The 72,089-nt window shown below is 41.7% G+C and overlaps 1 long non-coding RNA gene across 1 annotated transcript; it reads left to right on the forward strand.

Moving 5' to 3' along the window:
• The first annotated feature begins 6,560 nt into the window (after positions 1–6,560).
• On the forward strand, positions 6,561–34,442 carry LOC123633356. The gene is made up of 3 exons (XR_006733582.1): positions 6,561–6,669; positions 16,793–16,935; positions 34,364–34,442. It is a non-coding gene; the product is annotated as an uncharacterized LOC123633356 (long non-coding RNA).
• The last annotated feature ends 37,647 nt before the right edge of the window (positions 34,443–72,089 follow it).

The following is a 72,089-nucleotide window of genomic DNA, read 5'->3' on the forward strand; positions in this document are numbered from 1 at the left end:
GGGAACAAATTACAGATTCTTCTAAATAAAATAGAAAAATATTGACACAAGGCTATATAATATGACTACACAAGCCGATGTGAAACTTTCCCTTGATATTATCTTTGAGATCCAACTGGGGGAAGGGGAGTGATACATATGGGTAATTGTAGTTTCAGGAGTTTTGTTCAATAATGCAAAAACTGGGAGGTCTTTGGATTGAATCAACATCACCAAATTCTTTGGCCGAAATAATAATAATAATAATAGTAAATTTTAGTATAGCTCAGTGGTTAAGAGTTCCAGTCCTGGATCAGATGGCCTTGATTCAAATCCCAGCTTCACCAGTAGCTAGTAACCTTAGGCAAGTTTCTTAACCTCTTTCTGTCTCAGTTGCCTCATCTGTAAAATGGGGATAACTGTTGAGAAGATTTGATGAATGAAATGCTTAGGACAGTCCCTGGCCGGTAACAGTGCTTTTTAACACCAGCTGTGGTAGTAGTTGTCACTATTAAAGGTACAATTGCAAGGTTCTATTGTAATCCCTCAAATGCGCTTAGTTGTGCTCAACTTGATAAGCCAGGTAAATTGTTTTCTTCAGAGATAAGCTAGTGATAGGTTGATAAGGTTTTCCTCTCTTGAGTAGGTTAGGAAAGGGAAGGTTTGTGAAAGAACAGAGCTGTTGTAAAGCATAGTTTCAGGGTAGCATAGCTCCAGGGGGCTTCTATGCTGGCTTGGTTCCAAAACAGGGAAGAGAAGGAAATGATGAGCATTGACAGCGATTAGACAGAGGTACCAAAAGCTGGGAAGGTAGGACTGGAATGTTTCCAATCCACAAAAGTTATCTGAGCCTTTGCCTTCACAAAACACTTTATTAAGACCTTTCTGTGCTGCCAAGATGTATATGATGCTCAAGGAGTTCATTCATTCACTCATTTATTCCACAAGTCTGTGAGCATTTCTTATGAACCAAGAACTCTTCTAGGGACTGGGGTTAGAAGGGTGAATGTGACAGGGTCCTAACCTCAGGGACTCTCAGAAGACAGGGACAACGGCCAATCACAATCATTAGCGATAGCTCGGGGAGCCCAGGAGAACCTGAGAAAGGGGCCAATCCTGTCACTTGACACGTGGGGAAGCAATCTCAGGTCTTGGCATGGGCAGAGGCTGAATATGGGAGAGTTTCAAAGTGGATGATTCCTAATTTGATGTCAGATCTAAAAGAGCAGAGTCAATTCAGTATGAGGAGTGAGGGGAGCAAGGGGTGTTTGGCAAGGCAGGGAATAGGTTCTCATTAGTTCTCTGCTTCCAGTGTGCCCAGCACAGTGCTAAGTACTTGACAACAGGCTCTGTGACAATCTTCTGAAGCCAGGGTTACTGTTGTCTTTTGACAGCTGAGAAACTCAAACTCAGGGTGTTTAAGGGCTGAGCAGCGGAGCTGGCTGACGCTGGTGGCTGTGGCTCCACGCCTTGGTTTTTCCATTTCTCCACTGGGGCTCAGTTCCGGGAGAGTGAATGCAACCCATCCAGGGTATTGTGGGAGAAAAACTAAGAGCACATTGTTACAATACGTTCAGAGTGATAGTCGTGTTTAAATGAGATTATATTAGGGAACTGGAAACACTATGTGTCCCTAGGTGTGATCTGGCCTGCATGTCAATTTGAGCAAATTAAATTCATTATCGATGGCTTGATATGCCCAAAGACAAAGTGTTAACTCTCTTGAAGGAAGAGAACTGCTGGGTCAATCAGACTACTTATGACTTCTTTCTCCCTGAGATACCCATCTGGCCCAGGGACTCACACAGATGAGTTCCGGATGTTCATAAAAGCTCTGTCTTCCCGCAAAATGCAGATTGCCACCCGTTGCACCCCTTTCAAGCCAGTCTGTCCCGCTCTCATCTCTCTTGGCTCTTTGATTGTTTGCTACTCCATTTGTAGAACCTTCTTTACCATCACACCATCCTGGGTTTATCTTCAGCTCCAAGCGCAAGAAACCGGACCACACAATGACTTCAGCAAATCAGGAGGTTTAATTTTGCTTCGTGGCAGTTCCTAGCATTAGCAGAGATGTGAAAATGTTGACCTTATTGAGAAGTCAATTGCTAACTTAGATAGAAGGGTATTTAATGCTGTTTTGAGCTTCTGGGTCATTATTTACTGTCCTAGATGGGGCCGTTGAGTTTTTATGGCATGCTGCAGATTGTGTCTGGTTACAGTGTGCCCCTGGCTGGCCCGCCTCCGTTCTAACCCCGCTGGGCCAACCTGGAGTTTCCCTGGGAAGCGGCTCCACTTGCCAGTGCTTCAGGACGTGGGTCCTGGGTTCGTTCAGAGCTGCCCTCTGTTTTGAAGAGCTTAAGTAGAGCCCTAATGCCCCTCTGATCCCAGGTTCTTCTGAGGGCACAGGGAAACTGTGACATGAGAACAGGACATTATTGAAAGCCTGCTGTGTGCCAGATGCGTTAGACACATTTTCTCTTTGAAGCCACATAAGAACCCAGGAAATGGATTCTATTAGCTTTTTAATTTGGTAAATGAGGACACAGGTTCACAAAAGATAAGTAACAAGGTGATATGGCCAGTACAGGTCTTTCTGCTTCCAAACCTCACATTCTTCCCAGCCTCACTGCGCTGAGCCCTCAGAGTTCCAAATTGTCCTAAATTCCTTAGATACTACCATCAAGGGTGGGGCAGGGTGGAGAGGAGAGGACAGAATAGACGCCTTATCTCAGGGCACCTGGGATCGGGTCAGAGCGCCAGGGGCTGGGTGCTACTGAAAGGAATTTCCCTGGAGCCTGTTAGTGACCCAGACCAGCAGCACTGGTGGTCACAGGACAGCTGTGGCTCCCCCAGAGGGCGAGTATCCACAGTGGCAGGAACAGGGGAGTCCCTTAGCCAGTTTAGATATTCAATAAGAGCTCAGAGAAATCATACCTAGGTCTGCCCTAAGGTCAGTCAGATAAGGTTAAAAATACCCAGTTGTTTTACTCCTGGCAGGAATCACACAGCTCCTGGTGGTTGCCACAGTTACATTGTGCTCAGCAAAAACTAATATTGGTAGTTATATCACTTTTTTTTCCGAATGACTTAGGTTTTTTTGTTTGAGACAAGGTCTTGATCTGCTGCCCAGGCTAGAGTGCTATGGTGTGATCATAGCTCACTGCAACCTCAAACTCCTGTGCTCAAGTGATCCTACTGCCTCAGCCTCCCAAGTAACTGGGACTACAGGTGTGTGCCACCATGTTCGGCTTATTTTTCTATTTTTTTGTAGAGATCGAGTCTCTCTATGTTGCTCAGACTGGTCTCAAATTCCTGGGCTCAAGCAATCCTCCTGCCTCAGCCTCCCAAAGTACTGGGATGACAGGCGCAAGCCACTGTGCCCTGACTAAACACTTTTATATGTACCAGGAAACCAAAAAATTTGTGTGACTCACTTTATTGCAATATTCACTTTATTTCAGTGGTCTGGAACAAAATTTGTAATATCTCTAAGGTATGTCTGTGTGAAGGTTCCTAAAGAAATTAAAAATAGAACTACTATATAATTTAGCAATCCCTCTTTGGGCTATATACCCAAGGGAGATGAAATCACCACCTCATAAAAATATCTACACTCCGATATTCATTGCACCATTATTCACAATAGCCAAGATATGAAAACAAGTGTTTGTTTATGCATGAATGGATGAAGAAAATGACACACATACACACACACACACACACACACACACACACACACACACACACACTATTGAGCCTTAAAAAAGGAGATTCTACCTATTTGCCACAACATGGACAGACCCAGAGGACATTATGCTAAGTGAAATAAACCAGACACAAAAAGAAAAATATTACATGATCTCACTTGTATGTGGAACCTTAAAAAAAATTAAATATACAGAGACAGAGAATAAAACAGTGGTTACCAGGGCAGGGAGTGGGGAAGGGAAGGGAGGAAATGGAGAGATGTAGGTTAAATGATACAAAGTAGCAGGTACGTAGGATGAACAAGTTTAGAGAACTAAGGTACCACAAGAGGACTATAGTTAATAAAACTGTATAGGGATTTCTGTTAAATAAATAGATTGTAGCTGCTCTTGTCACAAAAAAAAGTAACTATGTGGATAGATATGTTAATTTGTTTTTCTATAGTAACTACTATCTATATGTATCCTATAACATCATGTTGTAAACCTCAAATATACACAGTAAAATTTATTTTTAAAAAAATTTCAAAATATATAAAATCATTTATAATTACTTAAAAATGAAATAGTTAGACATTAATCTAGCAAACCATGCATAGGATCTGTGTGCTAAAAACTATACAACACTGATAAGAGAAATGAAAAAGGATCTAAACAAATGGAGAGACATAGGCATGAATTAGAACACTCAAAATACTAAAGATATTGATTCTCCCCAAATAGATATTCAGGTTTAATGCAATTTCTATCAAAATTCCAGCAATATTTTTGTAGATGTAGACAAAAATTATTCTAAAATGTGTATGAAAAAGAAAGAAACTAGAATAGCTAAAAAAAAAATGAAAAAAGAATACAGTGGGAGGAATCAATCTATCTGATTTTGAGACATTATATAATAAGTAATGTTAAATGTTAATTATGAGATAAATAATATTGTATAAGTAATCAAGACTGTGTGCTATTGGCAGAGGAATAGACACATAGATCAATGGAACAGGATAGAAACTCCAGAAATAGGCTCACACGAATATGCCCAACTGACTTTTGACAATCACGGAAATGTAGTTCAGTGGGGGAAAGATAGCACTGGAGCAATTGAACATCCGTAGGCAAAAAATAGAATGTAGACCTTGGTCTCACATCTTCTACAGAAATTAACTCAAAATGGACCATAGAATTATATATAAAACTATAAGACTTTGGGGAAAAAATATGAAAAAGTCTTTGGGATTTAGAGCTAGGCAAAAATTTCTTAGGTTTGCCACCAAAATTGTGATCCATAAAAGAAAGAATAAGTTTGACTTCATCAAATTAAAAATGTTTTCTCTGAGAAAGATCCTGTTAAGAGGATGAAAAGACAAACTATAGACTGGCAGTAAATATTTATAAACCACATATCCAACACAGGACTAGTATCTAGAAACATATAAAGAACTTTCGAAACTAGCAGTAAAAAAAAAAATCACCAACAATACCATTAAAAAATGGGCCAAAGACATGAGACATTTCACAGAACTGGATATACCAACAACAGCTAAGCACATGGGAAGCCGTTCATCATCTTTAGCCATCAGGGAAATGCAAATTAAAACCACGATGAGATATTACTACACACCTATCAGGATAACAAGGTTGCAGAGAAACTGTATTACTCATACGTTGCTGGTGGGAATGTAAAATGGTACAGCCACTTCGGAAAACAGTTTGCCAGTTTCTTAAAAAAAAAATAAACTTGCAACAACCATATGACTCAGTAATTGCTTTCCTGGGCATTTATCCCAGAGAAGTGAAACTTATATTCACACAAAAACCTGAGCACAAATTTTTATATCAGCGTTCTCCATAATAACCAAAACTTAAAAACAAACCTAGATGTCTTTCAATGGGTGAATAGTTAAACACACTTTGGTGCATTCTTACCATGGAATGCTTCTCAGCAACAAAAAGGGAATGAATTGTTGATACACAGAACCTCCAGAGAATTATGCTGAGTGAAAAAAGCCAATCCCATACATATGATGTTGTTGAAATGAAAAAGTTATAGAAATGGAAAACAGTTTAGTGGCTGCCCGGGGTTAAGGAGAGGGTGTGTAGGAAGGCAAGGAAGTATATGTAACTAAAAAAGGTCTCCATGAGGGGTCGTGGGGATGATGGAACTGTTCTGTATCTTGTCTGTATCAATATCAGTATCCCCGTTGTGACGTTGTATTACAGTTTTATAGAATGTTACCATTGGGGGAAGCTGGGTGAAGGGTAAAGGAGATCTCTCTATATTGCTTTTCACAACTGCATGTGAATCAACGGTTTTTTCAAAATAAAAGCTTTAATTAAAGAAAACACACCTAGAAAAATTCATGCAAGCAATATAAGGTGAAAATTCTCAAAATAGACTGGTTCGGTGTACTTTTTGAGATGCAGATGCATTTTATGAACACAATCTTTATTGGAGTTTTGTTTGTAATAATCCAATGTAGAATAGAAAGGAATAAAACAACATTAGCCAAGTGAATTTGTTTTGCTAACGCGAACTTGCTGCTCGCCAGCAGTTGACCCTTGAGTGAGGAATGGGGTACAGCTCTTGGTGGTGCTCAAAGCCCACCCACAAGAGATCCTCCCGGCTGTGTGTTGGCTTCTCCTTGTAAACAGGCAATGCAGGAAGAGCTGATAAGGGTCCTGCTTTTCTGAGGCCTGTGTTCCCAATGCCAAGAAAGGAGGGAAGCGTGGCCCTGACATGTATCAAGATCAGAAAAGACTCTCTCGTCTTTTGACCTCTTGCCTGATTTGCTGTGTCATCAGCAGACAGACAAGGCACAGATGAGCAGGCAGAATAGCTTCATTTCCTTCTGCCCAGAGCACTGTGGAGGAAAGGCAGCCCATCTGGGGGAAGGGCATGAGGAGCGACTGACCAGTGGCGGTGCACAGACCCTACTTCTGGGGTGTTGACCCCCAACATCTAAGGAAATGCTCCCTCCTCACCATTCAGGTAAGGCCACTGGCATGACCATGCCAGAGAAAAGAAGGTAGAGCAAGGGTCTAAAAAAAATGATGAGAGATTCTATTTTCAGGACCTAACATTTGACCTCTGACCTCTGGCGTCAGTGCAAGGGGACTGAAATGAGGAATAGATAAGGAACACCACAGTAGCTCTTAAAGTTTTTAGCAAAATGCTCCCCCAGACATCAGAGAAGATGAAGTGCATTCCCCAAGGACCCCAGGGTACAGCCTGAAGCAATTCGCCACATACTAAAAATTTCTTTGAGGTGGCATGTTTGCGTAAGACTCCGCATCTATTTTATCACTGTAGAAAAGTGATGTGTTGAACTATTCACCATTGGGCAACCTGACCTTTCAGAGAGGTGACCATACTTAACTCATGGCTTGGGGCATAGACGTCATGTCATGCTTGGCTGAGGGTCTGGGCTGGAGAACTAAACTGCCTGGATCCAAGTTGTGCCTCTGCCCCTTGCTAGCTGGATGACTTCGGGCAAGTTCTGAATCTTTCTATAACTCGCTTTCTTTACACAATGGAGATAACAGCAATGTGGACCTCAGAACACTGTTGGGAGGATTAAGAGTTAATGTGCATCAAATACTTAGCACACGTGTTCAATAAACATTAGTGGTTATTATTATGACTTACTCTCTGGCATTCCACATCAGTCCTGAGATCCCACTTGAAAATCAGTGAATGACACAACAAAAATAAGCTAGCTGGGGAAAAACCTGAAAAATTATTCCCATTTCAGGATACTGCTTTTGTTGCATTAGCAAGAATTTTTTGGCAGAGACTTGTGTTATGACCACTTTCAAGTGAGAATCCTGAGTCCATTGCATATGAAACTTGTCTCCCTTTTCCACCAAGCTGGCTAAGGATTCTTGCTCTACGAAATGCTGATACAAATGAGAATACAAGGGATTGGGCCCTGCAGTTTTGTGTATTCACACTCTCCATACTCCCTCTTTTTAACAAGTGGACAAATACTACATTTCAACCTTGGTGACACTATCCACATCCTCTAGGGCAGCTTCTGTGCTTCCGTTAGGGAAGTCTAAAATGCTACGGGCAACGTTAACAGGGTTCACATGCGGGCCTTTGGTGGCAGGCTCTTAGTTGGAATGTGGTGTAACAAGAACCTTCTGAAGCTCACCCAAGTTAAACACAGGATTTGTCACACACACGGCAAGGACATAAAACTGGTGTATCATGGTGCCCCTGGTTGTGCTGAAGTGCAAGACCCAAGCCCAACCGCTGGAGCTAGGGCCCAAGGGCTCACTGGGGTGGCTGCTCTAGCGAGTTTCCTTTTAATCAAATAGCCTTAGAAGCCAGAATTCTTTGTTGTGTGCAAGAAACAGCCACCAGCTATTTTCTGTTTCCATCGAGGGCAGGACAGGAGGAAATAAAATGGATCAAACAGCACAGAGAGGATTTAGCTTAAATGTAAGAGAAAACATCCTGATAGGTGGGATTATTAAGCAGTCAAGGAGAGCCGTGTGGGGAAGTGTGGAATCTCCGTCCTGAATACCTTTCTAAAAAACCCCAACCTGGGCTGAGGAGGAGAAGGCTCTCTCTGCACCAGTGATTAGCAGCCAGGAGTACAAAAAGGGGTACTCATTTATCAACTCCCGATAAACTTTCTGAAATACTGGTGGAGAACAAAAGGCCCTCCGTGTTGAAAAATGCACCACATTCTCCCCATAACCTTGGTCAGTGGCCTTCTCTTTTAAAATGTGAATACTGCCAGCGGATCATAGACACCAACCATCCCTACCAGTGGGAATGACCAGAATGAGATAGCCTTCTGGAGCCCAGCCACGGTGCTTCCACAGGGAATGAAGGTTTAATGAAGTCAGGAGAAAAATCCTGCGTCCACCCTGGACTACAAGCCAAGGTGGCCCTGGGCACCCGAAAGAAAGGCTGCTACGAAGCCAGAGGGATGCAAGGGGAGCAGGAGGCTCCCAGATGCCTTGTCCTCTGCTTTACAGCTGTAGCAAAGTCTCCGTCAACCTGCTGAGGAATGCTGAAAATACTCTCTGCTCCACCTCTGCCACTGAGTTAGGAATTTCTAACGTGGAATTAGAAGATTGTTGAGATTCCTTTTAGATATATCGGGCCCTGATCCCATGATGCCTCTATTTCCCAAAAAGCCACACACTCTACCCTCAATGGGAGCTCAGAGTCCCAAAGGGGAGGAGCCCCGACATGCATAAGGACACAATGGGATCCTCAGGGAGGCGTGGTGTCAAGCCACCATAGAAGAAGAGCTTTTACTAAGAAAGAAAAGATATTATATATAATCTAATAACATAGCTGACATTTATGGAGCCAGTAAAATATTCCAAGTGCTTTTATATGTTATCTCATCTAATCCACACAATAACCCTCTATCATCCGCATGCTAGAGCTGAGGGGCTGTCACACCAAGACGTTGGGAATTGTGCAAAGCCTCCCAGCTGGGAGGCGGAGGAGCTGGACAAGCACCACTGGACTCCCTGGGAGGTGCCGTGTGAGTCTCTCCCCCTCAGCTCTCTCTTTGCTCTTCTTTTCCAGCAAACTTGTGGGTAAGACTGGGTACATCAGGACTGGGAGGTACCAAAGGAGTCCTAAGAAAGACAGCAAAGAGTGAGAGGCGTAGAACAGCCCAGTTGTGGGAACCAGGGGAGAAGGTGTATTCCTTTGGCTTTCAGTCACTTCCTCCTCTGCTAGCAGAAGCTCAAACCCAAAGGGACGACACTCCTGCTGCCACTCCTCTCTCCCATGACCACAGCCAGTCACCCCTTCTTGCCAAGCCAGAGGAAAGCCTCCGAATCTTTGTTAACACAGTGCTAGGCGGCCAGCACTGGGACTAGCAATCTAGCAGGCAAAATGAAACACTTTTGCTGCTCCTGCCCTTACACACACCCTGTTTTCTTCTCTTCCTTCTTCTTCTTCCTCTTCCTCCTCTTCTTCCTCTTTATCTTCTTCATCTTCTTTTTCTTACTTCTTCTTTCTTCCTCTTCTTCTTCTTGAAAGGGTCTTGCTCTGTAGCCCAGGCTACAGAGTGCAGTGGCATCATCACGGCTAACTGCAACCTGTCAGACTCCTGGCCTCAGTGCTCCTCTCGCCTCAGCCTCCCAGAGTGCTAGGATTATAGGCATGAGCCACCGTGCCCAGCCCTGTTTTCTTTGAGGACATCTCAGATCCATTTCTAACTCAGGCATAACATTCATCCCAGCATAACTGCCCACTTGGTAAATCATGATGATGATGACAACAACAAAGGTGTGGCCAGCTGGTCACACCAGCCCTGCCGCGCTGCCATCCCGTCAACCCCCAGCGCTCCTCTAATGGTGTTCAGAGCACCCCATTTTGCTGCCTGGGTCAATTAAGCACAGAAGTGGGAGCAAACACCTGTGGAGAGAGAAGAGCGTGCTGGAGAGGGAGATGGAGGCCCGGCCTCCAGCTGGCGTTGGCAGTGGAGGGTCTGTGAGGGCTGCTCCAGCCTACTCCAGTCCCACAGCCCCACCCAAGGCCCTGTCACCAGCAGGAGGAGGGATGTCTGGACCCTATTCTAGGAATGCTGTCAACTTCCTGAGCTGGTGTTCCCTTCTACAGGACATCGGGCGCGTGGAGCTAAGCGTGGCTCCCGGGCCTCTTCTTACCTCACCAGCTCAAAGACAGAAAAGAAGTGTAGGTCCAGCCTGCAGAAATGTTTGCATCTCAAAAGGACTTGAAGTGGGAAAGCAGTAATTCTAGACAGTGAAGAGGAAATGTTTCCACAGAAGGAAGAGTCCGAGGGAGAGAATGCAGAAGACAGAGGAGGGGGCTGACCCTTGGTCACAGCAAACACAACAGGATTCTCTTTTTCTTTGTCTTCCCTGAAGAGAACTGAAGTGTCCTGGAAGCTGCTGGTATTTCTCAGGGGGACAAAGCAGCACGTTTGTGCTCATTCCTCTGACTGTTGATGACTACTGCCCCTCCAGGAAAGGTGTTAATAAAGCAATAGTGGGAGGCTTTGAGCTTTTAGTTTTTGATTTTTTAAAGTGGCTACCTAGCTATGTGTGCTACCTGTGGGGATTTATTCCAAGCTCACCTTCTCACATGAAAGCCGGAAGGGTAACAATAGAGTTTTTCAGGAAAACACAAGACATCTTTTTTTTGGTTAAAATATGATTTAAATAAAAATGCAGAAAAAGAAGATGATGTGGGAATAGAACTATTGCCATGCCTCTGGCAAGAGCGTTACAATGAGAAAAAGAGACATGGCAGGAGCCCACAAAAAGGCCAAGAAAGATAAGAAAGGAAGAAAAGAAGAGGGTCATGAAGAATGAATGTTAGGATCCACCCATATGTTTATTCCTTCTTCTCTTTCTCCCATTTGGCAAGGTTGAAGCCGAAAGAGTTTGGTGACAAAATGGTCAGACACTATCATTTTAGCTATTAAGCTGGACTTGGTGTTTCATTTCCATCATCTGTATGAAAGCACCCACTTGCTAACAGCCCACACTTTCTTCCATGAAGAATCGGAAAGGAAAGATTCCCAGAGGGAATCTGGACGTGCACTAGGCCAGGCCTCCCTTGACTGTGTTGAAAGTCACCAATGGGATGGAGAACTACTCAGAATTTATGGGGAGATTTGGGGACAGTTACTCAAGAAGCAAACCCCCTTTGGTACTGACTCTGAGGCTTTGAGTAGGTTTCTGTTTTGAAGCCCTGGATTTTGAGATAAGTAAAATTTTCCTTGCAAAAGTAGCCTAACTATCCATCAGACAACCTTCTTGGGTATTGGGTCATTAGGAGCAGAAAGCCACTAAAGAGGGTCTTGTCATGATCTAGGGACTTTAAGAATACGGAAAGATCTGATATTCAGTAATGCTTAATGCTCAGTGGTGGCTCCTAAGTGGAAAAAGGACAGACTGGGGAGTCTGGGGACAGGCAATAAAAGCTGAGTTCCTGAAGTTTACACAGGGGGCTTTTACATCCTACAAAGATTGAACAAAGATGTTGAATTTTCCACTGTTAATTTCTTAACCTATCTAAAACAGACAATTAATTAGAAAGAAAACCTGAATAAACAAATTTCTTTTAGATTAGTCCATGAAAGAGCATTTAATAGCTACACACCAACAAACTGATAATCACACAGAGGAAGGATAAGAAAAAGACCCCCAAAGGGGGTGGGAGGGTATGGAGGAGAGTCTAGATAAATAGCCGTATTTCCGACAAACAAGTATGCAAACAAAATAGACCCGGCAAAAGGCACTGCAGAAAAAAGAGAAGGACACTAAACAATGGCTTTATTGATTTAGGACATGTGGATTTCATTAGGGAAGCCAAATGCATAAAAATGGGTTGTGATATCTGAACCGAGGCAGAGAGCAAAATTAGGTCACAGGGTTCCTTGGACAAAAGGAATGATGAATCTTTATTAGGTAATTGAACTCAGAGGTAGGAGGAAAAACTAAGTCTTTTCTTCCCCAACCCCCCTTCAGAGAGATTTTAAGCCTTCAAAGGTAAATCTACATGCAGAACTGAAATGGTCCCAGGGACCCACTCTATGTGACACAGCAGCTGCTCTGCCAAAGGATCCCTGAGCCAGAAACCAGAGATTCCCCGGGAAAAACACTCACACTGATATGGAAACAAATAGCATAGAGATCAAAGCAATGCATGCACGATATCCCAACGGCCTCGCCACCAAGCTGCAGCTGAATTTGAGAGTAATAAAGTAGCAATAATAATATTTTTTCACTTAGGACATTTTTCCTCTTAAGAGCTCATAACCCATGGTAGCTTATATAAAAGCTGATATGCTATTCATGTGGGAACTTCATTTTAAAAATAATTGTCATGGAGGCAAAAATCCCTGAATTGCTCTAGTGAGAAAACTTTTGCTTCAACAAATACATAGAACATGTGATGAAAATGCGTTTGCATAAACCTCTTAATTCAATTTTGACCCTTTGGCTTGACATGCCGAGTCAAGGCAAAAATATTTTAATTAAGAGAAATGGGTCTTTTAACTGTGTATAGCTTTCTTTCTGTCCCCTTCCTTCTTTGCATTTCTTTTTCTAGAATTTTCTTACTCTTATCTTGTGACCTAGCCACCTCTTCCTGCTTCCCACCAAGAACGTGATCCCATAAACTATCTTCCCTGATACCCTCGCATGTCTGGTCGCCCCAGGATCCCGTTCTCCTAAGACTAGCGCAGGAAGAAGTCACAGGCTTAGCGATGTACCCTTATCAGATAACAGTTACACTTCAATGGTTTTCTTAGGTACATTTCAGTACACAATGTTATTAGTGGAGCCAAATAACTATGGAAGAATTTACTGAGCAAAAAATGTAATCACAGAGGAGTAAATAATTTTTTAGAGCAACCGATCTATGCAAAGTATCCTGCTAAACTCTTTAAAATGACACAGACAAATACAACACTGAACCAACCTGTCTGTAAGGATTTAAGACTTAACAAAGGAAGGAAGTTAAGCAACTGTAATAGGTGGCTGGTATGTAGCACAAGGCAGGCATGCAGACACCTGGGGTGTGGGAGGGCTCTCCTCCGGGGGAAGGGACGGGGGGGGGGGGGGGGAGGGAGGGGGGAAGACACACAAAGCAGTGCCTTTGTCTGTGTTTTGATGAAGGGTCCAACAGGTGCGTTAGGGAGGATTAGAGCAGATAAAAAAGCTTATGCAAACATGCGAAGGGTCCTACCAGGAGGCTGTTGCCTTAGACAGTCCTCAGGGGTGTAGCAGTGACTGAAGACCTTGCCTGCAGTGTAGACAAGGAGAGAGGGCTCCCAGCGTCAGGCTTCCAATTCACAGCCGCCCTGCCAGCCTGTGTAACCCAGCCCGGGAACCCAACTGCCTCCTCATGGAGGTGACGTCTAGAGATGTGTGGGAGCAGAAAGGGCTGGAAAAATGTGGCAGGCCCCAAATGCCAAGCCAAGGAGTTTGGACTTAATTGCAAGGGTATCAAGCAGCCTCAGAAAGCACGTAATAACCTTTTCAGACTCACACATGTGCAAGTGTATGTGACTGCGTGTGTGTGTGTGTGTGTGTGTGTGTGTGTGTGTGTGGTCTCTGTGTGCTAGGTGTGAGTGTGGATGTATATGTGGATGTGGATCCGTATGGGTGTGTATAAGCGTATGTGTCTGTGTGTGCGTGCACATGTGTGGATTTGTGGGTGTGTTTGTGTGTATGCAGGTGTGTGAGTGTTATGTGTGAGCATTGTATGCCTGGGTGTGTGTACTTGTGCGAGCATGTGAATGGGGACATCTTAGTTCATTCAGGATGCTGTAGCAAAATACCTGAGACTGGATAATTTTTGACAACAGAAATGTACTGCTCACAGTTCTGAAGGCTGGGAAGTCATCGAGACACCAGCAGATTTAGTGTCTGGTGTGGGCTCGTTCCTCGCAGATGGCACCTATGTGTCCTCACATGGCAGAAGGGAAGGGGCAACAAGTTCCCTCAAGCCTTTTTCATAAGGGCACTAATCCCATTCCCATGAAAGCCCTCATGAGCTAATTGCCTCCCGAAGGCCCACCTCCTGACACCAGTGCACTGGGGATTAGGTATCAATATGTGAACTTGGGGGGCACACACTCAGACCATACGGGGGAGGTGCTGACAGTGCCGGGTGAGTCGGGGTGGTGGGAGAGCTGAGCTTCATATGGCCAGGACTGAATGGGCTCTGATATCAGAGAAGAGTTCACCTGATTCTGAACATACCCCAGCCTTGGGAGTGAGGGCTGCTACCCTGAGGGCCTCTGTGCCCAGCCAGGACCCAAGCCTGTGACATTGACCCCATCTGACATCTCCTCCTGCCCGTCATTGAGGGATGCCTTCACCCCTGCTCGCTTCCTCCCCTGGGAAATGCAGTCTTCCTTCTCTTTTCCTTGTGCCCTATTCAAAAAAGAAAAAAATATACACACACACACACACACATATGTCTCTGTGTGTATAAGTGTGTGTACACGTATGTGTGCATTTATAATTTTGAAAACAGGGAACAATGAAGAGATATGTGATAGGGTTTTATTTGAATCCTATTCTTCAACTTATTTGCAATGGGACCTTGGAGAAGTTATGTAACTACGTTCTTCATTCTACAAATGTTGACTGAAAGCCTGACTTACGCCCAGCACTGTGTTGCTTCTTGCTGGGGCTACTTTTAGAAACAAAGCAGAGGAGGAGCTCACAGTCTAGTAGGGAGCTAGACGCTACGACAAAGGGTGCCAGTCTGGCCACTACACTGAGGAAGGGGCTGGGAACCAAAGGGGGCCGTGTGCTCTGCGGGAGGGTGTCTGGGGGCCCTGACTCCATGAGGGGGAATTGGAGGAAGCGTCCTCCTCTGTTACTTGGGTGTGTCGGCCCTGACATGATGGCACCACTGTGAGGATGACACCTGATGGCCTGAGCCCCAGTGTCTGATAAACAGTGGTGATGACTGTGGTGGCAGCCAGAGTCCCAGAGCACCTCGGAGCATCTCAGACAATCACTCAGCGGCACAAGCATCCACGAGCTGGAGCCCTGAACTGGGAGCCAAGCCAGGGGGACCGGCTGTACCCCCAGTGCAGGGAGAACAGGGCACCGCTGCTGGGCTCCTGCCTTCCTGGCTGGGCCCGACTCTGGTCCCTCTTCTCCACCAACACACAACACCATATGGAAACTGAAAGGTACGATGTGTGTGACAGAATCAGAGCCACACAGACTTTTCCAAATTATAAGTATCCCTCAGGTCATTCCCTGGTTTGAAGTCTCCCTTACTTCTAAAGTGTTCAAATCAGTTGAATTACCTGGCAACTCCTAGTGACAAGTGGACACTCTGTGTTCACTGAATCGTTAACCTACTGAAGAGAATTTTAGTGGCTTTCTAAAAAATGTGGTAAAATATACATAACATAAAATTTACCATTTTAGCCATTTTAAGTGCACAATTCAGCGGCATTAAATGCATTCACATGCTGTGCAACCATCACCACCGTCCATCTCCAGAACTCTTTGCATCTCACAAAATGAAACTCGGTCCTCATCAAACAGCTCCCCATTCCCCTCCCCCAGCCCCAGGTGGCCGCCATTCTGCTTTTTGTCTATATGAATCTGACGACTCTAGGGCCCTCAAATGGGTGGGATCGCATAGTATTGTCCTTTGGTGTCTGGCACGTTTGACTTAGCATAATGTCCTTGTGGTTTTTAGAAGTTATTGCAGCTTCTGCATGTGTATAAACCTGGGAGGCAGGTTAAAGACATATCTGGCTAAACAGTTATCACAGCATCGCAGAGCGAGAGTCTCGGTGGAGTTGGGCTGCCCGGGGTGGAAGGCTGGGCCCAGCATGGTGAGCTGTGTGACAGGGGGCAAGTCACTTAAACTCTCTGTGCCTGGCCTTCCTCACATGCAAAATGGACATAACGACAGTACATATTCATGGGGCTTTTTTGAGGATCAAATAAATTAATATATTTAAAACTGCAAAACCTGGCACAAAGTTGACACTGGGCAACTATTAATAAAATTTAAAATAAAGGACACACATGATCATAGGTCTAAATATAAAATCATAAAGTTTATATCCTCACAAAATACTTAAATATTTTTAAAGTGATTATTATAAAGAAAGCAAAAAATATCTACTCTCAAAAAGAATACTGTGCATTCATTTGGAAATTCCACATGAATTTTCTATTGGAAACATAGACTTTTTTTTGAAAAAATATGACAGCCTTCAATCTTAAGAAAAGATAAGCTGTAAAAGGATTCTGAAAAGGTTTACAAAAGATATGGCGCAAACCTCCATTTGACAGACTCCACAACAAGAAGGGTGGGTAAAACAGGTCCCTTCCTAGAAGAGAAAAGTAAAACTTAATATACTCTGTGATGAAGCAAAATACTGCAATATTGGTAATGTTCAGAGGTTGAAATTTGGAGATACTATGAATTCTCAAAAAGAAAAACAATTCTCTATTATTGCATATTTATGGAAGAAATTTCCCCATTATTGAACAAAGAGATGGCTGTTAATCTTAGAAAACTCATTTTATGGATTCTAAAAAGTCAAAAAGATCATTTTTGAGTGTAGATTTTGCAAACAAAATTCCTTGTCCACATATTAACTTTCTCCCTCCAGTCTTCTCTTTCTCAGTCAGAGGCCATCACTGCCACGTCATGGCTTGACTTTGCAGCTACGTCTTCCAAAGACTTGTTGTTACCCCCCACCTCAGCCCCCCAACCCTCCCAAGGACTTCTGCGGTGAATCTAGGCTGCCTCCAGGTAAGATCCGCATTGTCCCTCCATCGGGTCTCAGATTGGCTCCCCGCCACCACCGTTTTATGATTTTGGCATGCAATAAGCTTTGAGTTAGACCAAAATTGATGGAGCCTAGTTTATGCATTGGGGATCCTTTGAGACCGTCATTTTCGTCAGGGCGTGGGTTTAGGAGTCCGACAACTTGGTTCAAGTCCCTGCTCTTGTCCTAGGTCACACACCAAGTAATTCTTCACTTCCAGCAGGACTGTAAGGACAAAGAATTCAATTGCTTTGACTCTACAGAGGCTGTTTCAAAAATACAGCTTTGTTTTTAGAGAGAATAGTCATAATTCTCTCTTATCTTAAGCTTTTACTTGGCTTTTTTTGTGCTGTGCTGGCCTGATTAGAGTCTGTTGTCTTAAAGGATTTTTCTGAAGTGTTTACTCAGGAAGCACGTGGAATGCACTCTGACAAGTAAAGCCTATGTTTCTATTATTTACTGAGACTCTTTGTTTTCGTGTATCAAATATCTCATGTCTTACCCAAATACTTTATTTGCCAATAAAGACCCAAGACTTTAACCACAAGGAAGGGAAAGGGGAACCAATGGAAACTAGCGAAAGCCCAGTAAGAAAATATTTCATTAACTTTATTTTAAAAAGTAGGTTTTCAAGTGTACTAGAAAATTCCCCTAAAGTTGTTTCATTAGAAAGAAAACACAGTATGTGTCAGAGTATGAAAACAGGAAAGGGTGAGAGAATAGCTGTTGTTTGATCATCTCAATCAAGCGGAAATTTGTCTGAGGTAAACAGTTCTCAGAAATAGCAATAGGTTCACGAACTTGATTTTTTAAATGGTTTTGGTATCCTCCAAGTTCATGCTCCTTAGGACTATGAAAGCCAGCGTAAGTCAGCAGGTGATCTTAGGACTTGGAAGAATTAACATGAGACCCAAAGAGGTGATGACTTTTCTATCGGGGAGTAACTTAGAGATACGATTGTCTATTTGTAGGGATTGAAAAACGAAAAAAACCACAGAATTAAATATCAGACAATAATAGCATGTAAATTCATTGAGAGGTAATTGAAAGTAAAGCATCAGGACATATTTGTATTATTCCAAAGGATAAAATGTTGATTAACATTTTCTCTTGATTAAAGAGAATCAAGATGCTAAGAGTTGTATCTTTAAAAACACTAATAAATGGATAAATTTCTAGCAAAACTGATAAAAAAAAAAAGAGAGATGGTATAAATAAACAAGATTAGGACTGAGATAAAAAGATAACAAAGCCACAGATGTAGCAGAGATTATAAAGATAAAAAAGAATATTATAAACAAGTTTATAAAAATAAATTTGAAACAGATTAAATGGAAAAATTCTTAGAAAAGTACAGATTACAAAAAGTAACTCAAGCGATAATAGAAAATATGAATGGCTTGATAAATATTACCAAAATACAATAAACTCTAAGCCTAGATGGCTCTACAGGTGAGTTCTCCCAAAATTCAGGAACAGATAATTGCAATCTTACCAAGTTTCTTCCAGAAAATAGAAAAAGAGGAAACATTACCTTATTTTATAACAGTAGTATAATTTTTTTCCAAAACCAGGAAAAAAAATGTATGCATGAAAATAGAAGCAAAAACCCTAAACAAAATATTGACAAACTGAATTCTATATAACATAATCCTATATGTCTTACATCATAATTAATGTCTATTCTAGGAATGCAAAGTTAGTTCAAACTCAGAAAAAAATTTATTAACATAATTGATATAATAGATCAAAGAGGAGAATTGATCATCTTAACAGATTCAGAAAAAGCATTCAATGAAATTCAAAATGCAATAGACTAAGAATAGAAGAAAACTTCCATAATGTAATAAAATGTATCCATAAAAAACAATGGCAAATATCTTATTTAATGCTGAAATGTTAAAAATTATTCCTTTTGAAATCAGGAACAATTCAAGGATACTCATTCTCATTACTACTCAATATTGTTCTAAATGTCCTAGTCATCCTAAATAAGCAAGAAAAAGAAGTAAAAGATATAAGCATTGGAAAGGAAGAAACAAAATTGTTACTATATGCAAGTCATATGATTGTATGCATAGAAAACCTGAAAAGAATTACAAATTGTTAACATTAGAACTTCTAGCAAGGTTACTAGACATAATCCCAATTTGAAAGAGTCAATTGTATTCTGTAAACCAATAACAAACATTTAGAGTTCTAAATTTTGTTAAAAATACCATTTATAATATCAAGAAATATACATAATAATACTTGGGCATAAATCCAAAAAAATGTGCACTATCTTTCAGCAAAAATATTCTATAGATATATATTAAAAGGATTTTTAAGATACCTAAATATTAATAAATGGAGGGACATACTAACTTTATAGATCAAAAGGCTCAATTTTGCAAAGATGTCAGTTCTTACAAAACTGATTTATAGTGTTGAAAAAACTTTAGACAAATTAAATTCAATACTTTATCTGAGCAAAGAACCATTCATGAATCAGGCAGTCCTTAGAACTAGAAGAGGTCCAGAGAGCACCACCCAGGAACATGGGCAGAGAGCTTTCCTGGGCTGAATATGGAAGCAAAGTAGGGAAATCATCTGATTTGCTACAGCAGGGCATTTGCCTTATTTGGGCATGGTCCCATCAGTTGGCGGCCTGTGATTGGCTGAATCCCAGCTATTTGTTACAAAAATATATACTCTTAAATTAGATTTAGGTTTGTTTACATACTAAGTAAAGTTGCAGTTTGTTACACAGGAACTCAAGGGACAAAGACTACCTCAGGCTAATTGGCCTCCTGCTTTTTTAGTTTAATAATAGATTTAAAGATGTTCCCATAAAAATCTCCAAATGATTTTTCTTGGAAATTGATAAACTAATTGTGAGTTTTATATCAAAGAGCAAAGAGTTTATGGCTGTTAAAACAGTCTTAAAGAAGACAAAGAAGGTAGAAGAGACTTCCACAATAACATATCAAGGCTTACTACAATGCTATAGTGATTAAGAGAGTGTGGTCTATCTTAATAGGATAGATGAATAGACCAACAGGACAAACTGAAGAGCCCAAACTCAGACCCATGCACATGTGAAACCTTGGTATTTATTAAAAGTGACATTCAGAGATATGGACTATTCACAGATAGTGTGAAACTCCAAGACACCTCTGTAAGAACTTACGTTGGCGCTCTCTCTTGTAACTTACTCAAAAATTAATTCTTGATGGATCAAGGATTTAAATGCGGAAAGCAAAAGTTTTAAACTTTTAGAAGAACATTTCTATTCTTAGAAAATATACACTGAAGTATTTAGGGGTAAATGGCCATGATTTATTCACCCTACCTTTAAATGTTTCAAGAGAGAAGGAGAAAACAATTAAGAGAGAGAGAATGCAAAAGGAAGTGGGGGTAAAATGTAAACAATATGTGAATCTGGGAATAGGATATACTGGGTTCCTTTGTACTATTTTTATCTTTTCAACTATCTATTAGCTTGAAGCTATTTCAAAATAAAAAGTATTTTTACAAAAAACTTTAAGAAGAAAAATAAGAGAACATCTTTTATCATCTCAGGGTATAGAAGCCTTTCTTAATCATAATTCAAAGGGTGACAATCATTAAGAAAATATTGACAAAGTAAATTACATTAAAAGAATTTCTATTCATTAAAAAATATCATGAAGAGAGGGACAAATACATGCCATCATCTGGGAGAGGATATTTGCCCTACATAAAACTGACAAAGGATCAGGATCCTGAATATACAAAGAACTCCTATGAATCAATAATATATATATGTATATATATATATATCTTACTATGTGCCAGGGTCTATTTAAAAAATAATAAATAACCCAATGGGAAAATGGCCACAAAATGAATATTTTACTAAGGAAGAAAACTGAATATTAATAAACATTGAGAGATACTCAGCTTATTTGCAATCAAAGAAATGAAAATTAAAACCTCAATGATACATAATTTCAGGCCCACACGACTGGCAAATATTAAAAATCTTGGCAATATTAAGTGTTCATGAAGACGTGGAGCAACAGGATGTCTCCTATGCTGCGTGCAGTACAGTAGAAGTCAGTACAACCTTCAGCATCACCTGTTAGAGCTGGCCCATCAATTCCACTCCTAGAAACTTAGAGACACAAGCAAAATTCTTGCACATGTAACCAGGAGACGAGCATAAAATTATTTATAACAGTAATTGTTCATAATAAGTAAAAAGACTGAAAACAACCTGAAATTTCCACCAACAGTGAAATGAATAAGTAACAGCGGCGTATCCATAGAATAGAATACCAAATATCTACATACAGCAATATGAACCAGTTTTAATAATGTTGAGAGGGGGAAAAGGAAGTCCCCAAGAAACTCAAGCAATCATGGAAGGGTGAACTTTAAAAAATGGGGAGTGAGGTAGACAAGAAGGGGCAAGTTCATTTTAATCACAGTCAAGGAACAGCATGACCCATTTAGAAACTGCAAATGCATAGCCCCCTTCCCCGCCATGGCATGTTCCCCTCATATGGAACTCTGGTATACACAAAGTGACTTCTGGACACCTTCGTATGAGCCATGAGAAATGCTGTATGAGTGACTTGCTTGTTGGGAATAGTTGCAGAAGGAGAGAAGTAAGGTGAGAAAGCAAATAAAAGAGATAAAACAGATAGAAAAGGAGTAGAGAGATGTTTACAATGAACTCCTCTCTAGGTAGGGAAAATGAAGTCCTGTGCTTATACCTACTCCCTGGTGGCACCCCAAGGAGAGAAGGAGCAAAGATGGCTGTAAGGCATGATGGAACATGACGATTATAAAGACGGAATGAAGACTGTGCTAACCTGGATATTGAAGGGGGATTTTAAAAGGTGACAACAACTAAATTAAGATTGTCCCTGAGCTTTTTCTATCTCAAACACTTAAGTTACTCTGTGTCTCTGAGATCACAGTGGGAATTATAAGTTGAGTTTTTATTAATAAAAGTCAGAGAATTTTTGTGTCCAGGAAGAAAAGCTCTGTCTGCTTACCTAATCATTTACTGTAGTGGGGCTTAAAATTAGTATTCAATTTATTAAAGCTGTAAATTAAGAATCTCAGTTTTTATGAACATTTACAGTTTGCAAATCTCATTTCTTTTTTATTTAGAAATATAGCAATTGTCCAAAAATAAGAAGAGCTATTCTTACATTCCTTGGCGAATGTTTAAATTAACTCTTAAGTTTTCCTCTCTCAAATACCTAACAAAATTTTCTTAGACATTTCTTACTACAATTATGTATTTAATACATCTGAATTGCTCAAGTCTTTCAAATGCCTGTCAGGTAGATTTTAACAAATTTAATAATTATATTCTTTCCTAGCATTCAATCTACTATAGTAACTCAGAGTTTAAAATATAGTAAAGCCAATTTATTCACCTCACATATCTTAAAATCAGATAAAGCATACTCAAGATAGCATAGTAATGACCAAACTTATTACATTCATATGATCGCTACCCATACATATCTTACATAACAGTATCAATATTACATTGATCTTTTTATCCTGGATTTACAAACTTGTTCAATGAAGTCCAGCATTAGCACCTCTGGCTGGCCACAGCAACTGGGTGGGTCCCTTGAGAGATCTTGCCCTTGGACTGGCCACTACTGACTGGACAAGACTATCCTAGCCATAGGACAACAAGCTGAGCCCTGGCTTAAACAGGCTCAGTCTTCTTACCCAACCATTTACTGAAATACTTTCATAACATTTTTCTGCATACCCCCACACCCCTCCAATTCCCTGCCCCACCCAGATCGCAACATTTTTATGTCTTTTCATTTGTACCCTTTAATATTTTATTTTGTCATTTGTTTAATTATTTCTATAATCATTTATTTACATAAGACTCACCCAGAGGGAGGAATTAGCGCTCTGAAACATAAATTCAGAAAGGCATTGCACGCTTGGCTAGAGATAAAAATTATTCTTAAAGTATGAAGTATCTAAAATAAAGAAAAAAAGAATTTACAAACATCTTGAAACTATAGATGAGGAAGTTTCCAGTTGCTTCTGACAAGCAGGGGTTGGTAAATAAAACATACTTCAGAGGCCCTTATTACTAGCTTAAGACGTGTAAATGTCTCTGCTTGTGTGTATGGAATGTAGACTCACCAGGGGAGGACACAGATGCTGCTACAGTAGCAGCAGCAATCTAAATGTAATTAGCTATTGCCCCTCCCTGCTAGTGCAAGACCTTGGGCACCTCTAAATTCCACCCAAATATTTCCCAGGCTCCCCCACAAATGTGTCACGTGTTTTCATAAACAAAATCACTCACGCAGGTGAGACAACATTAGCTTTCATTTATTTTTCAGTAACCTGCCTCCTGCACACTCAAGGCCCCTGGGGTGACATGGGTGTCACTCTGCAAGAGGACTCCAAACTGGAATCCTTCTGGGGATAGAGTATGACAAAATAGTTTGGGGAAATGGTTCTTTCAGCTTTTCTTTTAGCTTTTAGCTTTGGAGGGATCCAGCCAAGATAAGACCTAAACAGAGAAGGGACTGGGAAGGGAGATATATAAAAGAAAGAAAATGTAAGCGAGGATAAACGTTGGAATCGACACAACTCTATGACTCCTTATGATGGAGGATGGAAATAGGGCTTAAAGAGGAGTGGAAGTTAAATTAGAGTTTCTCAGCCGTTGCCAAGACAGTAAATAATGGAGAGGAAGGAGGAAGGATTATGCTGGAGAAAGATAAGAACTTTCCTCTTAAATTTCCTTCAATGTGCTTCGGCATGCCCTCGCCCAAACCTCACCTCAACGTTCTGAGAAGGAAATTTATTTGCGGTTCTTCAGTTGACATCTCTTTCCCCCATGTTTACCTTGCAAACCTTGCAGCCCTCAGATAAAGTCAAAACAATGAAATTCTGTTTATTAGTGCTGCTACAGTTATTAAACTTCATTTTCTCTTTTGGGAAATGTGAATTTCATTAAAGTTAGAAGATTGTCCCCAAAAGTGCTTTCACAAGGACGCTGGAGGATGCACTGTTCGTAATGGAAACAAAATCAAAACAAACATCCACCAGTGAGTGAACCGGCTACTTTAAGGTCTGTATAGATGAGGTCATTTCAAACGGTCCATTTATTCATTCATTCAACCAATATTTTTTGAAGAGCACTGTGTGTCAGACACTATTCTAGTTTCTTCAGAGCCGGCAAAATGTCCCGCCCTTCTTGGGCTCACATTGTAGTGGGGCAGGGGAAGGGTGGCGGAGAAACCGTAAACAAAATGAGTAAGGAAAATATACTGTATGTTAGATATTGAGAAACACTATGGATAAAAATAAAGCAATGAAGGGGAATAGACATAGACAGGCCACGAAGGGGGTGCCATTTAGAATAGGGAGACGACGGAAGGTGACATTTGAGTAAAAACTTGGAGGAGGCAAGAGGGGGCCACATGGATATCAAGTAAAACTGCATTCCAGGGTTATGGAACAGCAGCTGCAAAGGCTCTGAGGCAGGAGCAAGCCCAATGTGTCCAAGGAACAGAAAGGAAGCTAGTCGGGTGGGAGAAGAAAGAATGAGGGGGAGAGAAGTAAACTGGAGCTTCGGAGAGGCCAGGTTATGCAGGGCTTATTGTAAAGAATTTGACTTTCATTCTAAGTGACATGGGAGGTCACTGGAAGGCTCTGAGGAGATGAGAGACGTGATCTGATTTATGTTTTACGGGATGCCTCTGGCTCCTTTGTCAAGAATGGATAGAAGGCAGATAAGAGCAGAAGAAGGGAGACCACGGAGGAGGCTATTAGAATAACCCAGGTGAGAAATGATGAGTCACAGTAATGACAATGGAGGTGACATAGTGTGACAAGGTTCTGGATACGTTTTGAAGGTAGAGTACATGAATTTGCTGACACATCAGATGTGAGGTGTGAGGGGGAAAAAAGAGGAGGAAAAGCAATTCCAAAGTTTTTGGCCTAAGCAACTGCAAAGATGGAACAGCCATGAAGTAAATGGGAATTTTGCCAGAAGAGCAGGTTCTACTAGGTTTAACTACAGTGCTATTTTTGTAGGTTCAAGACATTTGAATATCAGTCATTTCATATGGTTTAACCTAACATAAATGTATATGCGTTGACATAGAAAGATACTATAGAAATACTTTTAAATAGAAAAAAGAGGCTCTGCAGAATTGCAAAAATCATATGATCCTATATGTGAAAAATTGAGAGTATGTGTGTGACCCTGAGACTTGGAATGCGGGTATTTGGCTTGAGGCACTCAAGAGCCTTAAACTTCCAGAGCCTTTGGGATCCTCTGGAATTGCAGAAGTAGCCTATTGCCCTCTGCTAAGACTAACACTGTCCGCTTGCTTGACGACGTTATAGAATAACTTAAAAACAACATGTGAGCATCTCAGGATCTCTCCCCACCTGCCTTCCTGGATATCACACCAATAATTAGGATGAGGTCACATGAGCCAGCATGCAAAGTTCTGAGCTGGAGAAGGCAGGAAAGGGCCTCTATGCCAAAGCAGCTTTGGGACTCAGCCACCTTGTGCTAGCAGGAGCTGGGAAGGCACACCTGGGGCTGGATCCTGAGGTGCTGGACCAAGGAAGACTAAATATAAACTTGAATAAGGGTGGGAGGGTTTACCGATATGGAAGCACTCTTGTGATTCAAAATTCAGCACACTTGCCAGGACCCCAGCAGATGATGCTAACATGCTGCTAGGAAGGCTCTTGGCCTCTTGGAAGATATATTTACAGTAAGTGCAGGAGAAATGCTAGGGCTGCTCCGGCAGACAGCAAAGGAGAGAAGAGGCTCTTAGAAGTGTGCATGCCAGAATGGGTCAGCCATATACAGCTGAGAAGCCTGTTCACCTGAGCAGTGAGGACAGGGCTGGTTAGAAGGGAGTGAGCCTCATTACGGAGCTCCATGGCAGCTGCCCTCTGTAGTCTGGGGCTGGCAGCAGGAAATGCAGTCACACAATTGGATTCCTCATAGTCATGAGGTTAATAGGATACTGAAATAACAGAGGCAAGTTGGTGATGCTTAACTATCAGTAGCAAGGTGAGTGCAATTCTTGTGGGTAAGAATCCAGAAGGGCCTGACTAGAAAGAGCTACGGTGACAAGCGGTGGGACGTGGCTGCAAGAGAGATGGATGGCTGATAAAGATATTGCTCAAACTCCACAACAAAAGTGTATCAAGGATGTATGATCAGGAAGCAGATGATATCCAGGTCTGACCCAGAACCCACTGGCTACGGGAGAGCCCAAGTCCCCAGAGGGAATGTGCTTCCACCAGAAAACAAAGTAAGAGTCACAATAAACTTTAAACTGTAGCTGCCACCCACTGACTTCACGATCCTCATGCCAGGAGGCCAGCAGGCAAGGAAAGGGTCACCATCCTGGACATTGTAACTCACCTGGGCACACTACCCCAGATCATCAGAGGTGGCACTGAAGTGATACAAGGGGGCAGGAAGGGATATTTTTGGCACCCATGTGATACATCGAAGCATCTCTTCACACTTCCCTGTCCGGTTTTGATGGGAAATGGGCAAATGCATCAGCCACAGCCTGAGACGGGCACGAGGTCAGATCACCCCACCAGTTAAGCCACCTAGACCAGGACAGATGCCAGCCAAGGGTAAAGGCATCAAGAGTGGCTGGTAGGAGAGAAAATATGCATGAGTTGAAGCCCCAGGACCAGCTACAGTGGCAGAGGCTGTAGCTTATTCCAATAACCTACCTTCTGTAGATGTATCCAGGAATCAATGCTAACTAGAACTCTACAGGGGCTTTGCCCAGTTGTAGTCCACTGCATGAAGCAAGTGGACCCAAGTGGTGCAAGGTGTAGACGGTAGTGCCTAGTGCACTGCCCAGATCCCCCCTGAGCACTGGGGCATTTGTTTCTAGTTGTTAGGAGTATTGGCTGCCAACAGCTCATAGTTGAGACGCAGGGAAAGCCTCCAACAGAAGGAAGCTGCCTTGTCCAAAGTCATGTCCCCACCTACCCCCACACACCCACACACAGGAGCAACCCCCATCCAATGACTAGTTGCTGATGCAGAGGTATAAAGGCTCACCCCCCTTGCCTCGATTTGAGATCACTCCAATGGGCCATCCAAGCACTGGAGCCCCGTGGGATCAGCTGAGGCCACTGTTGTAACTGTATTGCACCTTAACTTCTGCCCTTCTCAATTCTGCTTAATTTACTCCCTCACTGACGGTGTTCCCAAGAGCACACCCTCATAAACCTCCTACACACACATCTCCATCTGGTTTGAATGTGTCTCCAAAGTTCATGCATTGGAAACTTGATCCCCAAAGCAACAGCATTGACAGGTGGGACATTTAAGAGGTGAATAGGTCACAAAGCCTCTGCCCTCTGTGGATTAATGTCACTATCACAGTTGCGGGCTCATTATTGCGAGAGTGGTTTTGTTATAGAAGGGAGTTCAGCCCTCTCTTGCCTTCTTTATCATGAGTGGGTGTGTTCTCTTGCCCTTCTGCCTTCCATCATGGGCTGATGCAGCAAAAAGGCCCTCACCAGATGCGGCCCCTAGATCTTGGACTTCCCAGCCTCTGGAACTGTTTGAAATAAGCCTCTGTTCTTTGTAAACTACCCAGACCTGGGTACTCTGTCATAGCAGCACAAAACAGACTGAGACACCATCTCTGAGTCCTTTCCCAGAAAGCCATGCCTGTGAAACTATTTCGATTTTGGAAGGAGATGGAGAAAGGGAAGCAACGGCTTCTGCTTATTTCTTTGCCCTGTCTCTTTAGACTCTTCTCCTACAAAACTCACATCCTCTTCTCCTCACCTACATTTTGTTATTCCAAAATAAAAACAAATGCCAAAGACACTCAGGCTCCCAGAGTTTTGTCTTAGCTCTAGTACGTACACTGTCTAGGTAGCCATGAGCAAAAGTGGGTCCGAGCTGCCGCATCCCAGGGCTGCTCTCGTCTATGCTCAGAGACCTTCTCAGGAAAATGTGAATGAAAGAGAACTTTGCTCTTGCCCTTTCAACCCTGGACTATGTAGCAAATATTTTTTTATCCCCCACCAGGTTAAAATCACACCAATCCAGCCAGTGTACAGCTTATTACAACTCTGTTCCCATAGGGGTAGCCAGAACAGCTAATATTGTTTTAAATATATTGAAGCCAGATTTTTTGGTTACTATTTGTTAGTACAAGCCAAGACCAACTAGCTCCTTTTTTTCTTATCCTCCAGAACAATTGGAAGGTGTGTTTGAGTGGGTTTTTTTTTTTTTTTTTAAATCTCAAATGACTCATTTGGTGGGAACAAATTCACATGTCAGCATGTGGTCTGACCAACATGCCCTATCCATAGGAAAAAAAAAAAAAGCATAACATTTTCAAATTAAGGTATATTCAGCAGTTATACATTCTTGTTTTAATTTTTTTCTTATTTTAAAAAATATATTGACCAGCAGCTAGCCAAATAAAGAGCATGTGCCTGAGATTGCCATGGTCAGAAGACTGATCATCCCATTGTTTGAGTCAGGATAATCTGGTTGTAAGAAACAGAAAGTCATTTCAATCAGCTTGAGTAAAAGGGGAACTTATTGCAAGAAAAGAGGAGTATTTCATGAAACTTGAACTTCATGCATAGGAAATCCCAGTCTGCTGGCAACCACATACTTGCTTGCTCCATCTCTTTTTCTCTCCCTTCCCCAACCCACACCCATGGTCTCTCACCTCTGCTTTCCTCCGTGCCTTCACCCCCTCCTCTGGCGTCTCTTTGCAGACCAGCTCTCTCTGTTTCCTCACCAGTCCTCATGGCCCCAAAAGGCTGCTGCAGCCCCGTCTTCCAGCTGAAGACATCTCCATGGAATAAGATAGTCTGTCTGCCTTTTAAGTCAAATTTTTATGATTTCTATCTGACTGCTTTAGGTGGAGTCAGATGTCCCTAACATTTACATAATCCTTTTGACCTAGGAATTCTGCTTCTCAGAATGTAAGCTAAGGAAAGAATCAAAACACTACACAAAACATTGATGTGTTTTGATGTGTTAGAAGTGTTCATTATAGGTATGTATAAATGGAAAAAAGTCACATATGTATCAATAGGAATTTCAGTGACAAATTTATGTTCCATGTATGTGGTTGGCTATCATGTAGCCCTTAAAACTTATCTTTTTGAAGACTATTTATTAGCATGGGAAAATGTTCACAATATGCCAAAGGCAAAAGGTAAAATACAAAATTATGTGGATACCCTTAGTTTTATTTTAAATTATATGCATATAATGCATTTAAAGAAGATAAGAAGGAAATACATTAAAATTTTGTCAGTGATTATTTCTGAATGCTGAGGATATGAGTGATTTTTATTTTTCTTCTTGATTGTTGATTTATTTTCCACATTATCTAAGATGGATGTATATTGTTTTTATAACATAGAATATGTTTAAAACATATATTCTAATGGCCTTCTTGCCTGAACTTTCTGATTAGTTTCTTCAGCCTTCCACCTCGCAACAGTGAGTTTTAGTGTAATTAAATGAACACTAAAGGAGAAGACAGAGAGAGAAGAGATTACTGAACTACCATAAAATACAACCAGAGTTTGCTTTGATTTTTCAGCCCATCTTTTGATCTTGGGGGAAGGGCCACAGAAGCCAGCAGTTTTGGTGGAACTGGCATCTGACAGCAGATGTTTCTTTTCCTCAGTATGAAGTACAAACGCCCCTGACCTCGTGTTTGTGATGGTCAGTAGTCTGTTGTGCGTTTCGGCTTCTACTGATGCATGGGATGGCTAACCGGTCTTGTGAAAATGGTCACTTCCATCTCTTTTTTTTTTTTAATGAATGGTTAAGTTTATTATTACAGCAAAGTGTTGACAAGCATGGCAGAGACTAAAAATATAGTTCCTTTTCAAATTAAATATTCAGCATTTTGACTGGCCGGAGATTTATTTGGCAGTAATTTCTTGGTTAAAATTCCCTGAGGTTTGTTTATATGGCTATTTTGGTTCTTTATTTTAAGTACATCAGCATTTTTCCACAGCTTCAAGCTATTCTCATCTCAGCATGTAGAACGTTAATAAGTAGCACAGAAGCTCATTACTCTAATTCCAGTTAAAATATAATTGGCTCAAGAAGCAAAGGTGCTAACACCATCCTTTCTGCCGCGCTGAAGGACCAACAAGGATGGCCACAAACTCAAACTCATCACGGCAGTCAGGACCACAGGTCCAGGTGACCACAGAGCGCAGCAGCACTTGCCTCCCGATAACCTACAAGCACTGCCCGGACTATGGAATGAGGACCGCTTGGAATTCTGTTTTTTAGGAACAAAACTTTGTAAGATTTTTTACAAGATGCATAAAGAGAACGTAGTTCCATTTAAGGCGGTTGCCCACCTAGATTATACACTTATTCCAGTGGTACCACCAGTTTTCCAAACATCTGTGGAGTTCCTGTTTTGGAATTGCTCTCAGATATAGTTTATAAAATGCATCAGAAAATTAGTCTTGTTAGCTTTTAATCACATATGAATGAGATTAAAAAATTAGATTACTCAACTTATTTACCAGACTGCGCTCCAGATGCCTTTTGCATTTTCTAAATAGCAAATCCCCTCGCAAAACCAAAGTTTGCCACCAATAAATCCTTCAAAACCACATGCCTTGGTCTAAGACAAGAATTCCAATAAGAGAATTCCAAAAGGGATTAGAATAATGGCAGAATCACTGGAATAAATATACAGCCTTCCAAACTAACAGCTCTGAACTGGGCATTTGGATCTGTAAGATCAGGCACAATTTAAAAAAATCAACATTCTTTCTTTTTTTTTTATTTCAGAGTATTATGGGGGTACAAATGCTTTGGTTACACATATTGCCTTTGCACCATCCGTGTCAGAGCTACAAGCGTACACATCCCCCAGACAGTGCACACCACACCCATTAGGTGTGAATTTACCTACCCCCTTTCCCCGACCTGCCCGACACTGATGAGTGTTGCTTCCACATGTGCACATAAGTGTTGATCAGTTAGTAACAATCTGAAGATGAGTACATGTGGTGCTTGTTTTTCCATTCTTGTGATGTTAATACTTCATTTGGAAGAATGGGCTCCAGCTCTATCCAGGATAATACAAGAGGTGCTAGTTCACCATTGTTTTTTATGACTGAGTAGTGCTCCATTGTATACATCCATTCACATATTGATGGACACTTGGGTTGTTTCCATATCTTTGCATTTCTGAATTGTGCTGCTATAAACATTCGAGCACAGATGTCTTCATTACAGAATGTCTTTTTTTCCTTTGGGTAGATGCCCAGTAGTGGGATTGCTGGATCAAATGGTATTTCTACTTTAAGTTCTTTGAGGTATCTCCATATTACTTTCCATAGAGGTTGTACTAATTTGCAGTCCCACCAGCAGTGCATGAGTGTTCCTATCTCTCCGCATCCACACCAACATTTATTGTTTTGGGACTTTTTGATAAAGGCCATTCTCACTGGAGTTAAGTGATATCTCATTGTGGTTTTGATTTGCATTTCTCTGATGATTAGAGATGTTGAGCATTTTTTCATATGCTTTTTGGCCATTAGTCTTCTTTTGAAAAGTTTCTGTTCATGTCCTTTGACCACTTTTTAATGGGGTTGTTTGATTCTTTCTTGCTGATTTTCCTGAGTTCTATATAGATTCTGGTTATCAGCCCTTTATCAGATGTGTAGCATGCAAATATTTTCTCCCATTTTGAAGGTTGTCTGTTCACTCTAATGATAGCTTCCTCGGCTATGCAGAAAGTTTTTAATTTGATCAGGTCCCCTTTATTTATTTTTGTTGTTACTGTGATTGCTTTTGGGGTCTTTTTCATAAATTCTTTGCCTAGGCCAATGTCTATAAGAGTTTTTCCAACATTTTCTTCTAGAATTCTTATGGTTTCATGCCTTAGGTTTAACTCCAACATTCTTTCATTCAACTAACATTGAGTAAGTGACAAGTTCTGTTACAGAGGATGCAGCATCAAACATATAGTAGATTTAGCCTTTGTTCTATGCCAATCCTAATCTTAAGAGAACCAATTTCAAGGAGTGATCTAAAATACTATATTAGAATTATGCTAATTTGAACTATCCCAGTTAGAAAAATATGTATAGAAGGGGGTGCTTCAAAAGCTAGAAAGAGGGGAAATGTTTTAAAGTCCTTTTATTTGTTTTATTTTTTTCCTATGCAAGACTTTGAAACAAAGCAGGGAAGAGTGTTTGCATTCAGCTAAATTTAATTTGAATGCCTAGATAACTTCTGAGAATTTGGGAGACTACCTGGCTGGAATATGCAACTGTAGCTACCTATTTACCTCACAGTAGTTGTTAAAATCTTAAAATGCTGTTTAACTAGAGTGTCTTTGCTATCAGGAGTAGCAGCAGCAACATTCCCTCACAAGTTCTATTCCTTTGAGGAAAAGGCAAGAAAATCAAAGTTAATTTGGTTTCAGTCAACAAATATAATTTGGACACCAGGAATGATGCCACATACAAAAATGCATGCTTTGGTTAGACTTCTTCAGTTGCAAGGAACTCACTCAAGTTACCTCCAGTATTGGGGTCCTACTGTGACTATAATAGGGATACATAATCTTCCAGTCCCTATCTAGGAACAGTTCTAGAAGGTCGTTCCTCCACTTCTACCTGTCTAGATATCTGAAGGTCCCCTAAGCTTAGTAGCATCTTGGGCTGGGGGAAATAATCTGGCTTACGAGACGGCTGTAGAAGATGACCAGAATCTTACCAAAACAGAATTGCATTACAGTGGGAACATCAAAATGCCTGTCATACCACAGAGCAGCATCTCATGTTGGGTGGAGCCCTTGCTCACTCCTAGGAATCCAAGGGCTACCACTTAGGGTGTTCCTCCCACTTTTTAAGATATCCCTAAATTTGGAGGGGAGGAACAGTCAGCTGATCTCTGAACCAGGTGCTCTTTTCCCTGCACCATTTCCCAAGCCCACCCATCTCTCCTTTAGGTCCTCAAGGACATGTTCATATCAAACAACCCTACACAGTCTTTTCATAAATGATGTCCCCATTACATCTAAGAAATGAAAGTCCCTGCCCTTATTGATTATGATCTTAATTTCATCTACTTCTCTTGGGTCCTAACCTTGACCTTCTAAGATGCTGTGGGGCAGGTGTTTATAACTGCACTTCTGCACTGGCCCCCATCCCAAATCTCCGTGATATGTGAGCGGTGCAAATGTTGACACGGAATCTCAACAGATGAGGAAAACTGCTCATCTAGCCCAGGGATTCTCTCTTTGTTAGAAATTATTAACCAATTATTTCCAACTCTCTTAAAAATTATTAGCAAGTTATACCCAATTTCCTAAAGAACCATTCCTAAAATCCTACCAATTCAAATGAATTCCTCCCTACTGGCTTGAAAAATGATGTTTTACCTCTCACTCGAAATATAAGTCCATCTAGATACATAACCCTACGAAAGTGTCATTAGTATATAAACTCTTCTAAGTTATCACTACATAAATGAGTAGTGGGAGTAGTTGAAACATAGGGATTATAATTGGCACTATTTTGTTCATTACATTAATTTGAAATATGAAATGTACATTCTGTAAACTTAAATTACTGGGGTTAATAATTCAAGGTGAGTAAGAATACAAATTATTTCCTCCCATATAGCAAAGTTTTGTGAACAAAAAGAAAGAATTTAAGTTGACCAATGACACTGACTTTTTCTGTCAATTTGCTAACATCCCTAACAGCTATATGAATATATTTTTACATAATGCAAATTTGAAATATCTTTGACATTTCAGTTGCCTTAGTGGCCAGGAATTTAAGTAGTATATGATTAGAATGGAAACTGCCTTTGATTTATTTAAATCTAAAGATGATTATTTTTTTTCCCTTTGCTCTCCAGAAAAGAGCCCCTTGCTGTGTCTTGTCTCCAACATTTTGAATCTTTGCACTGGTGAATGATACAGTTATTCTTTCAAAGTATCTTGTAATTGTGTCATCAGAATATAAGTAGACTTTAGTCATTACTTTATCTCTTTATTCTTTTGACAATGTATAGTGCCCAATATATGCCAGGCATTGCATTTGGCTTTGAAAAAATAAAGATGAAGACACAATCTCTACCCTTAAGGAACTTCAAGTCTATCTGCAAAACTAGATGGATAAATGACTAATTATGACAGAACGTGGTTAATACATTGATGAAAATATGTACCAAGTGCTTTGGAGGCATAGAGGAAGTAGTAAATAATATATTCTTGAAAAATTGAGAATTAACCAAAGTTACATCTGCCACCTCTGGACAAGACTGGAATGACAATTGTAAAGTGGATGAATTGTGCTGACCCTGGCTTTGTCTGATACATTTATTGGATTTCCTCTTTCCTGCAGACACCTCTGCCTTGTTTGCTGTAGAATATTGTCCAACAGTGGACCTTCATGATTTCCAAGCACTCAGAAAAATGCTATTTGACCACTGAGCAAATTCTTCTTGATTGCTTTGGATTAAGAATTGCTACTCTGGTGAATTAAGCCAAAGCAGCATTCAGGAAGCAAGATGTTTTGTTTGAACGGAACATAAATCAATGCTGGAAATGGGGGCTGCCTAGGCACCCTGTTGCAAAGCCCTCTTGAGTCTGTGAATTCCATCACCGAGTCCTTGCTTCCAGACCTCAGGAACATGGCTTCAACTGGTTGGCGTATTCCAAACCCACGCTTCCCATTGCTTTCATTCTGTGGCTTCTAGGTCTGTTTCAGGAATGCAATGCAAAATTATCATTTCATGAAATATTATACAATTTTTTTCTAATAGAAGGCCACTAAAATTGTCAAATTTCATCGATTACCAAGCCATGTGGATGCCTGGCTGATGGTTACAATTTGAATGGTCCATAATATAGTTTGAATTTTTGTGTCTCCTCCAAAATTCCTGTTGAAACTTAATCCCCATTGTGGTGCTATTAAAAGGCATGGCTTTGGGAGAGGATTAAGTCATGTATGGCATTAGGACCCTTATAGGTGGGCTCAGGGTTGAAGGGAGCACCCTCTTGCCCTCTGTGCCTTCCGTTGTGTGAGGACACAGCGTTCCTCCCCTCGAGAGATGCAGCAACAAGGGGCCATCTTGGAAGCAGAGAGCAGCCCTCACGGGACTCCAACCCTGCCGGCTCCTTGATCTTGGACTCCAGCCTCCAGAGCCCTGAGAAATAAATTTCTGTTCTTTGTCAGGTCCCCAGTCTCAGGTACTGTGTAATTACAGCACAAAAATGGACTAAGTCCATAAAAGTAAAAATAAATGAAAGCTATTGATAAACCCTGATAAGATTTATTCCTCTTGGCACAGATAGACAAAGAACTGAGTGACAGCTGAGGAAGGAGGATCACGGTTACCTCCGTGCTGTGTCTCTGCAATGCAGCATCTCCCAGAGGTGACGGTGCCAGCCAGGGCTCCAGGCTCTGCTTGCAGCTGCGTTAACTCACTGTGGGAAATCAGTCAATCAGTTAAAACTTCCTCCTAGCTTAAAGAACCAGCTATAGAAATAAATATATATTGAAAACCATATATTGAATTTTTCAAGTATCACATGAAAGATGATATAAGGGTAGAGAAAACCCCATTTTTATTTCCTTGAAATACAATATTATTTAGAAAACAATTAAAGTGATACATTAGGTCAGAGATTCCCAAACTTTTGATATTAGAAACTCTTTGTTTGGCTTTGTGACATCTTTACATTTCTCACCTTTTCAAATATCTATCTATCTCTCTCTCTATATATATACACACACATATATATATAATTTATGTATAGTACATTTTTAATGATAAAAGTACACATATTCATAATAAAAAATTAAAACAGTACAGAAAATTGAAAAGCATATGGATTTTTACTATAATAAACAATGTTTTAATAAAAATCCTTATCCATTAGGTATATTCCTAGAAGTGGAAGTGATGGGTCAAAGAACATGTGCATTTAAAATTTTGATAGATATTTGTCAAATTGTCTCCAAAATTCTTGTACCATTTTGTGTCCCCGTCAACAGGGTTTGTTTCCATGCACCTTCCCCAATATTGGGTGTTGTCAACTTTTAAATTTTACCAATTTTTGAGGTTAAAAAAGATGGCATTTGATAGTGGTTTCAATTTGCATATATTTAACTATCAGAGAAATGAAACAAAGTTTACTTTTATTAAAGTCAATTAGAAGACCTTATTTCAGAGGGAATTACATAATATTTATTTAAATAATAGATAATACCCTGAGATAACCTAATAAATTAGAGGCCACCTAACTTATGGCAGAAAAATGAAATTAGATGGTAAAATTTTTAAACAATCAAAAGAAAAATTTCATACAGACTGTGGAAAGTAGAAAAGAAGAAAAAGAAACAAAAAGAAGCCATGAAAAAGATGAAATCAGATGGCATTGATATTATACATCCTAAGATAATAATGAATATTATATAATATCATATCTCATGTTATACATATTATTATTAAAATATCAGTGAGTTAAAATGGATCAAAAGACAGAGACCTTCAGCATTTATTATTATTAATTATTAATACTTACAAAAATACAGGAAGTTGACACAAAAGTGATGGAAAAGTATATACCAGTCCAATATGGATCAAAGAAAGATGAGGTAACAGTTTCAATAATTACATGTAATATGTTTAATCTAATACTAATATTAGAGAAAACAGAATTTAAGGCAAAAGAAATCATAAGGTATATTTCTCATGAAAGATGGATTATTTAGAAATATGGTTGTCTTATTGAATAAAGAATAATAAATTTGGAGGCCTACTTCACACCATTAAAGAATAAATGTAAAAATAAAAATATAACATTAATAGAAGAAAATGTTGGGGGATTTCTAGAAAACTTCCCCCAAAACATAAACCATAGAAGTAAAAACTAACGGATTTGATGAAATCAAAGTTAAAGATTTTGAATCAATTAATAAAGCGTAATATTTACAAAGAAAAGTTTTTAATGTGTATTCATTCTTCTAATCTTTCTAACACCCCTAAGAGGCAGGAGTTATCATTACCCTATTTTGTAGAGGAGTCAGGCACAGATTGGTTAGTGACTTGTCCAAGGTCACATCAGGAGTGTAGGAGCCATAGAGAGCCCCCGGGTTTAACCACTACACTACCTTGCCTCTGAAAGACAATAGAGACAAATTAAACACATGGGTTATAGGTTGGGAGAAGGCATTTTAAGTATCTATAATTTACATAATAGAATATACAAAAAATACCCTGTAAATTGGCAAGAGAACAAAAAAGAAGAGTCTACAAAGAAGCGAGCAAAAGATACAAATAAGCAATTGATTAGAAGAGAAAACCCAAAGAGCTAACCAGTATGTGAACAAATGTTCAATTTAGCTGGTAACAAAAACATGCAAAATTTTTTTAAAGGTAGGCTTTACTGGCCTTGCCCCAGAACCTCCCAGTCCTTGTCTGCTGAATGAAGTAGTGAACGAGTGAATAGAAACACCTGGAACAGGAGGAGCACACGCTGGTCGCTCTATCTTCCTGTACCTTCTCCAGTCCCAAGCAAGAGGCACTGCTGAATCTCAGACCCCTTTGGACGTCAGGATCTCCCACCATAACATCTCCAAGTGGATGTGATTTTGTTTCCTTCAACTTCTCAAAGTTATTGCTTATACCTCTCCTATGGCACTAACCGTATGTTGCTTCCCACTGTAGTTCTTTGTACCTGTGTCCTACAGCTTGCCCCTCAAAGGCAGGAACTAAGTCTTAGTCATCTAGAGTTCTCTGTAGTGCTAGCATAACGTTTTGTACATAACAGGAGCCCAATAAATATTTATTGAGTTGAATTTAGTGGAAGCGTGGTATGTTAAGCTCCCAGCGAGTAGTCAGGAAATCATAGGAGCCTTGAAAATGAAGAAAAATGAGGAAGGGGGAAAGAAAAATTTGGTCTAGATCAGCACTTTCTGAAGTGTTCTCTACAGAACACAAGTCCTATAAAATACCACCTGAAGAGAGTCCTGGGTCAAATAATTTTGTGGAGCAACTCACAATCCACTCTCACTCTCCTGATCCTTTTGAGAATCAAAAGTGATGGTGTGCTAGAGCCAGCTCGTTCCAGCTTGCAAAAGTCTATTGTTAAATTTTTAGCAATTTTGTAAGCCGATTGTGAAATACAGTCATTATTAAAAATTAAATTATATGAACTTACGACTAAATAAATTCTATTAAAAAGGTAATAATTACTGAAAACAATACTTTCTAATTAATTTACTACATTTTGCTCTGTGCGTGCCCTTGTTATATGCAGCTGTTTACCTCTCTGGTGGAAGTACTATGTGATCGTTTGCTGCTGCAAATCTTTCCCCAGCTTCACAATCATTGATGTCATGTTGGTAGCTGGAAATTGGCCATCACGGGAATATTTACACCACAGTAATCAGAAGCTGCTACAAAGCAGGGCTTTCTCCCCAGAGAATGTTAGTTGTTAAGCATTTAACAATACACTCCTGGTCACAAATATGTCAGTCTGTTAAAACCCCTGATAGCCCTACAGTAAACACACCCATTTAACTGTCTAAGTCACTGTTCTGAACTTCATTTGCTCATGAAATTCTTTTAATGCATAACATCAGCATCCCCAGACACATACTATGGGAAAAACTGGACTAACTAATTGCTAAGGCCTTTCCTAGTTCTTACACTCTATGTAAATGACAAGCCTTCACATACAAACTTTTTTTTTTTTTTTTTTTTTTGAGACAGAGTCTCACTCTGTTGCCCGGGCTAGGGTGAGTGCCGTGACATCAGCCTAGCTCACAGCAACCTCAAACTCCTGGGCTTAAGCAATCCTACTGCCTCAGCCTCCCGAGTAGCTGGGACTACAGGCATGTGCCACCATGCCCGGCTAATTTTTGCTATATATATTTTAGTTGGCCAAATAATTTCTTTCTATTTTTTTAGTAGAGACAGGGTCTCGCTCTTGCTCAGGCTGGTCTCGAACTCCTGACCTCGAGCGATCCACCCTCCTCGGCCTCCCAGAGTGCTAGGATTACAGGCGTGAGCCACCTCACCCGGCCCCACTTACAAACTTAACATGCCCACTTCTTAGATTTTCAACGTCTTAGGGAAGTGAATATGGATTAATCAACCTTCTCTTTGAAAACAAAATCAAAATAATTTCAAAGGATTTCTACTTCCTAGGAACTATTAGGTGATTTATTTATGATTCCTCAGTTTCAAGGAATTCAGTTAAGGGCAGAATATTGTATAGAAAAATTCTACTTACAATTCCGTGACTGAGCAAGGAAATCAATGCCGCTACATCTCATTTTCTTCATCTGTAGAATGGGATATATTACAGGATTTTTGAGAAAGCAAACCAAGAGTATGCATAAAGAATTACTTGGCTAGCTATGCAGTTTTTACATATAAAAGGAAATATGATTCGGGTGTTTCTCTTTGAAAGTGGTGTGATAAATATGGTTCATAAACAATCTGTAGCTGAGTTTGCCAAATCTCAGAAGGCTTCTCCCAAATGCCCATAGCAAAGTGGATAAAGCCTTGGCTCCAACTCCAAAGTAACCTAACTATGCTCCATGGTGACAGCTCAAATGTGATTGTTAAGTTGCCTCCTGGCTTCATGGCTCAGCTCACAGGAAACTACAGCTATGTTTTCAAAAGATCTAATCGAAGACAATTGTATCCAGACTGATAGTAAATGGCAATGAGACCGGGTGGTCCCAGAACAGATGGAAATTGTAGTAGAGTGTTTGCAAGAAGTGGTCCTTATAACTGCAAGCAGTTATGATTCACAGTCCACATGCAATTTGATTTAAGTCCAAGAGAGGTGATTTTATCTCTCAGGTCAAATGAATGTGGCACAAATCCACTTTGGAATAATATTTTCACAAACACAGACATTTTCATTTTTGCTAAGGGTCTAGAAATGTTAACCTGCCTCTTAAGAGGTCACTTTTCAAAAGTGAGGATGAGGAGAGGGGAGGAGAGGAGGGAGGGAAAACTGCAGCTTGCTCTCTTTCCCTCTTTGATCCTCAAGCACGTAAAAGGATGGCAAAATGCCCGGCACATGCTTCCTGCTTTTACTGGCCCGCACCCAAGGACCTGGGGTCTTCAGCTGAGGGCCGCAGCCCAGCCCTTCTTCTGCTCCTGCTTGCAGTGGTGACCTCCTGGGTGTTGGACACCCAGAGCAGCACTGGCACTGTCTGACCAGGGTGCACAACAGCCCCCTGCCTGCGAGCAGCATTCTGGAGGCCTGGCCTGGGCCAGGTGTCCCTGCAGAGAAAATCAAGTGCTCGGACTGACAAGGGCCACTGGGTGAGGCTGAGGACAACATCAAATTACCAACCCATGCGGACATAGTTCCATATTTGAACAGCCATGAGCACGCCAGAGCATACTTGCCTGCACCTTTCCTCAGAAGCAAGCCTTGCTAGTGACACACTTTCTAGTTTCTTGACTCTACCCATGGAGAATAATTCAGGTATCGGCAGCTACGGGATGGCCAGTGCAGAGTAATAGTGCGATGACCAGCTATGTCTTGCTTAGGAATAAAAAGGGACACTGATATTTACCTGCCACTCATTTATGTACCAGACACGGTGCTCGGCGTTTTCATAATCATTACCTTATTCAACCGTCAGAACAGCCCTATTCGATACGTATTGGCACACTTACATTACAGATGGACAAAGCGGATACATATTATCACCCTTATATTACAGAAGGACCCTTGTATCATAGCTGGTCAAGTTACTAACCCAAAGTCCCACAACTAATAATTGATAAGCCCAAAATTCGTGCATGGGGTCTGTCTGCCTCCCCAAAAGGGCTTCTTTCTACTGTACTAGATAGTGTCGTGGTGGCACACAGCCTCTGAAGCCATGCCGTCTGGATTTGAACCCTGCTCCCTGCCACGCAGCCAGCTGTGTGAGCTTAGATACGTTGTTCATCATCTATATGCCTCCAACTCCTTATCCTTAAAAATGGAAACAGTAGTATTTCCCTCCAAGTTGGTTTGGAGGATGAAATGTCACGAAGTCCTTGGAACAGTCTGACACATAATAATCATTTAACAAGTGTTAGACTGTTCTCGTCCCTGCCTCTCTCAGGATGGCCACCTGAGTCCAGCCCATTCATGGCCTGGATCTTCTAGGTCAAGGATCTCAAATCGACTTCTTAATTTCACCTACTTTCTGCTCCCAGGCCAAACATTGAATAGCTAAGAAAATAGATTCTTCGGGCTATTTAGCCTTAAATATATAATTTCAGAGACAATATGAGGCTCATTTGCAGGCCCCACGTGTCAAGGCATCAGAATACAGAAAACAAAAGACTGGTTAATGCATTCAAGTCCAGGGCATTAAGGACCTGTGGGAGAAGAAGTGAAGAATCCAGAAAGACACACGGATGCACCCGGCTCCACAGAAGCACCTGTGCAGGTCGCTCAGCCCGGCTCGTGTCCTCCTAGTCCCCCTCATCACCCCCATCTCCAAGGGGGACCTCCATGACCTGGCCTACCCTCCCCTGTGGTCTGTCTCTTGCTCTCCTGCTCATCTCCTCCCTTATTCTCTGCAAATACCTGACTGTCGAGCCTCTGCGCTCGCCGGTTGGGCCCTAGAAAACGCTGCTCCTCAATCCTGCTTCCCCAGAACCCAGCAGCTCTGTCACACGTAAGCCCTTTCAATTAGCATATACAAACAGGCCTTTTACAGAGTACCCGCTGGCAGCAAAGACATATACAGAGCCACAATGGGGCGCATTCAGCAGTCAGACATGAACTTCTGGGCATGGGCTCCCATCTCAATGGGCTTTGTAAAACTGATCTGCATGGGCTCCCATCTCAATGGGCTTTGTAAAACTGATATGTGACCTCCTAAAAGGGCAGGGCCAGGACAGAGCTCTGAAGCTGACCAGGCTCAGCTTTTGGGAAAGTTGCCTACATGCCTCCTGGGTATAGTTGAACCCCACTGAGTCATCTCTGTGCTATACCAGCATGGGCAGAAGTGCCCAGGGACACCAAGAGGGCAGTTACAGCCACTGCAGAGGTGACATTTGTATTCCTTCCTTCTTGTCGACAAGCTGTGTGTGAACTGTTTGCAAAGTTAGCTAGAAGAAGGACATTGACTTAGGGTTAAAATGACAGGCAGGTTCTGGGGATTCTGGGGCCGTTATGCGTGAGGTCTGTCCACTAGCAGCCAGTTAAACTTGGATGAGTGAGACCACAAGACGCTCCCCACCGCGGGCCCTTCGTAAACCAACACAAGCCCCGGGTCCACCACCATCTGCCTTCCCAGCTGAAGGTCACATTCTGAAGTTCTGTTGTAGGACTGGGGAGGTTTCTGGGAAGTTCCCTCAGCAAGAAGCTTTATTTCTAGTGAAGTACAGCAGTGAGGCAAACTTGAGCATAATTTTATAATTGCTTTCTCATTGAGAAACCTTCCCATGTGAGATATTTCAAACCACTTTGGACAAGGCAATATTTCCTTCTACGATTTTTTTTAAAAAAAAGACCTGCTATAAAAAGACCTATCAGAGAAATGGTACAAGAATTGGCCTTTAAAATTTCGGATGTCTTTTTATAGTTTTTATCACAGTGTAGTTATACAGTATGTTATTTGAAGTTTTACAATAAAGCATGCATTTAAACACATCTGCGGTAAATAAGCCCAAATAGTCAGCAGTTATTACAAAACCCAGGCTTTTAGAATAGATTTTTTTTTTCCTCCTGTTTCTCTCAGGGTATTTGTAAAACAAGAAGTCCAAATATCTGAGCTTTTTCCCAACTTCCCCACACACTTTCTGCCTTTCCTGAACACATCTGCTTCCCCTCTGTGCCCTCTGCCCACTGCATTTGGCCTGCCCGAAAGACCCCTTCCCTGCCGCCGTCAACCTCCGACTCACCCCAACACCCCTCCCCACGCCTCCCCACCCCTCCCACCCCCACCCACTCCCCCTCCCACTCCCCCCCACTCCTCCCCACCCCTGGGCAAGCCCTACTTCTCTGACCCTCACAGCCTAGCAATGTCCCCCATGCCCCCATGCAGAGCAATTACTGCTGACAGATGGCTTTGGCAATTAGCCCAGGATTGCCATGAAATAGCTGTTCCATTGCTCTCTGTTAAAATGTCATTCACACACTTTACTGCTGTTGGGTTTTCCCTGAGTTCCGTCTTATCTCCTCGACTGCACTGGACTATCACCGTACTATTTTCTGTGTCCTTCAGAAAGCCCAGCAGAGTCGCCCCAGCATGTGACGTTATTGCTGCGAGGTCTTGTTTTTGCTCTTTCACCCTTTCCTGACTATTTTCTGTGAGTCCACATGCTTTCCCTAAATCCACTAGACTGGACTTCTTTCTGGTAATCTGACACTCTCAGTTCTGTTTGTGTTGGAACGTGGGACACAGGCAAACTGTGCTGTGAGCAACTTTCTTTAAAATGGGCAGATTAGAAGATTCGAGTAAACAAGTTTTTTCCCATTGATGGCTTTAAAAAATTTATAGCGCTGTGTGTTATAGCTTAGTCAACATTCTGTCTCGGGTAAGTGTAACTGATACTTCCGTACCCCGTGGTAATCAAGCGTCCTCATGCGGCCAGCGAAGCCGAAACGCTTCCATAGCTGTGATTAAGTGAAGGCCAGCGGGAGGCTGTTGGGCCGTGAGGCTGAATTACCCTATTCATTTCATACCCAGAAACATTAGAGCGCTCAGCTAGCTGCACTAATTTCAAATATACCAGGGAGACCCAATCTGTGAAATGGTGAGAAAGATTTTTATTTTACTGCCAGACTTGAAACCAGACCTGAGTGGTACTTAAAATTTCAGTTACATGAGCTGAGGGGTTTCTTCGCACTCTAGGAGCGGCTCTTACGTCTCTGAGTTGGAACAGGTTCAGCAGAGGAGATCTCTGAGCCATATGTTGGCTGCTTCTACTCATTATGAAGCAGTGTGTGTGTGTGTGCTTCGGCAGCTTAAAAACAAATAAACAAACAAGCATAAACCCTCTGATCTTCTGGCTTGCACACATGGGGACAGCGCTGCACTGAGTGTCCTGAGTCTGTTGGGACTCCCGCCCTCCATGAATGCACAATCCTGCAACGTCAGGAGACAACGAGCCTCTCTCCACCAGCACAAAACTGCCATAGAAAATTGCAAGAGGTGCCTGTAAGGGGACTGAGAATTTCTGAGTTTGCACAGTCCCTAACCTGGTGAGGACTCCATCCTGGAAGAACCAGGGGCAGCCTCTTTGCTGTGTTTGGAGAAGCCTCAGGGAGTCTCAGTGGCTTGCAGTCAAGCTTTAGATGTCCCCATTACAGAGGGGGCCTTTTGGGTCAGAGCACTGCCTGCTGCTGAAATGCAACACAATCACAAATGCAAGTGCATACCCAGCCCTGGCACCAGGGGAGATGAACACACTAAGCCACCACTGAAGACCTGACCCTTGCAAGGCCTGTCCTGGAGCCTGCCCCCGACAGAGGGCCCAAGCCACCTGGACTCTCTCCATAGGCATGTGTCTTAGTCACTCGGGCTCCTGTAACAAAATACCAGAGACTGATATTTATTTCTCACAGTCCGGAGGCTGGAAGTCCAAGATCAAAGTGCCAGCAGATTCAGTTCTTGGTCAGGGTTCTCTTCTTGGCTTGCAGAAGGATGGCTGCTTTCTCACTGTATCCTAACATGGGGCGGTGGGTGGAGAGAGAGAGAGATGAATGCTCTGATCTCTCTGCTGCTTCTTATAAGGGCACTAATTGATAATGGGGTCCCATCTCATGAACTCATTAAACCTAAAGACTCCACCTCCACATACCATCAGATCGGGGGTTAGGGCTTCAACATATGAATTTTGGAGGGACACAAGCATTCAGTCCAGAACAGCATGTGAACTTAGAAACGTGAGAAGAATGTATCAGTTCATGGTGGACCACAGAGCTGAACGGTCACAAGGAAGAATCAGGCCTGGAAAAGCCAAATCAGAAACAAGCTGCAGTTGGAGCAGGGGTGGGGGACAGGGAGCTGAATCAGAATTGGAGACTGGAGATTGGATGTCACTTTTGCTGTGAGGCAGGAAAAAAAGCAAGATTCACCATCAGGCTAAGGTGTGTTAATGACAGAGCGTGAGAAGGGATGTCCACACCTCTGGCTGCTCAAGTCCACAGAGCTTCCTGAAACCAGGAGTCTCCTTCCAGCCCTAGGAAGCTCCTGTCCTTGGATGTTAGTGACTTATTGATTTTTAATGTGTATTCTTACCATAAGCTTCCCTTCCCCTGAATTTGTCTGGGTCAAGACTGACTGCAACAGCCACAGGAGCCAAGACGCATCTCAAAGGCTGTCCCAGGCTGGGCACACTGAGAGCGGACCTCTGGGGCAAGAGGCTGTTATGGGTTGAATTGTGTTCCCCAAAAAGATACGTTGCAGTCTTAACCCTTGGAACCTGTGAATGTGACCTAATTTGAAAATGAGGTCTTTGCACATATAATTAAAATGTAAGTTAAAATAAGGTCACACTGGAGTAAGGTGGGCCTTTAATCCCATACGACCAGTGTCCTTGTGAGAAGAGGGGAAGAGACACAAGTGCAGACACACAGAAAAAACGTCTTGTGAAGATGGAGGCAGAGACGGGACGGAGGCAGCTGCAAGCCAAGGATTGCCGCAAACACCGGACGCTAAGAGAAAGCCGTGGGACGGATCCTTCCCGAGAGCCCTCAGAGAGAACATGGTCCCACTGGCCCCTTGATTTCAGACTTCTGGCCTGAAAGAATAAGTATCTGTTGTTTTAAGCCACCAGTTTTTGGTAATTTGTTACAACAGTCCTAGGAAACTAGCACAAGGAGAGATTTTTTAGAGAGTGAATTCAGAAGAGTCCCAGAACCCTGGGTTTTGCCCAAAAAGGGCAGATGTGAACAGATGCTATAGCAGGAGGCCTTGCACAGAGGGGCACTGGCATTGGAAAGTTGCTGTCTGCCTACCTGAGGTGTGGGAGGCAGAAGGAAAAGACAAGGTAGAGGCTCCAGAGTGACAACTCTCCATCTGACATTGCCACCCCTCCCCCACCATTGCTCACTTGAAATTCTAGACTATTCAGTGAGTGAATATCAGCTATACTCAAAGAAAAAGGAGAAAGAAGGGCAGGAGGAGGAGGAGAAGAGCAGGAGGAGGTGAAAGAGTCTTTGCTCCAAATATATATATATATATATATATATATATAAAGACTGTTTATGCTTCATTCATTCAACAAAGATTTCGTGAATGGCTACTATGTGCCATGTCTTATGCTAAGACAGAATGCAAGGTGCAAAAGATGCAGTCCTTCCCATTAATCAGGTTACCGTCTGGGTAAGGAGATGGCTAAGTATGTTATACACACTATTATCTAATAGAAATGTATTATAATAGGGCAAATTCAAGTGCTGGTCTTAACAGCCAGAGGAGCTCCCAACCTAATTGCTGGGTGCTGGAGTTTGCAGGGCAGACTCTTTGGAAGGAAAAAGGTAAGTTGGGTCCTGAGGGAGCTGTGGAAGTTAGCCAGACACATTGCTGGGTGGGAGGTGAGGAAATTGGACCTACACCGTGGAAAGGAAGACAGCAGAGATCATAACCAATGCCAAAGCCTAGAAACTGGTGCAAACAGCATCTCAGAGTCTGTCTCTGTGCTCCCTCAGAGCTTCCCACCTTGCTGAAAGGAACTGATAATCATGCTCTTTGTGTGTTTAGACTCCATGAAGGACCCCTCTGCAAAGGCCATCCCTCTGATGTTACCGATCAATGAGTTTGTTTTATATTTCATCATTCTGTAGAAAGGAATCTCACTTTCTGATGCTCTTACAAGGCACTTAAACAGTACACACCACCTGGCTTTTCCCTGTTTGCAATTTCTTCCTTTCCATGCATGCAGAAATGGAGATCAATCCTGACAGTACCTTGAACTGGTTCTGAGAAATGTTCTCACATAAGAGTTTTCAGACATGAAAAGGCTCTTTAGAGACTGCTCTAAAATAATATTACATCAGAAGCAGGTTCTGCTTTCCAGATTTCCATAGGTCAATTTTTTGAGATGCCAAAAATTTTTAAAGTGTCTTTTAGCAGTGATGACAAATTTGTGCTACCCCATTCCTCTGAATCTCCATCCTGTCACCCAGGCCAGAAGTATCTCTAGCAGTGTCTCAAAGGAAGGTCTCAGAGTGATCCCAGCTTTCGTGGGCAGTATATGTTGACATTTTGTGCCTTACTTGTATCCAGTTAAGTATATTTATGAATTACAGTACCTAAGTTCAACTAAACAAGACAACTCAAAATAGACAAGCAGCTTGAAAAGACTGAGGACGACGAATAATGCGAAACCAAGTCAATGCCAACAGGATGGCAGACCTTCCCCTTCTACTCATTGTTTCAATTCTTCATCAGCTAAAAACCAGTCATCTACAACATGAGGGATACAAATAACATTTTTGTGGGAGGATTATAATTGAATAAGCTTGGGTTTTTTCCATAATATTTAATGTTGAAATAAACTGTGTTCATACTAGAATACATTTATTAAGCAGATTTAGAGAATTCTCTGCTAGACAGTTAATAGGGTCTGTATTAGTTTCCTATTGCTGCTATAACAAATTACCATAAACTTAGTGGATTAAAACAATATAAATTTATTATCTTGCTGCTCTGGAGGGCAGAAAGCCTAAAATCAAGGTATCAACAGGGCTGTATTCCTTAAGGAGTTTCTACAGAAAAATCTGTTTCCCTGCCTTTTCCAGCTTCTAGAAGCCACCTACATTCTCTGGGCTGGGGACTTTTTGTGTATCTTCAAAGCTAGCAGTGTAGCATCTTCGGATCTTTCTCTCTGATAAAGCCCTGCTTCTGCTGGCACATCTTCTAGGACCATGACCCTCTGACCTCCCTCTAATGAGGACCGGGAATTACACTGGGCTCAGCCAGATAACCCAGATAATCTCCCTGTCTCAAAACCCTTAACTTCATCCCATCTGCAGAGTTCCTTTGCCATGGAAGGTAGTGTATTCACAGGTGCCTAGGGTTAGACATCTTTGGAGGCTGTTGTTCAGCCTACCACAGGTTCCTTAAGTAGTACATATTTACACAGATATATAAATGTACCTTTCTCTACTACGATAAAAAATTGCCTTTAAGTTAGAGAGATTATAAAATAGAACCTACTATTCATATTTATTCTCCTCATTTCCCCCTTCAATCACTTATGTAATGCCCTGGAAGAAGAAATAATAACATCAATGATTAAACAACCCCAATCAATCACTTTAACAAATGTTTATTGAGCTGGTATCATGGTTTAGCAAATTTACTTTGCTCCATTTTTCACACAGGAACCTGGGCAAGGCTGTAATCAGTACAACAGTCAGCATTGGCTTCAGTTGGCAGTTTGCACCGCAGTGTTGGGGCACAAAACAAAGGGTCAATTCAGAGGAGAAAAAAATCAGTCCAATCGGTTGTTTGGCTTTCACATAGGCAAAATAACCATTTGACTGATGCACTCTTTCATTTTTCATGCAGTTATTTTAGCACCTTATAACTACAAGCTAAGTGTGCCATTTATATAAACATACAGTAGTCTATTTACAGGGTTATCAAATGTTTTAATTCATCTGTGAAATTGACATTAGCCACTCCCAACACTTATATTTACTTATGGCACACCCAACCCTCACCCCCAGCCCCACCCACCCACCTCCTGTTTTTCCCTTTTAGCCTCAGGCAGAGTTCTCCATCCAATCAAGTCATTCTTTTTTTTTTTTTTTAACTCAACAAGTATTCCATGAATGCCTATTATGTGCCAGGTACTGAGTTGGCCAAAAATGTAACATGATGCCCAGTGACACTGACAATATTTTTTGACAAGAGGATCTAAGGGTCCCCTAGCAGTGTGAGTGGACTCCACAGGTTGGACAGGCTCTCTGGGGGCTCAGGGAGCAGTCATGGGGCAGTCAGTGTTAGTGTTCTCGGTCAGGCTGCTGTGAGGTGGGGAGGCCCTGGGACTCTGGAGAGCAGTACTATATCTTACAGCACTTTATGAAACTGCACTTTACAAAAATGTCTTGGGAATGCATATCTGTTCACTGAGGATGCAAATGGGCAAATGTGCAAAAGTGTCTCAGGCACCTTTTCCTTTTTGGAGTCCCATTTTATTGGGAAGTTGTCTAATAGGTTGGAAAAGTCTTAACTGAGGTCTCTTGGTAGAAGAGGAGCCTGAGGGTCCCAAAGAGGATATCACAATGAAGGAATGAAGAGTTTGGACTGATGGCCCAGGCTCAACCTCCCACTGGATGGAAGAAGGAGGTGGAGGTGGAGGGGACAAGGATGACATTCTGGCACAGTGGCAGAGGCTGCAAACCCCTCCAGACACAGCCCTTCTTGCACAGAATTTATGTTCTGGGATCATTTGGTTGGGAATATGTGAGCATAAACTTAAAAAAGAATCTGTACCAATGGTACCAAGACCTGGGAGATCCAGATGAGAAAGGGCATCCTCAAAGCACTGAACAAACACACACTAGACCACACAGGACCATTTTCAACTGCCATGAATCACGGCATCTGTAACCTGGGGCCCATAAGCAGGCTAATCAGTCTTCCCAGTTCTTTATCCACTGGCATTTGGGCATGAGATTGACCTTTGGGACTGAAAAAGCCTCCAGGATGCTTAAGTAATTGTGTGAGTGGGGATAGGAGAGATCAAGAAGGAGAAATATGAACTTCCTGCTGACAGAGGGAAATGGTGGCTGGACATGTCCCTGGAGAAATGCAATAAAAGATGTGTGACTATATTTGTCCCCAAGATGGTAGCATGAGTAATTCACATCTGGTTGTCAATATCCAAAGCTGCTCACCATACCTCAACAATTACCAGGATGATTCTTGCTACCAGAACGCCTTAGGATCAGGAGCAAGAGTGCCCTGTCTAAGTGTTATCCACCAAATGGGCTTGCTGCCCTATGCACATAGAAGCCAACACCATGGCACTGGCTTTTGAAAAAAGTGCAGATAGTCTCTTGTGGGTAGTTTGCATTTCTGGAGACTTCCAGATAAATAGTCATCTCAAAGTACCCTACTAGAAAAATCTCCTGAGGTCATTTCTTTTTGGTCCTCAATTTTGTAAAAGCAAAGTGCTTTTGTAAAAAGATGCAATAGCACAAGTGGTTAATGGTCAAATAAAGTATAGTAACAATGCACTGTATACCTGAAAATTGCTTAGAGAGTAGATCTTAAGTGTTCTTACCATAAAAAAGTATGTGAGATAATGCATCTATTAAAATAGCTTGATTTTGCCATTTCACAATGTATACAAAGATCAAAACATCATGGTGTACACTATAAATATATACAATTTTTACTTATCAATTCATAAATAAATAAATATCAATTAAAGTAAATCCTCTTAAGAATGGGAACCAAAATTTTACACTAAATATAAAAACATTTTGATAGGAACTTTATCTTAAATGATAAAACTGAAACTTATAAAAGATTAATTTATATTATACTTAACAAAATCTAGGGTACATTTCAATTATGCCTTAACTTTAAAAAAGATAAATTGCATGAGGACATTATTATTTTTTAAATAAATTGTATCATAGTCTAATAAGACATAGTTCACTTGACATTTATGCTTGGCTTTGGCAGGATGGTCATAGGGAAAGTAATTGGAAAAAAAAATTCTAGGGCTGCATTAATTTTCCTAGTGCTTTCCTTAATCCTTTGATAGTCAATTCATTTTCTGCCTAGGCATACAAGCTGCCTTACCTTTACTAAATTTCTCTCAATCATTCATCAGGTTAACTCTGTCAGACTCTCATTTGTCAAAACTTTGAGTGTAATTCCAACAATTCTCCAACATTACTTTCATCCATTTCATGAATTTCTGACTCTCTTGTATTTTATTGTTGAATTTTTAAGAACATCTGACCATCGGCAAGAGAAAAGCCACAAAGGGCCTTGACGTGCTTGAGCTGAGAAATATTCCAGTGTTAAACTGGAAGGGTTGTTTGTCTAAGGACTAATTTCCCAAGTGGTCAGATCGTTAGTGAATATTTTCAGGCCTTGCTGGTTTTTGTTTGCCTCTGACTTTGGCTTCCCTGTGCATCCCACAACCTCAGAACTGCAGGGACTCCTCTAATGAATATGGGAATAACAAGGACCCCCTAGCATTTGAAACTCCTATTGTCTCAGAAATTAAGTTCCTCGTCCAGCCCAAAGCCAGTTTAGTCCCTAATAGATCCATACTGAAGTAGGATGATTTGTTTGCAACTGTACCTCACCCTCATTTGTGAATGATTTTTATGAAAAATGCAGCCTGGGCTGTGAGCATACCAAGAACATACCTTCCCTTCCGGCCAGAAAGCAACAGCTGCAGCAGCAGCTCCCAGGCACCAGCAACCTCCTGGGCACCAAAAAATCATTAACTCTACAATAAATGAATAAGGACACTGATTATAAAATCCCTTCTAGCTCTAAAGGTTTGTGGCAAGGTGACTCTGCATCAGCTGAAGATACCTCTTTGGGTGGGTCTTTCCACCTGTTCTAAAGGCGGGGCCGTGAGCATTGGCAGGAACACTTACAGACCACTTCCTGCCCAGAGACGACTGCAAATTCTGCTGCCTGGACCTTTATCCCTACTTAGTCTCACAGACTGATTTCTGTAGCTACATCATGGTTTATTTTTAGGCATTGGGTATGTGAGCAATTGTCCATGTTTGGGACATAGTCTACCTTCATCCTTTGGTCAATTCGTGTGTGTAGGTCATTTAAAGCAAACAAACCAGATATGCAGAAGCAGAAAAGGTAAAACAAACAAATAACAGCAACAAAAACAAAAAAGCCCCCCAAACCCAGAACAATGCTAAACTAAATTAGTTTCTAATATGTGTATAGTTTTATTTCTAACTATGACTAAAATTTACCCCATTTTCTTTCTGTGAGCTTTGGATTTATTGTAATATCAGGCAAAATGCTTCTTCCATATTAATGCTGAAACTACTATCATTCCTATCAAGGTGTGGGATATATTGTTTCTGAGGATTCTGGTAGCCACCAAATCACACCTAAATCATTGTGTTTCAAACCATAAAAAGTAGATGACCTTATTTCTTAAGTGCAATTAAGACCCTGCTTATGGAAATCAAATTCATATCCTAACAAAAAACTTGATCCCTAAATGAATTTAAAACCCTAACGATGTTTACTTTAACATATGCTTTAAAAGTAATAATATAAAAGCTACACTGGGAGCATTCTAGGACTACCATTTAATCATAAACAACTAGAAAACTGGACAAAATATAGGAAACCACTATTTTCAGACATTGGACAATAAGCAGTGCAGGACTGTTCTTCCTGAGAAAATAAATGAGGTGAGACCTACCACTTAGAAGGGTTTCTGCCTGGAAGAACTTTCTGGACTTCAGTGCAAGATGGTGGAATGCAAACAGAGCCCGGCAATCTGGCTGAGTTGAGGAGACAAAGATGTAAGTTTGGGGGATCCAAGGCAACTCCATGGGGTGATGTCTGAAAGGAGGGAGCCACACAGAGAAAGAGATCTAGAAATCTGTGTAGGAGTCCTCCAGTGTGTAACTGAACACCAGTCTGTGCACACGTAAGGCAGAAAACACACAAGGCAAGGCATGAACAACTTGTAGGGAAAGAACAATCACCAGAGAACTGTACACAGACAATTACCAGAGTTCACACAGGGTTGGCAATAGTTCAGGCTCTCCTAAGGTGAAGTAGAAGGACCTCCTGATGATGCAAGGCACTTAGTAGATATTCCAGGAGGGCCAGGCCTTAGAAATAGGACTAACTTTGAGTAAAGGCTCCTTTAGCCCTGTCCCAAAAGAGTTTAAAAATAAAACACAAAAGAATTTAACCAAACTGCAAGTAATTTAGCTGTCTGCCATAAAAAGTCTAACACTCTTTAAAGAAATATGACCAAATCCAAACCTTAACAATGTAAAATTCACAATGCCTGGTATTTGGGCAAAAATTACAAAGCATACAAAGAAGAAAGAAAATGTAACCCATAACTAGGAAAAACAATTAATCTATAAAAAGAAATCTAGAAATGGCGGAAATGAAATTAGCAGTCAAGTATTTAAAAACATATAATTATGGTCACAATGCAAGAGAAACATGAACATGATAATGTGAGAAATAGAGGATCAAAAAAGACTCAAAGGTAAATTCTAGAGATGAAAAATATCATATCTAAAATGAAAAAAATATACTTGCTGGGATAAAAAGCATATAATACAGAAACAAAGTTCAGTAAACTTGAGCATAGCAATAGAAACTACCCAAAATGAAGAACAGAGAGAAAAGGTTTGTTTGGTTTTTCTTTAACGAAACAGAATGATCGGAATGATCGTGACCTCTGGGACAATATACTTGATCTATATACCTGTGATCAGGGTCCCGGAAAAGGAGGAGTAGATAGAGAAAAAAAATATTTGAAGAAAAAAATGACCAAAAATTTTCCAAATTTAATAAAAAATATAAAGCACAGATCCAAGAAGCTCAAAGAATCACAAGCACAAGAAACATAAAGAAAACTACATCAACACTGTCATAATCAAATTGCTCAAAACCAATCACAAAAAGAACATCTTAAAAGTAACTAGAGAAAAAAATATACACTGTGTAGAGGAACAAGAATTAAAATGACGGCAGACTTCTTGTCAGAAACAAAATCACAAGAGACAGAACAACATCTGTAAAGTACTGAAAGAAAAGAAATTATCAAGAATCATGTTGCCAAAGTATTAATAGTGGGGCTAAATTAGCCCTAAGTAAAAGCTGTGATGGGCTCACCATAACAAGCTTAAAAGAAAGTCTTGAAAAGAAAAAAAAATGATCCCAGCTAACTTAACTGCTTGCCAGGAAAAATATATATATTTATTAAAGAAATACACTAAAATGAGCGCTCAACAGCATAAAATTCACAATGCCCGATATCCAATCAAAAACAACACAGCATGTAATGAAACAAGAAAAAAGGACCTATTAGCAGGAGAAAAACCAGTCAATGAGAACAGACCCAGAAATGACAGAGAAAATGGAATCAGCAGACAAGGACCTTAAAAGATTTAAGATGAAAAGATTAAGATTTTAAAATCTTATAAACATGCTCAAACATATAAAAAAAAGCATGAACATAATGATGAAAGAAGTAGGAGATAGAAAAAGATCCAAATGGAACTTTTAGAGATCAAAAATCATCTAACATGAAAAATATAACGTGATGAGATTAAGAGCAGATTAGGCACTGCAGATACAGGATTGACCGCAAAGGGGAATGAGAGCTTTTTGAGGGGTCATGGAAATGTTCTATGTCTTATCCTGATTGTGGCAGTGATTACATGATTGTATACATTTATCAAGTCATCATACTGTTGACTTAAGTGAATTCTATCGGGTGCAAAGTCTACCTCAATATCACTATTTTAAAAATATAATAGTAAACAAAAGATGCTAGACATGAAAGGATACATAGTATGTGGGTCCACATATATGAAACTTCTATACCTAATCTATAGTGCCAGAAAGCAGATCAGTGGTTGACTGGGAGTGGATTAGGGAAGGGCAGGAGGCTGGCCAAGAAGGCAGTGATGGAAACGTTCTATGTGTGCATTATAGTGGTGAATACAGGAGTATATACATTCGTTAAAACTCATTCAACTCTACTCTTAAAATAGATGCATTTTATTTTATGTAAATTATGCCCCCAATAAATTTGAGGGAAAAAAGCAAAGAAATGTTTATAGTTAAGTCTTCCTTTGAGTGTGTGTTGTGGGGCAGTGGGATTTTTTTTTTCAGCAGGTCCAGACTGGTCAAAGCATTTTAAAATTCCGTCCAAGAGTATTTGGACTGAAGACCCACTGTTCTGCTCTGGGAAAGTTTCCCTGTACTGAGAATAAATATTATTTAATACTCCAAGGAACATCAAAATGAGTTCAATATGAAGGTCACTTGCTTTAAAAAAAACTGCATTATTTATATAATGCTCAATTGTGAAATGCCTTTATAAATCTTTAAAAGGGAAATTTATTTACATATGTATGTATGTATATATGTATTTTTGAGACAGAGCCTTGCTCTGGCACCCAGGCTGGAGTGCAGTGGTGTCATCATAGCTCACTGCAACCTCAAACTCTTCCTGACTCAAGTGATCCTCCTGCCTCAGCCTCCCAAGTAGCTGGGACTACAGGCATACACCACCACACCCAACTAATTTTTTTTTTTTTTTTTTTTTTAGTGTTTATAGAGATAGATACGGCTATGTTGCCCAGGCTGATCTGAAACTCCAGGCCTCAAGTGATCCTCCCGCTTTGGCCTCCAAAAGTGCTAGGGTTACAGGTGTGAGCCACCAGGCTTGGTCTGAAACATAAATTTACATAGCAAGTCTTTTAAAAGTAAAAGAAGAGGCAGCTACCTAAGTGTTTTTGACCCACTGGGCCTCTCAGTGTTGCTAGTGTCCTAGCTGGATCAAAAAAAACCCAAGCAGTACCAGCGCAGTGGATACTGTGGTGCCCTGCCCAGCCCTCTGTATCGGGACCAAGGCACTCCATCCTCCAGTAGGTTGGCGTGTTGACTTCTAAAAGCTGCTGGAATTGCCCTCTGCTGTAGAAAACTGCCTGGCCCAAGGTTATACCCCCTCATCAAGGGCAGCCCACACCCAGTGAGTGGTTAATGTGGGGGTGCAAAGGCCTGGCCCCCTTGCCTCGATTTAGGACAACGCCGAAGAACCGTCCCAGCTCTGGAGCTCTCTCTGAGAGCACCTGAGGTCGCTGTTGCAACCTCTCTGTGGTTCCATTTCTCCATCTCCCAATCCTGCTTCCCTCCCCCTTCATGGATGTTTTCTTGAGGGAGCACACCCGTGAATCTCCTGCACGTAGACCTCTGTCTCAGTCTGTTTTGACCTAAGACAATGAGTAAATGAGAGGGGACTCACCTGTGTCTGGTGGGATGGTCCTATGCCCAGGTAAAAAATAAATATCCAACAGTCACTAGCTTTCTTATTTACCACAATTGATCAGTTATAAAATGTAATGAAAAAAAAATCACAATCACAATAACAAAAAATATATAGGGAGAATACCTAGGAGTAATCTTAACAAGAATACAACATACATTGGTAAAACTCTACTAAACGTCATTTTAAAAGATGTAAAAAAAAAAAACCAGGAGGAAGTATTTGTTCTTGTATAAGAAAACTTAATCTTGACAAAAATAATGATTCACATACAGTCCAAATTTGGAATTTGATAAAAAATAACACAAAATTCATGGAGAAGAATAAACATAGAAATACAGAAAAAAAAATTTTAGAGAATAGAAATGGGGTATGGGAGAGTGAGTGAGCCTTGTGCTGTCCAACAGTGAAATATGAAGCTGTGGTCACATCTTCCAGGACTCTCCCTTCCCGGGGCCTCTGCCCTAGACTGACCCCTCCATTGCATTCTCCACCTCCCCGCTTTCCTGCTATATAGCAATTATCTGTTCATTTTGTCTCTCTCATTCTGTATAATCTCCTAATGGGACAATCTATGTTTTCAAGTATGTCTTCAGCATCCAACATAGTGTCTGCACAAATTGTTGAATGAATGAATAATTAAATAACTAAATACCCAACTAAAAGGACAATAAAGCCAAGCACAAAAATGGCTACAGTGAAGCTTAGGTCATTTCTTCTTTTGAGATAACCTGGAGCCACCTGTCATAATATAAGTTGATATTAATACCATTAAGTAGTAAAAACTTATACCCTGCAGATATGCCTCATTTCCTCTGCATGTAAATTTATATTTAAAATAATCCAGGCCAACCCCGGTGGCATGGTGGCTCACATCTATAATTCCAGGACTTTGGGAGGCCAAGGCTGGAGGACCTCTTGAGGCCAAGAGTTCAAGGTCAGCCTGGGCAACATAGTGAGACCGTTTCTCGGCAAAAAATTTTTAAAAACTAGCTAGGGCTAGTGGTGCACACCTGCAGTCTCTGTGACTCAAGAGGCTGATGTGGGAGGACCACTTGAGCCCAGAAGTTGGAGGTTACAGTGAGCTATTATTATACCACTGCACTCCAGCCTGGGTGACAGAGCAAGACCCTCTCTAAATAATCAATCAATCAATCCATCTATGCAGTTGTAAATATGTTCACATATAAATGAATTTTAAAACTACACATCAGACTACATTCTTAAGTCTGGCCAGCAACGGAAACCTTTAAAGACCAATGTCTCAGCTTCTTTTATGAGACTCAAGATAGATGCTGTAGATGCCGTCATTGAGAAATGAAAGTCAGTGTCATGCGCTCTAGTTTTCCCTGGGGAAAGTCAAGGAAGGGCACTGCATTTACACCAGGACGTGCTGACAATGTCTAACTGCATTGAATCTTATCTGCACAAGCAGTAAATCCCCTCACCCAGGGAGCTGGTGAGAGAGCTGGTTTGCTCCATGGCCGCTGCCAGCCAAGGCTTCAGTCCTTCCGTTCCCCAAGAGGTTTCATTTCAGAACTGAGATGATAAAGTACTCAAATTGTATAATCCAAGTCTCAAGGAATTTTAATAGTAACCCCCTTTGCAAAGCAAGGGACAGAATGCACTGTCCTGGTGTAAACTTCCTGGCAGTCCTCACAGTAATTTGACCACCTGTGCTCATATCCGCGACCAGGAGGCCTGATTCACCCAGTTCATGAAAAGTGAAAACTGGACTTAAAGTTACACCAACCCCAAAACACATTTCATTTTGAGTTGTTTAATACAGTCCTGGTACTGAAATCTACTGGGTAGATTTTAAATTTCCACTTTTATCAGCATATAGCTCAGAGTTACAGGATGCCAACTAGGCAAATGATTTAATGAAAACAGAATGAATGCACAGGCTTGAATACTACTAAGAGATGCCATGGAGATTTGTTTTTTAAGGATGATACATAAATCTGATGAAAGAAAATGCAGTTGAAGAAAATTGTAGTTAGAAGTGCCTCTGAAATATAATAAAAACTCCTCCTGAGTTAGAGGTGTACACATTTTGGGTCTCTTAACACCATCTAGGCTTCAGATCCTTGCAACTTCTGGGCCTGTGTATTCCTACTGTACATGTGCCAGTTGATGGATTTGAGCCAAATGTTACAATGAAGATTCAGTCCGTGGTCCTAGAACTTGGAGCCAGACTCCCCAAAGTCTGGACCTTCCAAAGAAAACAGCCTTGTTGGTGTTTATTTATATGCTTCCTTTGTTGCTTTGGCTTCAATTACCTGATAAAAGGGCTTGAAAAACATGCATAAAATATGCATGAAGAGCATGCATAATATGCATAAAAGGCCTTGCAAAATGTCTAGTGAAGAACATACATACAATTTAAACAAGGCCAGTGCTTTTTTCAATCTTCATGGCAACTCTACAAGGTAGACACTGTTATCACAATAACAATCCCCAAGATTCAAAGAGAAAATACTTGAGGAAAAGGGGTGGCTGAGCTACCCCAGAGAAGGGAAAGGTAAAACTTCTCCGATTTCCCTGAGGATGAAGAAAGACACAGCATCTCCCAGAAACCTCTTTGAGTCTGAGATGCCTGGAAATAGCTGTTTCTGGGAAACGCAATCAGGCTGAACCAAGAGTAACATACTAATTCCAAATCCTCACAATTACATGTTGAGAGCCTGCCTAGATATCCTGGGTGCCACCTTGCAATAGGCCAGTTGTGTCGCTGACAGCTCGGTGCCTATCAGGGAAAAGACACACTCTCAGTTGGCGCCTCTTATAGTCACATTAATCCAACTAAAGTGTGGTTCTGGAACACAGCCAGTCTAGCCCACTGAGGCAAGACTTGATGGAGCACAGGCTAGCATGGAGAGAGCTGGACAGCTCAGGGGATGGAGGGTGGAGGAAGCAGGGCAGTTAAAATATCTGTATGGTGAGTTTTCAGGCATTACTGATACTGTTAATAAAAAGACACATGGAGCCAACATCCCGTGGCATAGATGTGGAAACGAAGGCAGACATCTGACTCAGAGGGGCTGACAGTGATCGGCCCTTTTTCAATGGGCTCATTTTAAGTGGAAGCCATGTGGGCTTCAAGATAGAGATGTTAAATTATGAATATAGGACAATCTTAGCTAACATAGAATCATCAACCAAAAGACAGTTTTTATACTTCCAGAGTGGTCAAATACTCATAGCTCCTATTCCTCCCAGCCTCATTCCATAGAGGAATGGCCACGTGAGAATATAGTGACCACTACAGGCCAAGAGAAAAGGCCTTAGAATGAAACCAAATTTGCTGGCACCTAGATCATGGACTTCCAGCCTCCAGGACTGTGAGAAAATAAATGTCTGTTGTTTAAGCCGCTCAATCTGTGGCACTTTATTATGGCAGCCAGAGCACACTAATACAATAGCTGATCAAGCACTGACATCCAGAGTCAAACTCTCATTCTACATTGGATACCAGGATATATTTTAATCTTAATGAAAGTTATTTTTAAGTATAGTATTTCTGTTTCTCCATTCCTCCCAAACCAAGGGTCCCTGGAGCCCAAGTGCTGGGGAAGGCAAAAGGAACATCCTTCCTTTCCATTCAGTGGAGTGCTGGGTCCCTCCTGCAGGAATCATGGGAGAATGTGGATCTAGAAGCCACATGGCCCAGTAAACTAAATATTCATGAGAGTTATAAAACACAGGAAAATATACAACTCAATTTTAATCCATATTCACGAAATCCTAGTTATAGCTTCTTCACAGAGAGATGTCATGGCTTGGCCCATAAGCTGCTTTTCCTACCTGCTGGTTTCCTTGTTTTGAGGTATTGTTGAGAGACTAAATATAATCAGACAATGGCCAGACCATATGAGAAAATAGAGCTCCAACCCACAACCTACTCAAGAAACCAATCCCCTTATCTGCAATAAACAACCCAGCAAACTGGCCTGCTGTAAGTCAGACTTGCAAGAAGCCAGATTGCTATCTCTACTAACAATCTAGGAAGCGAAACAAAAACTTCTGTAGCAATCAGCCCCAAATATGCAGGACTCAATTGACAACAGCTTCTCTAATTTTTTGACCTCACTTCCAACTTAGGACCAACCAGAAAAAGCCAAATATGTGCCCCTCACCAATCACATGGCTGCCCTGCTTCTGGTTGGCCACTTGCAGCTTCCGCACACCAATAGCCTTCAGTCGGGCACACCTGAAGCCTTCCCTTCTTCCCACGAAAAGCTCTCCCACTCCTCTCCCTGCTTTTGAGCCTCTGTCACACGTGAGTCACAGTGGCCAACTCCCTTGCTGTTGCAATGTCTGAATAAATAGCCTCCACTTTTCTCATTTGGTTGGTTTTTATTCATTTTTATGCTGTCTTTTCATCTATACCCTAGAAGATTTGAGAGATTCTTTTTCTCCCCAGTTGTGTCTTTTGAAACATTTTCTCTCATGTTTATGATGAAGATACTGTTTTCTTCCGCAATTACGAATTGTTAAGGGGCATATCATACAGTGTAAAAAATCATACTACCTACTTGTGAAAATATAAAGTAATCCTAAGCATGAAGAAGAGGTACACCAACTCTCAAAAAGAGAAAATTACCCCCATTTTTCTGGCAAACACGAACTTTGAGTACAGCACAGAAGGTCCAGTTCCCCAGGTTATTGCTCTAGGCCAGTGTTGTGTACACACGGCCCCTGGCCACCTGTTCTTATTCTCTCCCACCCCTGTGTCACCTTTTCAGGAGTATTTATAGTGACTCGCCCTGTATTCCTGAGTTCCAGATCTGCCCCCTGGCACCCGAAGCTCCGTGTCTTCACTGTGCCATTGTTCACTAAGCTGCACTGGTTGCCTGGCTTCCCGGGTGCCCCCTCCATCCAGACTGGGCACACTGTCTAGGTGCTTGTTTTGCTCAAGCCAGCGAAAGAGGCATGAGGAACACTTCAAAAGCAGCTTTCAAACTGCTGATCTTGGCAGCTCTGCTGTTTTGAAAGACAACAGAGCAGTGGGAAGGGGGAAGATTTCATTCCCTTGGAGCTTCTCTGCTTCGCTCTGGAAACACCAGTAACAAAGTGCATTTTGGGGAGAATCATTTGAACCAGGTCTTTATCTGCATCGCTTGGAATAAGGTTTCATAAAAAACAAACCATCGACCCAAAAGCTCCCATTTAATTCAGATGAACATTCATTTTAGTCTGGTTTGTTTCTCATCAATGAAAATTAATAATTAACTCCCTAAAGTTAGGTATTGCTAATAAATAGAAATCCATTTCAATGAATTCTGAACCTGTGGGATTTCTGTTTCCCTGTAAGCTATCACACTGACAAACTTTAAATGACTTGATGGAAAACGAAGGCCCCATGTTGCCATTTGGTGTTCAATGGCTTGTTTCTTTTGTTGCTAGGTGGGGTGGTGGACTTCTTGGGGTTCACCTTCGCTTAACCTGTGCAGACTACAGCACTCAACAAAGGCTCAACACAGTGTTGTAATATAATTCACCTGAAATTTCCCAGGAGGACAGTGCCCATGATTAAACAACTTCAAGTAACAGAGAGTTAGAAAGAGAAGCATAGACACAATCTACCAGTCTACCCTTGTCCGTCTGTAGATACCGGTCAGGCAGCTATTGTGACCTGGAGACACTGAGTCCAATTGCCAGTGACAGTGTAGACTGGAAACCACAGCTCCTTCTTCAGATTAACACCCACTGTTGGGTGCTGGGGGCATTGAATCCTGAGGGATGGAAGAGAAGAGAGGACATGGGACTTTCTCAGTGGTCTGTTCTCAGAGCATGGCGTATGGGTTGATCGTAGCTTTCCTACTACCCAAGTTAACAGTTCTATGGTATCTCCTTTTTTGTTGTTTTTGCTAAAAGAGTACATATCTCTTTAGTAACCCTGGTCTGGGACCCCAGGAGAAAAAAAGAAGGAAAAAACCCAAACTCCTCATCCTGCAACACTGAAAAAGCCCACTCTGCCACAAGAGGATTACCCTCTATATGGAATTAGAAATAATTAATGTGATTTGAAACTGGTACAAAGCAAACAGCCAAAAGGCTCTGCTGAATTATTGATGCAATGGGAAGAAAAACGGGTTTGGGGTCAGATGGACCTAGATTTAAGGCCTACCTCCCCCCTTCAGCTTGCTGGGACCTTAAGCAAGCAGGTTGACGCTGGAGGCCAGTTGCCTTATCTCACAATGTTGGTGAGAGGAATAAATGAGCATCTGACACCATGTTTGGCACAGGGTTATTTTTTAAAGGCTCGTTTTTACTTTCTAACCTTCATTCTATATGAGGGACTATAGTCTTTATGGGGCTCCTTTTGGAAACTAGAAAAATATAGGGCTCAAAAAGTGCTTGATTTTTTTTTTATCTTCACTGGTTTTGTTTTGTGATTTATCTGATGGTAATACTATATTTTTTAAAATCACAATTTTTTGTATATTAATATTTTATGGAGCAGTAGTATAATTCAGTAAAAAATATAAGGACATTTTAAAACACAATTTTATTTTATCTGATCTAACACATATTTTGAGACAGAATGGAGTTGTTATAGTTCCATATTGAGTCAGAGGAAAATCAGGAAAACAAGAAGTTTAGTAGAATGTAAAGTGTGGTAGTAATAAAATAAATGCTTACACTTAAGCTCTATAATTTTCTTATAGAAAAATTTAAACATATGCAAAGCTAGAAAGAATAGTATAATGAACCCTCAGTACCTGTCAGCAAGCTTTAGCAATTATATTTTGCCAACATTGTTTTGTCTGTACATCACCCTTCAATTCTCACCATTTTCTCTTCCCTGGAGTGTTTTAAAGCACATTCTCAATATCAACTTTTAGTGTGTATTTCTGATAAGGACTCTTCTTACTTTATATAACCACATTATTGATAGCATATCTAATAAAATTTAAAAATTATTCCTTATATATTTCTTATGTATTCTCAGTATCTGCTCAGTGTTTAAATACTCTGTCTCAAAAACATCTTTTTACAGTTGACTTGCTTGAATCAGGTCCAAATAAGATCCAAACGTTGTATTTGGTTGATATGTTTCTTAAGTCTCTGTTAATCTACAGCATTCCTCCCTCCCTGCCTCCCATTCCATTCATGCCATTCATTTGTTGAAGAAACCAAATAATTCGTTTTATAGAATTTCCCATGATCTGAGTTTGGCTAATTGTATCATTGTGGTATCATTTAATATAGTCCCTGTCCCTTGTATTTCCTACAACTGGTAGTTGAATCTAGAGCCTTGATCAAACTCAGGTTCAATTTTGTCAAGGGAGGAGCCAGTACTCACTATTGATCCTGTTAGGAGGCCCATAATATCTGTCTCTCTTGCAATGAGTTTTCCAGTGCTCAGTGAAGACAAAAAGTATTTTGATTCCAATCCAGGCCAACATAACTCTCCATATGTGGTGGAAGGGACATGATCTTTGGAGTCAGCCAAACTTGAGATAAAATACTGAACTATGTGACCATGGATGAGACATTGTGGATTTTACCTTGTTGGGTGCTGGATATTTTTGGGTTCCTGTAAATATTCTTGAGCTTTGTTCTGGGATGCAGTCAAATTACTTGGAAAGAGTTTGACACTTTTGAGTCTTGTTTTTAATATTGTTAGATGGGCCCAGAGCAGCATTCATCTAGGGCTAATTTCGTGCCCTTTGAGTTCTCTACCCAATGCCTGTGAATTAGGAGGGTCTCCAGTCTGGATGGTGGCCTGTGTGAGCACCAGGTGCTACTGTTCCCTCTAATCCTGTAGGCTAGTTCTTTCCCCAGCCTCAAGTAGTCTCCTCACATACATGCACCCATCAGTCCCCTGCTGCATGCAGTATTACAGGGCTTGAGGTACAGACACTGCAGAAGCCAAACAGTAATTCCCACTCCTATGAAATATACAGTACTGTAAAGATTACAACTCTCAGATAAAACCAAGCAAATTTTGCCAACTCAAACTTTAGATGTGAGTAGGATTATATCGCCAAACCAAATCCATTCTGCACAGAGCCACGAAAATGAGCAAATATGTGCAAGAGAACTCTCAGATCACCATACAGAAGTTCTTGTTGAGAGAATCCTTAAAATAAGTCTCAGCTTTCCCTTCTCGCACACGCAAAAAAAGCAAAATGCACCTTTGCAAAAAGTGTTTCCATTGGAAATCATCTTACTGCCATGGAAGAGGAGAAAAATAATTTAAAACAGATAAAAGAGTGGATCTGGATAACTCTTCTTTTCTTTTAGAAAAAGAAAAACCACGCACTTTAATACCACTAGCCCATGTAAGAATGCCATTCAAAATAATGGTTTTATATTTTCTAAATCCTTGGCATTAGTCTTTGTGAGAGAATATCATATATCACAAGGCTGCTTTTATTTTCTTCCCATCAGACAAGACTATCCCAAGCAATTACTGAATAGCTGATTCAGGGGCTATGATAAGGATGGAATGAGAATTTCAGAAGTTGTGTGGCTCTGTGGCCCCTTTAGCCAGGGGCCTGTAGGCACATAACTAGTATTAATAATTTTCCTCAGTGCCAGTGGTCATGTCTCAGGCAGTTTCTACCACCTTGGTTTTTGTTATCGTTCCTGTTGCTATTGCTGGCTGTTCTTTTAAGAACTCTTAGAAGTTCTAAGAAACACTGAGAATGTGATTAGCTGTGAGGAAAAGTAGAGGATATCACACAACACTGATTATTTATAAGGGGCATTAAATGATATTATTTTCAAAAACATTAACAGTGAACTATGATAAATTAATAATATAAATTTTAAGGAAAGACATACCAGGTCTCTTTATGGAGAATACAGTAATCTGTATAGTTAAACCCTAAGCATGTTAATTAACAAGTTGTGTCTGTCAACAAATAGAAGCAGCACAGTTTGCATCTTCAATCAATAACAAGAATATAGTGATTTCTTTTATCCAAAACCTTGTTTTACATTTGATATGCCTATCTTTCACTGTGTGTGCTATTGACAGACCCCTTTTGCTGGACGAGAGGAAGGGGGGTACCCTAAACAGTTCATCCGGCCCTCATAGAGCAGAAGGCTGTGCTCTGGAAGGGGAGATTAAATGCATGTGTTTACTTTCTCTCCCTCATGGAATCCACTGAAATGACACTTACACAAAGCAGAATAAGTCCGTAGCAGTACCAAGTGCAGTGGACCAGAAATTTTCACATATTTCTGAAAACCAGGTACATGGATCATATGGATTCAAAATCAGAGCAAGGAGTCACAGCTCTTTCCCAAGAGAACCCTGTGCCCATCTGTATTAGTGCCCTAAGGCTGCTCTAACAAAGTACCTGTGCCACAAATTGGGTAGTTTATAACCACACAAATTTATTTCTTGCAGTCCTGGAGGCTAGAAGTCCAAAATCAAGGTATCAGCAAGGTTGGTTCCTTCTAAGGGCTCCAGAGGAAAATCTGTCCCAGGCCTTTCTCCCAGCTTCTGGTGTTGCCGACAGCCCCTGGCGTTCCCTGCCTTGTAGACGCATCACTCGTCTCTGCCTCTGTTGTTCTGTGGGTTCTCCCTGTGTGTCTCAATGCCTCTTTTCCTCCTCTTATAAAGACACCAGTCCTAAGGGCCCACCCTACTCCAATGTGACCTTACCTTAATTAATTACGTCTTCAATGACCCTATGTCCAAATAAGTTCACATTCTGAGGTAGCGGGTATTAGAACTTCAGCGTATCTTTTGGAGGGACACAATTCAACCCATACCACCATCATTCACCTGCGTGCTTTCAGATCCATTTCCTCTCTCTCTCTCCTCTTCATGTCACTGACACTGTTGAGCCCCACAATCTACATTTTCCAGACTCCCTTGCCAAACCGGCTTCTGGCCGGTGTCAACCAACCGGAGACACTGGCAAGGGACAGGCAAATGGGAGGCAGCCAGGGCATTTCTCCCCACCTTCTGCTTTGGGCAGTGTCTCCAGCAGTAGCTACATCTGCTCTGTGATTCCAGCTCCTACTGGAAGGCTGGTTCTACTAGGAGGCTACTCTGGAGTTCCAGCACCCAGCCAGGGGGGCCTGGGCTGCTGAGCTCCAGGAACACCATCCCCCATGCCGCCTCCGCTTCTAAAATCTAAGTTGCTTCATCATCTTGTTTGCTCTGTCAGCTCTTCCAAGACCTTTATGTAATAATTAAATCCCCTAATTAAATTCCCTCTATTGAACTACCTGGCACAAGTTCTGTTTTCTTGACAGGACCCCTAACTGGCACAAGTTTCAAGAGATGCCAAGCTCTGAGTCAACTAGCAGAGGACAGAAGTAGGCCAGGGGGCAGACTTCAGGACAACTATTGAGAGGACTGCCAGTGGGATGAGAGGACAAACCCCAGACCCCACGTCCCCTTCCCTGCCCCCCAGTAAATCAGCACAATGGTCAGGGGGACCACATGGGAAATAGTAGCTGTAAGTGTGTAAAATCCTACACCTTTCTGAGTGGGCAGCCAATAGATACTGCTCAACACTGAAAAATTAACAAGAGGAAGCATATGCGTATTTCTAGTTTAAGGCTAGCAGCCACTAAAATAATTTAAAACAGCAATAAATAAAAGTAATCTCTCAGGGCTTAGACTTGGGGTGGAGGTAGGAATGGGTTTATTTTGTTTTATTTTATTTCCTTCTGTACTACTTGAATTTTGTAAAGCTTGTGCCTCTGTGATTTCTTTAATTTTTTAAGCAATAATTTCAAAGACATAAGTGATTTTTTTTTTAACAAGACTATTTCTGAGCCTCTGGTGAACAGCACAGGGGGAAGGTAGGGAGAGAAAAAGCGAGGAGAACGTGAAAGCAGGCCCATGAATAAAGGAGCTAATGATCATGGATTAAATAATTGCTTTACCTATTACGCTGTGGGTGGGGGAAATCCACGCACAGTGTGTTTCAAGTTAGGAAAACTGCCTCTCTTTCTTAATATGGATATTTCTGAGAATTATTGCTTGTTTTTAGGAGATGCGTGAGTATATTTGATCTATTTTTTTAAATCTCCACTCTTACTTCTGCTGCCCAAGACCAGGAAGAACAAGGAGGTCAATTCTCCCTTCCACATTGGCAGAGACCAAGGAAGGGTCTGGAGCTCAAGCCAGCTCTGGACATTTGTAGTAGGAAGTCCAGGCGTGATTGCACAGATGGGCTAAGCAGTACTGCAGTGATCAGAAAACGTTCCTCTACAATAGTGATGTAGGATTAAAACAATATCTCTATATCTCAGTCTCAGCATTGTCATCTGCTAGTTCTATGACCTTGGGAAATTTACTTAAATTCTCTGAACTTCAATTTCTATTTCTGCCAAATGGAGATAACAACATTTAGTCCACACAGTTGTTATAAAAAAATGAGATAATACATGCAAGGAATCTTATAGAATGTCTTGCACATAGGAGGATCTGAATGACATACCATTGTGGATGAGGAAATAGGTCCAATAAGGCTCCGTATGCTGAGTCATTGAGATGGATTCTCAGATATTAGTATGTTTTTAAAAGCACCAACTTGCTTATTAATCCCCACTTCTCCTCCATGAGGTCAAGGTATATTTGTTGATTATTGTACAGAGTGGTTTTTTGGGTTTTTTTGTTTGTTTGTTTGTTTGTTTGTTTGAGACAGAGTCTTGCTCTGTTGCCCGGGCTAGAGTGCTGTGGCATCAGCCTAGCTCACAGCAACCTCAAACTCCTGGGCTCAAACAATCCTTCTGCCTCAGCCTTCCAAGTAGCTGGGACTACAGGCATGCGCCACCATGCCCAGCTAATTTTTTCTATATATTTTTAGTTGTCCAGCTAATTTGTTTCTATTTTCAGTAGAGACGGGGTCTTGCTCTTGCTTGGGCTGGTCTCGAACTCCTGAGCTCAAACAATCCTCCGCAGCGGCCTCCCAGAGTGCTAGGTGTACACAGTGTTTTGAATAGACTGACAACATCAGAGATGATCCCAAGCACAGCCGGACTTCTCAAACCAGCTGCTTGCTCGCTGTGGTTCCAGGGAGCAGATGCAGATGAGGCGTACTCCATTCGGACAGGCTGGGAAAGACTGGAGTCCTCGAGACGTGATCCCAGAGTCAGCGTGCACCAGGGTCTGAGTCTGGGGCTGTCTATGTAGAGGGTAGATAGTAGGAAGATATCATCCAAACTGTGGTCCGGTGAGGAGACCCAACGTCCCTAGACACCTGCTTCCTAATCGCCGCCTTGCCCCATCCCTCCTGGAACCGTGCAGGTAAAGTGGGAGGGGCCTCGGTCAAAGAGAGTGAGTGAGTGAAGAAAAATGGTTAAGAATCTCCTGGGCATCTTAGCAAACTTCTGACATCAACATTAACACAGTGTTTAAGGAAACAGTAATTATAGGTGTTATAAGGGCTCACCAGTGGCCTCATAAATACTGCTATATTCCACGTGTCTGGCGTGGATCTGGGAAACTGGTGAGCAGGACCCAACAGAAGTCTCCTGTGCAAGATTTATTGTACGAGTTGAGAGAATGAGACAGAAGGCTTGACTTGGTCATTGTAGGGGGAGGTGGCTGTGAGCACAGCACGGGGTTCTCACGAGGATTGTCCACTGGCTGTGCCCACCAACAGCAGAAGCAACGTCCAGCTGCAGGTCGTCCTGCTGGCCTCCACGGTGAGCAGGTGGCAGCAACTGGCAGAAACAGCAGTCCCCAGTGCAGGGGGCGGAGGGGGGCTGGCACAACAGAAGAGAACAAATGGGGCATGACATTTGACAGCTAGAGCCCATCAGACTTGTTCGTTATTTCATGGGAAGCATCCTGTAGGGACCCCCCTCCCCTCCATAACAGGTCCGTACCAGTGGGCAGCAAAAAGAGACCGTGAAACATGGCGGGGGGAGGTTATTGGGATCACAACTGCCGTTTACTCGTAGGCCAGTGTGGCTTTGGGAAACTCCAGCACAGGAGTAAATTACACATAAATACTCATTCTTTCGACTGCCATCAGGTTGTAGCCTCAAAGAGATACCCTAGGGTCCGCAATAATAGCTAAATGCAAAGACCTCTGGAAATTTCGGCAGATAGACTATGATGTTAAGGCCAAAGCAGACCTTTGTCTGGACGGCTCTGAGATAGGAAACTCTTCTGCTTCATTTCAACGTCTGCTATCTTTGGGGACTTATGAAAGACCTTGTCTTCCCTGATAAGGTGATATCCTTTGATTTGTGTATAGTTGGGTTAGGATACGCTTTGACAGTAATAATAAAAGCCCGAAATCTCAATGCCTTACCACTGCAAAGGTTCATTTCTTGATCACATAATGCCTGATGTGGATTGGGTGGCCTCCTCCATCTTAAATATACAGCACCTGGAACACAGGGCCTCTGTGTTCATCCACAAGGGGCAAAGAGAGCTAGAGAATCTGGGGGATGATTTTAAGACCAGGCCTAGATAGAAATGGCTCACTCACCTCTGCCCATTTTCCCATAGGCCAGAATTGGTCCATGACCCCACCTGGTCCATGGGGGGCGGGAGAGGTGGAGGAGCACCTCACCTTGGGCGAGGACTAAGAATCACTGCCACACGTTTTCTTTAAACAATTTGTCTCGCTCGTTAGTTGCTTTATTTAAATTGCTGTTGTTGAATATGTTTACTTGTGTCTCAGCGGTTGAATTAGTCAAGAAAGAGAAACATATTAATCAAGGTTTTAAAAAAATTAAAAACCGGCACCAGACACATCATCTTCTGAGCCATCTCAGCGTGATTTATCTCCTAATGAGTTAAATGCTTGCTGTATATTTACCACGCAGAAAGACAGAGCAGCCTTTATGCTCTCAGCAACAGCTCCGAGAGCTGCCAACATTAGAACCTATTTGTTTTATTGAGAAGAGGGATTCTTGGCTGGAACACAAGGGCTCCCCATTACTCTTTCTGGAAAAAGCAATGGGAACTTCAGCTTTTCTCTGGACAGCTACCAACATCTATCAGAAGAAACAAGAGTTTAACATCTCTTTCTGAAGGGCAGCACTTAGAATGCCTAAGAACTCTCCCAGCCTCTATTGGTGTTAGCAGTGGATGGAGGTCCAAATCCAAGCTCTTTTGTATTTAATGGAAGTGCTAAAGCAAATCAACCCAATAAACTGCAAACAACCGACGGGCCTGACCTGGAGTACCTAAATGAACCTGAAGTCTAATGGTTCGGAGCTCAAAATCAAGAGCAGAGGCAGTCAAGGCCAACCCCCACCCTCTCCCCACCCCACCACCACCAAGGATTAATTCTGAGTTCAGAAAGAGATTCGTCTTGTGATCTCAGGTAGAAGAGTTCATGCTTCTGCACTTCAGCTAATTCAAGGTCAAACTCAAGTCTCTACGGCAGAGAGGTTTTCCTTGAGGGACAATTCTCAAGGTCAGGATGAGCTGGAAATGAATATCAAAGTCTTCTGTTACTCAAAGATGAGCTTTCTAAGACTATCTTTTCAATTCACTGCCAATCTGTAATCTTCCACATGGCTTCCCTCCGTTTCATTCACAGAGAAAACAGAGGAACAGGCGAGAAAACTCTCAACCCTGTCCGCACTGCCCATGAGTTTTTCAGCCCAGTATTTTCTGCTTCCTGTCCTAACTGTCCAGCCTTCCACTCGCCACTGCCTGGCTCCCACCTTTGCCGCCACACCACAGAAGCTGCTCTGGCCACCACGGCTGCTGGTGCCCTCACCCAGAGAGCACTCGGCATTGACCTCCCCTGGACACTGAGGACTGCTGCTGACCATTCCCTCTCTGCTCTGCTGGTTCCTGGTTCTTCTGATTTCTGGTTCTCCTGACACCTGCCAAGTCTCTTTCATGCCTACCTCTGAGGAGTTTCCATTCCCCTGGGTACCATCCTTAGTTCTCTGTTAATTCACCAAACCAGCCTCTCCTGAATGAGGAAGCACTTAGTGGGAATGCTAAAGCCAATCAGCTCCTCACACTGAAAATGAGCCTTGGAGTCAGCACAGGAAAAACAGGATAGCATAAGACCCACCCCGGCACTCACAGAACTACACGCTGGGTCTCACTGAATGGCCCCAACATCTACCCGGCCTCCAGGCTGACAGTCTGAGCCAGGGAGCACTCCTCTCTCACGCTCACAGCCAACAGACCACCAAGGACAGTCAGATCTATCTTTTCACAATCTTCTGAGTCTGTTCCCTCCTCTTATTCCACACAGTCACCGGCTAGGTTCCAGCCTTTGTCATCTCTCACTTGGACTGCTGGCAAGGAACCTTCATTTTCACCCTGATTTCAGCCTCAGGCCCCTGCAGTCTCTTCTGCATGTGGCTTCCACGGTTATCTTTGACAACTCAGCGTGGTCACATCATTCTGCACTCAGATCCTTTCCCCGGCTCCCCCACCATCGCCTTCAAGGCCTCTCCTGACCTGTTCTCGCCCACCTCTCCTCTGTGTCTCCTGCTCTGCACACAAATCTTAGGGTCCAAAATTAATAATCACCTTAGTTTCCCTGAGTGTTGACACTTTATCACACGTCCAGAGCAATAGCTTAGGAAATCCTTTCCAATCATGTGACTAAGAGTCTCCATATGTTACGTACATAGTTCACATTTTATACGATGGTCTTGCACATAAAAGCATATTGACGTAAATGTCCAACAGGCATCTCAAACTTAACATGTCTAACGCAGAAAAACCTGCTCTTCCATGGTCTTCTCTATCTCCACGGCTCAGGCCAAAATCCTGGGAGACAAACACAATTCCTCTCCCTTTCCAGCATGTCCAGATTACCTGTCAAGTCCATACCCAACGCGTACCCCACAGAAATCCACTTCCCTCCATCACCAGGGCTCTCTCCGGAGTCACAGTCTCTAGACCACTGTGAAAACCCCCCAGCAGGCCTCCCTGCCTCCTGTCTTGCTCCCATATAATCCATCTCCACACTGCAACCAGTGTGATATTTTAAGAACATAAATCAGATCATGCCACTCCCTGTTTAAGGCTCTCTGATGGCTTTCCTAAAATTTACAAGAAACTTCAAACACTGTCAGAGCCCAGTGTGAATCAGCCCTGTCCTCCCCCAGCTCCTGTGTATACCTGTCTCTCCCTCATCCACTGTGCCCCAGCCACACTGAACTTCTTTCTGTGCCCCAAAC

Source organism: Lemur catta, chromosome 2 (genome assembly GCF_020740605.2).
Source record: "Lemur catta isolate mLemCat1 chromosome 2, mLemCat1.pri, whole genome shotgun sequence".
Classification (NCBI taxonomy): domain Eukaryota; kingdom Metazoa; phylum Chordata; class Mammalia; order Primates; family Lemuridae; genus Lemur; species Lemur catta.